This window comes from Solanum lycopersicum, chromosome 7 (genome assembly GCF_036512215.1).
Source record: "Solanum lycopersicum chromosome 7, SLM_r2.1".
Taxonomy (NCBI): domain Eukaryota; kingdom Viridiplantae; phylum Streptophyta; class Magnoliopsida; order Solanales; family Solanaceae; genus Solanum; species Solanum lycopersicum.
In genome coordinates, this window is record NC_090806.1 from 41,422,872 (window position 1) to 41,494,960 (window position 72,089).

Here is a 72,089-nt window from a genome sequence, read left to right on the forward strand (position 1 = left end):
ACAAAAATGTATCCTGATCTTCAAGAGTCTATTGGTGGGATAATTTGAAGATTGATATAGTCAAGTTTGTCGCTAAATGTCCTAATTGTCAACTAGTCAAGGCCGAACATCCAAGAACGGCATGTTTAACTCAAGTGATTGATCTTTCTACTTGGAAGTGAGAATATATCATTATGGATTTGGTAGTATGTTTGTCTCGGTCACGTAGGCAATATCATTTCCTATGGCTGATTGTTGATTGATTGAAGAAATCTGCCACTTTATCCGCGTCAAATCTACTTATTTGGTGAAGGAATATGCGAGGTTGAACCTTAATGAAATTGTGAGTTTGCATGGGATCCCTTTGTCCATCCTCTTAAATAGAGGTTCCCAATTAACTTCACTATTTAGAGGTCTTTCCAAAAGGGCTAGGTACTCAAGTAAAACTTAGTACTGCTCCTCAAATGGATGGACAAGTGGAACGTACCATCCAAAGCGTAGAAGATATCTTGAGATATTATGTTATTGAATTCAAGGGTAAAAGGGATGATAACCTATCGTTTATGGAGTTCTTGTACAATAATAGATACCATTCAAGTATTTCTTTTGCACCTTCTGAAACACTCTATGGTAGAAATATAGGTATCCGGTCTGGTGGTTTGAGGTAGGTGAGTTTTCATTCCTTGGTCCCGAGATAATCTATTAGTCATTGGAATATGATCACATGATAAGTGATATGTTTAAAGCAGCCTATAGACAGCAAAAGCTTATGCCGACAATAGAAGAAGAAACTATGAATTTGAAAGAGGTTAATGGGTCTACTTGAAGATTTCATCCATGCAAGGGGTTATGAGGTTTGGTAAAAAGGGGAAGCTTAGTCCCCGGAATATGGTCCCTTATCCGATATTGAAGCGGGTCATGAAAGTTTTTTATGAGTTGAAATTACCAAGTTAATTAGCCTAATTCACTAGGTATTTCATGTCTCTATGCTTTAAGAAATGTATAGTCTAGTGTATATTCACCCTACTAAAGGGTACGGGCGAATGACAACCTTTCTTATCAAGAGGTTCCGATTGAGATCCTAGATTGTCACGTAAAAAAATCTGACAAAGAAAGAGGTTCTAAGTTCTATGGATACACCATCTAGGTGAGGGTGCAACATGGGAGACCAAGGATGACATGAAGTCCCGCTACACTCATCTATTTCCTCTTACTCCTAGTAAAAGTTGAGGTTAGTAGTTCCTCTTAAAATTAAAAAAATTATGAATGATGTGAACTTGGTCCAATTTCTAAAGTATGTGCATGTCTTAGTAAAAGTTCATGCTAAAATGATATTAAAGAAAACTTCTCATGTTTAACCTACACTTATATATTTGTATATATTTGCTTGTATGAGATTGTAGTTAGAATAATTTATGTTACTTGAAAGAAGAATTGCATGGTAACTCTGGACAATCATGAAGATATTGTGAAGGTAGTTCCTCGTTATGTGATATGAAGTGTTCAGCTCTTATATATGGTAAATTGTGAATCTAGTTGCTATGCTGTCACATCCGGGGAGTACCTCGTAGACGGAACCAGCGTCGGCGTCCCCAGAGAGGACTAAGACTTGGCTCTTAGCATTCATCATTATGTTCATAGATTTAAAATGCAAAAAATATTAAATATTTCATCTTCACTACTACATCAGGTTTACTTAAACCACTCGCTTAGACAGAATATATACAATTCATGTATACCAAGACCCTTCATATAAGAACATTACATATATATATGAGATACATAACATAGTCTTAAAAGAGATGTATCAAATTAACCATCTAAACGGAGACGAATCAACATCGGCATAACCCCTTACACAATGTAGAAATGCCACTTTGGGTTTACAATAATGTCTTGCAACAACATGAGGAGACGAATCAACATCGGCATAACCCCTTACACAATGTAGAAATGCCACTTTGGGTTCACAATAATGTCTTCAAACAACATGAATGAATGATTGTCTTTACACTATAAAAAAGAACCATAACTAGAGTAATAACAAGGCATCATCCTCTAAACATGAGAACATACCCAACTTGGAGAATGATCCCAATCCTTACTTCAAAGTGGTTACAAACCCTTCAACGATCGGAAACTAAAATGTTGCGGAAAAAGGCTAAAATGGGATTAGCACATCATGCCATAGAGGGACATTAATTCAAAATCATTAAAAATTACTTTGGAAATACCTTATGCACATTAAAGAACCAATACAAGTCAATAAGAAAATATTACTTAAGTCAAGACTATACACATCACAACACTAACAATACCAAGTGTAATCAAGTCAGCATGCATATCAACATAATTGAGCACATAATCGAGACAACTCTATCATCAAGTTATAATACCAACATGCATGCATAAGATTTCTAACATCATAACCTTAGAAAGACCATCACTCATACGCCCTCATTAAGTCCACTACTTCAATGACTAAGCAAGGCCCCATAACCTCACTCAAACAAGTAAACCCAACAAGAACTATAAAAAATGTCCAACTTTACATACTATATCATTAAGAGTATACAACACCATACTTTAGCAATAGAGACAAACAACTTGTTAATAAGTGAAACCAATAACACATAGTTTCTTTGACATGTAAGATCAACATATACATATAATTTACATTTATAAGCATATAAGAACATAACAGCAACCTTCTAAGATACCCTCAAGGGTAATGAGTGCAATGTATAGTTTGAGTCCCATACTCTACGTAGATTTAGTCAAACCCCTTAGGTCATCCTAGTTAGAGTTCACTTTATTACTTCGTATTTACTTTTGGGAACATCTTGCCTTAACCAAGATAGACCACATTAGATAATGTGGAATCTGGTGTCATGGAACGCTACACTAAAAGAAGGTGGACTATTTGTCAAGGTGGTACCAAAACATGAACATAGCATCTATGTGGATCCACTACTAGTATTCCAATGGGGGCAACATAGTTCAAGAAGTAGGAGATTTGTTGGTACCCACTTTATGATATATTAATTATAGTCTCTAATCTCATGGTACAATAGTGAACCTACCTTCCCTATGTGGTAAGGGACACTACTCACTATTAATTCACTCGGTGTAAAGTTATAGTCCCTTTTGAAATGTCTCTCATTATTAATCATAAGTTAATTTAGGTCATAGGGGTCTACCCCTTATATAGTCAAAGTGATTGCTTAATAGGAATTTCATGAGTATGTCCATTAAATACAATTCACACATGTGAGGCTAGAACATTTACATCACCATATGATAATAAGGAACATATGTGAATTCATTACCAACCTTATATCATAACATCTTAGCTAACAACACACAAGACTTTAATCAATACATTTCAATTCATCACCAAACACTCCATAATAAATCTCATCATGAGTTATACTTAATTATAACTTCATCACTAAACACAAGTACTCATAATTGAAGTAAAGGATGGAATCACAAGATTTACTCCTATCTCCTTCACAATCCACCATCCAAGGTTTTACCATCAACCATCAAGTTAAATCCAATAATGGTTGTAATACCATTAAAAAATAGTAATGAACACAACAGTGAAGTTCATTTAATCACTACACATCATTCATCACTAGTTTATAACCTAAGGTTTGTGACTTGGGTCAATTTCATGATCTAATCTACAAAACTAGGTTAACTCATCAAGAACTAGCATAATTGAATTATAATACATACTTACACATAATAATCAAAATAAACCATAAACAATACAATTTAAAAGATAAAATACGTAATAGAAGAAAACCCACTGGAAACTCGTCTTTTTTAAATCAATTTTTGAAGAACTCTTTCGGAAAAGGAATCCTAAAGGTGAAGAGATGCCAAACCTTGTTAATTGATGAAGATAGATGGACGAAAATTGACTTCTTTCTTCCATAGAACCCACCTTGGACTTCTCTTCGATGGAGTTTAATTGGGAGAGAGAAACTAAATAGAAGGAAGAGCAATTGGGTTTTTAGAATTATGAGAGTTGGGTAAATTTAATTAAGATTGGGTCTTTATATAAGTCATTAACTAACTTAATTAGACATCCTTTAACCCCCAACTATTTAAATAATCAATTAATTAATTAATTGACCTGACTTAAAATTTGGCAGCGAAGAGTGACTCTGACCTACGTTACTCCGACCTACGGGTCATACGTCAGTTGACGCCCAATGTATTCTCCGTGTTGCACATTCTTCCTTCTGTTTAGAGCGTGAAAAAAGGGACCCTTTGCAAAGTGACCATTGACGGTTGCAATAGACGCTCCATCAATTATACCACGCCTCGTCGCCTATAGGTTGTCGATGGCTACTGTCTCAAGACAGCTGCTGGCAAAATTGCACGAGTACTCCTTAAGGACCCTTTGGTTTGTCCTTGGGAGTCGTATTCGGACATTGCGATCCTAAACCAACTTTAATACGTAGTAGATACCCTACGAAATTCCATTGAATTCGGACTCCTAATAGCTTGTAAAATAGGCTAAGGCCCACTAGCACCTCTTGAACTAGTTCATGGACGTCATAGACGATTCTTGACGCTCTGATTCTAAGACTTCCTAAATGACTTATATATATTATTTCGACCTTAAAATAGTGCTAAAACCCTTAGAATCTCATGTTAGGCTTTATATTAGGCTTTAGACATTCGTAGTTTTACATTATCCCCACCCTTAGGAACATTCGTCCCCGAATGACACTAAAATCCCTTGAAAGGAAGGAATAGACACAAGACTAGCAGCCCAACAAACAAGAACATATCAAAACATTATTTACAACTCAAATAAAGATAACCACATGACCATTTACAAAATGCAACTCAAAACATCATTGTTTAACTTATAAGAGCTCAACATTCATTACATGCGTATTAACTTAAGCCAAAGCTTTCTTGAACACATATCATCATGCTCAATACAACTCATAAAGGCACAACATACCAAAAATACCTCATAACTTCAATCAAGTAAAAGAGCATTTTTTTTTTGAAAATTTTGCTTCTATAGGCATAGTTCAATGTGAATCACTATAACAGAACATATATCCCAATAATTTAAAAAAATAAGAGCAAGTTCAAATAAACTCATTATTTTGACTACAAATAGGAACAAATAACCTTAGTTATAAAATAGACGAGAGTAACGGGACTTCATGTCGGCCTCGACCTCCCATGTGGCACCATCAAATAAGTGGTTCTTCCCACCTTTATGGAATCCACCAGCTTGTTCCTTAACTTTTTTACTTTATAATCAAGTATTTCAACTAGAAACTCATGATAGAGAGATTCTCTTGCACACCTAGACCCTTAATAGGAAGGATGCACTCGTGATCACCGATACATTTTTTAAGCATGGAGACATGGATCACTAGATGAACCTAGGCCAATTCACTAGGTAACTTAAACTCATACGCAACCTTACCAACCCTTTCCAAAATTTCATAGGGACCCATATAACAAGGACTAAACTTCCCTTTCTTGCAAAATATAATCACTCCTTTCATAGGTTAAATTTTTAGATACATCATATCCCCTTCTTCAAACCCTAAGTCCCTTCTCCTATGGTTGGCATAAGGCTTTTGCAGACTATACACTAGTTTCAAGAAATTCTTTATTATACGAACTTTCTCCAAAGTCCTATAAATCCATTACGGACCCAAAAGTGAAGACTTGCCCACTTAAAACCATCAAATTTAAGATCTACATGTCCTACAATACAATGCTTAATAAGGAGCCATAAATATAGATAAATGGTAACTATTAATATATGAAATCTTAACCAAAGGCAAGTGTCTATCTTAATTTCATTTGAAGTCAATTATACAAGTTCTAAGCTTATCCTCAAGGTTTTTAATTGTACGGTCCGCTTGACCGTCTATTTGGGGATGAAAACCGGTCATTATCTTCACCTTTTCACCCTAACCTTTTTGGAACGACCTCCAAAATATAGATGTTATTTTTGAACCACTATCATATATAATGGATATGGAATACCATGGCGACGCTTGATGTAATCTATGAAGAACCTTGCATAATGCTCCACCGAGTAAGTAGACTTGAAAGGAATAAAATGAACGAGTTTGGTCAACCTATCCACAACCACCCATATGGATTCATATTGCTTTTATGTCCGAGGAAAACCTACCACACTTTCCATATCAATATCTTCCCACTTCCAAGTGGGAACTTGAATTTCATGGAGTAGATCACGGGACTTTTGGTGTTCGACTTTCACTTGTTAGTAGTTTGGACATTTTTCAACAAATTGTGCTATGTCCACTTTTAAGCTTTCCCACCAAAACACTTATCTAAGGTCATGATACATCTTTGTAGAACTTAGATGAATGGAATAATTCTAACTATGAGCTTCTTGAAGAATCCGGTTTCTCAAGTCATCAATATTGGGAACACACATCTTTCTTGATACCTCAATACACCTTCCCCCCCAAGGTGAATAACTAATTAAGCTTACCAAGAACTTATTCCTTTAACTTCCTCAATGGTTGATCAAGGTGTTGCTTAGACTTTACCTCAACCACCAACAAAGTTGTTGTACCCTCCGGTAAAGTTAATGTAAAATCCCCAAAATGAGTTACTGTGTATAGAACCTCACATGTATGTATAAGATATTTAACATGTTAATAAGAATTTTAAAGTATGCATGATTGATTTGAAGTGATCGTGACTTTGTATTGATTGAATTATGATTCTACCAAGTTGAATTATTTATATTTATTGCCTAGTCTAAGTATTGATGATGATTTATGTGTTAATGGTCTAATAAGGATTGATGCATGGATACTTGATCCCTACTTCCTATTGAATGCTAATACATGTCCTTCACATCGACATCGACTTTATAATGTATGAATGTGGGATTCGTTTGTGTAAGTATATTTGTAGCTACTGCCTTACATGAATGTTATTGATGAGTTGTCGGTATGAATCATTCATGATAAATGTAAGGGAGTCTTATTAAGATTGATCTACATTCTTCTGATCTATAGATTAATAACGTGTCACTATCAGAAAATTCACTTAAAACTACAAGTTAGCTACATACTTTACATGGTATGTGGCTAAAAATAATTTTTTGTAGCAATATGGGCAAGACATAGGGTGGCTTAAAGATAGCTACAGATTTTACATGGTATGTGGATAAGGACTAATAATTATAGCTAAGAACAAATTTTTCTAGCTTTCACAGTAAAATATTCTTGCTACGGAAGATATACTTATAGCAAATATGTTTACTCCTTTTCCACAATTTATTATATATATATATAGATTTCTATATTGTAGACACATATATTCTATTGTGGAAAATGTCTTCAATTATTTTCCATACAATTTTAAAATTTCTGGCTTGTTCATATTTTTAATCTAGTGGCAATGATACTTATATTTAACTACAAATCACAAAATCTATAGCCATAAAATTAAAGTATTTGCCACCAATATTTATTCACAAAGCTATGAACTCAAACTATTTTCCATGAAAGGTAAAATTTCTAGCTGACTGATACGCTCAAATTTACTTCTCGAAACGAAGTAAAAGCGGTCGCATCAAGTAAAGAACCTAAGTAGTGAGGTTTTGATCATTCCCATGAGGAAAGTAGTTCAGACTTAACTTTATTCTAGTATTACTTCTATTTAGTCAATTATTTCCTAAAAATACATAACTAAAGGGGGGTTTTGATAAATGAAAGAAGTTATCTAAATTAAAGTAAACAAGTGACAGGTTCAAGTATCGGATTTTCATCAAGTAATGAGAGTAATTAGGTAGTAAGTGTTCCCCACAGGCTCGTAACCTGGTAATTCTAGCTATAACAATCATTTCCTAGTATATTGCATGCAAAGTGATAAGTTAGAAATCTCTAAATCCTTGGTCCGGCATCCAGAGAATTTCACTTCGCACCTTGGTCCGGCTACGTGTGTTGCTTCACTAAACCTTATATGAACCTCATATTAAGCATCATATTTGATATTTGACTATGTTTTTTATTTGTACCAACCGAAACTAGTCTATTAGATAGCATACACAAAATCTATGTTGATCATTCCTTTCTAATGTTCATCATCCGTTAAAAAAACTTCTAAGCAAAAGAATTATCAATAGATACAAGATACTATTCTAGAATCGTTATTTTAGCTAGGTTATACCTTGTTATTTACCAATGGTTCCCATAACCCTAGTTATGGAGTTTAGTTACCCATGCTAATAATCAAACAATTCATAATAATAATGTAAGAATTCATTCACTTACTTTAACGAGAATGAACAAAATCCAAAAATTTACTTGAATAAATCATAAAACATCAATAATTGATTCTGGAAAAGTAATATAAAATTCCAAAATCAAAAGTTCAATACTCACACAATAAACCTGAGAATTATCCAAGAGTCTAACCCAAAAATGAGGTTTTTAAAACTTTTTATAAGAAACAAAACCTAATAAAAGAGGGAAATTTATTTAAGGAAAAATCTACCCAAAATGCATCAGAGTCGACGACCCTCGTGATGAACCGTCGTAAACACGACGGGTCATCATAGACACGACGGGCCGTCGTGGTCTTCCGTTACTCCATACATATATCTTTTTATGCTTCTCTTCTTCATCAACTCTCTGTTATCCTCAACAGACAGGTGAGATGGACCATTTCAAGCACCACGGTCCATTGAAGGGCTTCGTTCAATGTCAATTAGAATCTTCTGATGTTTGATAATGTGACTACTCTCTGTTAGTATTGACGAATGGGCAGGACGGACCATTGTGAGATTCTGTAGACCCACACTTGGTCATAATTCCCCAACTTTCATCAGCAGCCATTATCTTCTCATGACGGTTGACCTCTACAGACTGTCACTGTCATGACCGACCCTCATGGGGTCCGTAAGTGGTCACTTTTGCAATTTAAGCTCAAAGTCTCTGTGTTATCCTTTTGACACATTTACTTGAAATAAATAGAAAACTATATCATAAATCAATAAAGTAAAAATTAAGACACACACTAAACATAAGGAAAAGAAATTGAAAGTACCGTGAAACCATGGTACATCAACACCCTCAACATAAATTCGTGTTTTTCCTCAAGCAACGCACTATGATTCACTACAAAATCGTTGCACAAGAGTATCCACATTTTAGCTTTCGCAATAATTTTGCTATCAATCCTGATTATTCTCATTATGTTCATGCATGCAATAACTATTAGGCTTGAATTATTTAGATCTGACCATGACAGCGACTCATCACAAACTGACACCTATCCTCTTCGACCTCTCACGAAGGTGCTAATTTTTCCGATATTGCAACTAGTGTCGTCACTTTAAAATAACACCCTTATTTTTCACATAATGATTACAGTTTTAGTATAAGGATTAGTTTTTAACATTCTCTCTCAGAGGAACTTCACAACTCATTTACACATATTACCATAGTCTTGCCATCATTTTTACTCCTTTAAGTTTGCCATAAAAACTCTTAGGATCACAATAGAACTTTCTTAGATTGTAAAATAGGCTCAGGCTCAGTTAGGGTATATTTAAGTATATTTTAGTTACTTATTTCCCTTCTTGACATATCGGCTAAGCGTCGTATCTTTTTATCATTTTATTTCACACTATATCTCGATTTTCTTTGACCTTGCTATTCTCCCTTTCTTCTTCTTATATGTAAGTGACTCTTGTCTTTTCTTCTATTTATTTTGTTTTTACTCTTGAGTTACTGTTGTTTTCTTCTTTCTATCTCGTTATGTTTCAACCCCACTTTCTAGATTATTTCTTATAACAACCATCCTCAACTCATGGCTTTGTCTTGAGTCAAGGTTAACAATACCAAGAGTGGGTCATGCAACGACAAGGTCGTTTTTTGCATTAGTCACCCTCAACTTATGATTTTGGCATAAGTTGAGGTGCACATGTCCAAGGAGGGACCAGTGCCAACACATTGTTCCCAGAAAATATCCGATAAGGTAAAAAAAAGATCTAATTTAATATCAAGCTATTTGGATCAATAGGGGATTACTTTAATTTTTTTCCTGTTATTTTAGGCTAAATATTGACTATTTCCAACAAGAGCCTATGATACTTTCATAGTTGTCTATTACGGCTTACTTTATGCAGGACTAATTAGCAAGTTCTAGCTCAATACGAATGGTAAAAAATTGAAATTTTACTCACTCTTACTTAGCATCTCATTACTCTACCATATTATCAGACACCTAGTTTGAAAATTAGAATTAGGGTCATGCCGTAGTGTATCTCTTTGTCATGCATAGAGTCACACATTTATAAGTTACTATGCCTAGTCATGCATCATTTTTATTACATCAGGATATTTTTCTATTTTAGCCATCATGCTTTACAGTTATACAATGTACACAAGATATATATATGACAATTCAACAATAAAAATAATTAGTTTCAAGGGGAAAAAACACATGCAAGAAAACCCTTAAAGAGGATCATGAGTTGGGCTACTCAAACTTCACCCTAGCACTCACTTTCCATATACCCCACCCCCAACAAAAAGATATGAAAGTGTCCCCAATACATGAGAGAATCTAAAATAATGGAGTGGTAGATGAAGCAAACATTAGACGCAAAGCGCAGGCGATCAGTAAGTTGGTGGGTGTGGTGTCCCGTTAACAAGTTTGGCGTGACGACTCTTCGTCGACGTTCCATCGCAGGCTCAAAGGTCTGTCGTGGGGATCCCTCATGCATGTCCTAACTTAGAAAAATTTTAAAAACATACCTGGGCACTACGGATGCTTGCGACGGTCCGTCGCAAGCGTGACGGTCTGTCGATGGGTCCGTCAAATGGTGCTGCAAACTAATTTTATAGCAGATCTTCTGGTGATGTGATACCTGAAAACTTAACACCCATTAAGTTATTCTTTTTGTATTTTTTGGATATTTTTTTTGTACAAAGACCCTAAACTATGCTCTAGCAAACACTTCGAACAAAAAAAAACAACTATTTAGCGAGGACGTTTAAGGAAATAAAAGACAAGGAAACATGCAACTATAACTAGAAAATCACGAAAATCCTATAGTTGGCTAATGATACATATTCGGTTGCCTCCCAATCAGCGCTTGATTTAACGTTGCGAAATCATGTAGTACACCTGAATAATCAAACTTCATCAAGATGGTATGTCTCAATTATTTCATTCGTCGTTTAAGCATGCCCTGATAGATATTTATTCGTTGTCCGTTCATCTTAAAATGCACACCCTCCTTGTTCTCAAACTCAACCACTCCTTGAGGGAATAGTTGGGTGATCAAGTAAGGACCAGCCCATTTCTAATTGAGTTTTCCCAGAAACAAATGCTTTATGCTCTAATTCAACCGGTAATTGACAAGATTTCCCATATACAAGTCGGTATGGGGACATACCTATGGGAGTCTTGTATGCTGTCCGGTAGGCCAAAAGAGCATTATCAAGCCTCCTTGACAAATCTGTTCTACTAGCATTCACCGTTTTTGGCAAACTCTGCTCAATCTCCCTATTTTAAACTTCAATTTTCCCACTAGTTTGAGTATGGTAAGGAGTGGCCACATTAGCGCAAACCCCATATTTCTCCAATAATCCCTTTAACAAATTGTTGCAAAAGTGGGATCCCCCATCACTAATAATAGCCCTTGGGGTGCCAAATCAGGAAAATATATTCTTTTTCAAGAACGCGGTGAAACTCTTCCCTTCATTATTTGCGAGTGCGATAGCTTCCACCCATTTAGACACATGATCGACCGCTACAAGGATGTACTTCATCCCATGAGAACTCAAAAAGGGCCACACACATCAAATAACTCAATAACAAAAATGCGGTTTAAAGGGAGCTCTTGCTTTCTCGATATGCCAACATCTCTTTGGCATCATTCACATGCCTTAGCGTACTCATGAGCATCTTGATGGATAGTTGTCCAATAGTAGTCACATTGTAAGATCTGGTTATCAGTTCAGATACCACTATGATGTCAGCTTACAAGTGAAGAATAGCATGCCTCCAAAACACTCAACATCTAAACTTCTGGCACACAACGCTGAATAAGCCCATCGGCACAACTCCTATGCAAGTATGGCTCAGCCCTAAAAGGCTTTTTCACATCATACATGAACTTTTTCGTTTTATAAAAGGGCATGTCCGGTGGGACGATATCGCTATCCAGATAATTCCAAAAATCTGAGAATCATGGAATCATATCTTAAGAGGCGGCCAATACATGCTCATCGGGGAAGTGTCATCAATTTCAGTCTTATCCGCCAACTCTCTCATTGCTTCATCTTCTAAATGGGACAAGTGTTCAACAAATTGATTTCCGTTACCTTCTCTATCAATCAGCTCAAAGTCAAATCAATGCAATAGAAATACCCAACGAATCAACCTCAGTTTTGCATCCTTCTTTGCCATCAAATATCTCAAAGAAGAATGATCAGTGTGCACTATAACCCTAGTGCCAAGAAAACAGGAATGAAATTTCTCAAAAGAAAAATCTACAGCAACGAGCTCTTGCTCAGTCACAGTGTAGTTCTTTTGGGCTTTATTTAGGGCTTTACTATCATAATAAATGGGGTGAAGGATTTTGTCCCTTTTTTGCCCAAATACCACTCCAAGAGAACCCCCTCTAGCATCACACATTACCTCAAATGGCTTACGCCAATACGCTGAAATAATTATAGGTGCAAACATAAAATATTCTTTCATCTCACCAAATGCCTTAAGACATGATTCATCAAAATAAAGTTTAAACTCTTTCTCAAGCAACTTTTACAAACTATGCACAATTTTTGAAAAATCCTCGATTAACCTCTATACCCTTCTCTGAAATGCGGTGACCTAATAGAATACCCTATATCACCATGAAGTGACACTTTTCCCGATTTAATATTAGATTGCAGTCTTCACACCTCTTAAGAACCTCAGACAAATGAATAAAACAACGCGCAAAGGAGTCACCAACCACAGAAAAATCATCCATAAACACCTCAATAGTGTCCTAAACCGTATCGGATATTATCGACATCATACATCTTTGAAATGTGGCGGTTGCATTGCACTATCCAAACGACATTCTCTTAAACGCAAAGGTCCCATAGGACAAGTAAAGGTGGTTTTCTCTTGATCTTTCGGTGCAATAGAAATTTTATTATACCCCGAATAACCATCAACAAAATAGTAACAACCCTTTCTGACAAGTCTATCCAAGATCTTTTCCATGAAGGGCATAGGAAAAATGGTCTTTTTAGGTCTATGGATTTAATTTACGGTAATCCATAAACACCTTCCAACCAGTCACCGGTCTCAATTGAACAAGCTCAATTTTCACATTGAGGACCCTAGTCATACCCTCTTTCTAGGTAGACCATGAACAAGGCATACTAACTATTATGAGCGATTGGATATATCACTCCGGCATCCAACCACTTAATAATTTCCTTCTTTACTACATCTTGCATAGGTGGATTTAGACGTCTTTGATGCTCAATATTTGGCTTATTATAAGGCATGAGTTTGATTTTATGAGAACAAATACCGGGAGGGATCCTAATAATATCTTTAATAGTCCACTGAATTAGCTCATTTGAACCTTTTGAACACTTTCACTAAACTCTCAACTTGATGCGCATTCAAATCTAATGCAATAATAATCGTCAAAGTGTCATCTTTTACCAAGAATAAATAACTCAGATTAGGTGGTAGATGCTTAAGTTCAAATTTTAGAGCCTCCTCAATAGACTTTTGCGGGTGGATATTCGCGATGTTTCATATCTAACTTATATTTCTTTAGCTTAAAACAAACATTACCTCGATCAAGTGTCGCGACCAATGACCATACTCTTCAATGTCATCACTATCAAAATTCATGATCATTGCCGCAAATGCTTCTAAACCCAGACGCTCTTCAATTTGACCTCAGATGACTCTTCAACTCTGTAGGATATAGCAGATATAGATTGGAGCACACTACTCTACCTCATGGGCCTAAAAATGTTGAAGTCACTTCTTCATTGTTCAACTGGAATTTCATCGGCCCCTTTTCCATATCAACTAAGCCTCTACCCGTAGTAAGGAATAGGCTCACAAGAATAATAGGCACTTCAAAATCGACTTCACAATAAAGAATAAAAAAATCTTCCAAAAATATGAACGACTCCACTTTTACTAGAACATCGTGGAATATCCCTATAGGACTTTTTACTGTTCGATCGGCCATCAGTAGCTGCATCGCAGTGGGCTTTAGGTTACCCAAACCCAACTTCTTGTAAATCAAGAGGGTAATGAGATTTATGCTTGCCCCAAGATCACATAATGCTTTCGCAAAATGTAATAACCCGATTGCACAAGGAATAGTGAGAGCACTAGGATCTTCTTTCTTTTGCACTAGAGATCTTGTATCAATAACACTACTACAGTGCTGCATTCTATCATCATTTTCAAAAGTGACTAATCTTTTCTTTGTAACCAAATCTTTCATGAACTTGGCATAACCGAGAATTTGTTCAAGAGATTGTACCAAAGGGACATTGATAGAAAGTTATTTCAACATCGTTATAAAATGTCGATATTTACCATCCTCGGTTTTTTTAATATCCTTTGTGGGAAAGGAGGTGGTGGTCTAGGCATGTGGGTCATATTTTGGGGCATCTCAATATCTATTACCGTTTTCTCTTCTAACTCACAACTAACCTTCACTATGATATCATCATCTCTTATCACCATTTCTAAACCAGACGGCATAGGTGGGTCAATGGTTTGCTTACCACCCCAAGTAGTGATTGCTAGACAATGCCCTTCATTTTTCATATTTTGGACAGTGTTGCTAAGAAGAGTGCCCGGATTCCGTGTGTTCACAGTTGCAGACCATTGGGCCATTTGCATCTCAAGATGCTTAATCGAGACTTAATGTGTATCAACTTTCTGCCCTATACCCTCTAAGTCATTCCTCAACTCTTTCGTGTGCTAATCACTAGCATCGAACCTCCTCATTAGTTTATGCATCTTATCCTTAACTCGAACCATACTAGCTCCACCATCCCTAGGAAAAACTTCACGATTTTGACGTTGAACATAGGGCCCACTCCAACAATTTCTATGACCATAGTTACACCAGTTGAAATTGTTGTCGCGGTTGTAATTCCCATCTCGTACATAATGACCCTCGTGGTCCATAGTTTTGACCTTGGTTTCCTTGACCTTGACGTCAATTCTCCTGATAAGAGCCTTGGGCGTTCGATCGGAAACCCCCCGTATGATCATTCACCGCACAGGAGTCCTCCTCATAGTAATATTCATCATTTGGCAGTGGTGGTTTAGACAAGTAGTTCACCGCATTTACCTCTTTCGCACACCCAGCAACAAGTTTCAACACCAACCATGCTCAGTTCCCATTTGATCCATTTCCTCTGAAGATCATCTGCGACTAAGTTGTGTGCGAATTGGACTGTGAAGGTGTTTCTCCTAGTATATGACTTCCTGGTACTTCAAGCTTTATTATTTTTTGGAAGATTTTCTCTAACTTTTCAGCAATCTCGGCATAAGGACACTCCTCTTAAGAACCACATGGTGTCGTGTCCAACACCGCTTTGTTATTATCATCTTGTCCCCGATAGAAATACTCTTTCAGAGACTCATCATCTATGCAATGATTTAAGACACTTCACAAGAGTGAAGTGAACCTATCCAAAGATCTGCTAATTGATTCTCCCGGTAGTGCCACAAAGTTGTTCACTCTCTCTTAGTGGTTTAGTTTCTTAGACACTGTGTAGTAGCGTGCTAAGAAAGCATCCCTCAGTTGATTCTATGTGAAGATTGAGTTATAAGGGATCTCAGTAAACCAGATAGCTACCTCTCTCGTCAGTTAGAGAGGAGAAAGTCTTAGCCCAATTACATCCATATTCAAATCGGGCCTCCCTACACAACTTGTGCACACTGCCCTTACCTTAGCGATGTGGGCATGTGGATCCTCAGAAGGTATCCCATAAAACAAACTTCTGGCAGTGAGAATTTGCATCAGACTACTAGTTACCACAAAAGTCTGGGCTTGTGGTAGATGGGGAAAGACTAGTGGCCTATCAGTGTCTATGATATTTTCATAGACCTTATAATACTCTTGAGGGCGTGGAGTGGGAACGTGTCTTCGTATTTCACCTTCCTTATGAATATCAAGTAATACGGGTTCATGAGTGTCGACCAATGGTGGAATTTGCAGGTCCACCTCATCGCCTTGGATTCCCTAATTCTGATTCATTCTTCTTAAAGTACGCTCTATTACGGGGACAGGTTCAATTACGGGCATTCCTCTACTCCGTGTATTTGTCATATAAGGAAGTTACGCGAGCAGGAGACAAAAACAAAAAGAAAAAGTAAAATTAGGAAAATGTTAACTAAACTTCGGTAATAATTTTAAAGTAAATCTAAAATCCACATTCCTCGGCAACGGCGCGAAATTTTGATAGTAAAAGTGATCGCATCAAGTAAGATACCCAAAAAGAAAGGTGGGGATCGTTCCCACGAGGAAAATTGTTCAGACTTAAATTTTTTCTATTATTACTTCTGTTTAGTCAATTATTTCCCAAAAACAAATAACTAAAGAGGGGTTTTGATTAATGAATCAATTAGCTAAATAAAAGTAAACAAGTGACAGGTTCATGTATTGGAGTTTAATCAATTAATAAGAGTAACTAGGGCGTAACTGTTCCCCAAGGGCTCCTATCTCGGTAACTCTAGCTATAACAATCATTTCGTAGTATCTTGCACACAAAGTTAAAAGCTAGGTATCTCTAAATCCTTGGTACGCTATCTAGAGAATTCCACTCTGCACCTTGGCCCGGCTACATGTGTTGCTTCACTAAACCTTATCTTTATCTCATATTAAGCATCATATTCATTATTGACAAAGTTGTTACTTCGTACCAACCGACACTAGCCTATTAGATATTATGCACTAAATCTATGTTGATAATTCTTTTTCTATTATCTGCCTCCTTGGTCCGGCAAGTAGCAATAAGACGATTTCTAACGTTCATCACTCGTTAAAAAAACATCTAAGCGAAAGAATAATCAATACATACAAGGCACTATTCTAGAATCGTTATTTTAGCTAGGTCATACATTGTTGTTAACCCATGGTTTCCACAACTCTAGTTATGGAGTTTTGTTACCCATTCTAATAATCACATAATTCGTAATAAAAATGAAAGAATTCATGCACTTACTTTGATGAGAATGAACAAAATCTAAAAGTTTACTTAAATAAATCACAAAAAACCAATAATCAATTCTGGAAAAGTAATATCAAATCCCAAAATCGAAAGTTCAATACTAAGACAGAAAAATTGAAAATTATCCAAGAGTCTAACCCCAAAAACAGGGTTTTTTGGACTATTTATAATTAACAAAATCTAATAAAATAGTGAAATCCATTTAAGGAAAAATCTGCCCAAAATGCGTCTGAGTCGACGACCCTCGTGACGGACCGTCATGGCTATGACGGTCCGTCATGAGCTTCTGTATTCCCATACTTGGATAGAATTCCCCAACTTACTTCAGCATCTATTATCTTCCCACGACGGTTGACCCATACAGACCGTCACATTCACGAATGACCGTCGTGGGGTCTGTAGGTGGTCACTTCTCCAATATCAGATCAAAATATTTGTGTTCTCCTTTGGACGGATTTCCTAAAAAAAATAGAAAACTACACTAAAAATCAATACAAAAAGGCTTTACACACACACTAAACTTAAAAAAATGCATTGAAAGTACCGTGAAACACCGTAGATCACTAACTTTTTTAATTTTGCTGTGAAAAACAAAAATGTATCGCCCTATTTTTGATAAATACATTCAGATTTAGTCATAACTATAAAAATCATTACTACAAATAAAAGAATATTTTCATAAACAGTATTAATAACATGAATTTTATACTATAGCTAAAAATTATATCTCAAAAAATTTATAGCCAAAAATGGATAGATTTTCCACAAAATTTGTTTGTAAGAAACTAAGTTACATAATGTAACCATAATATAATTTTTGAGATTCCAAAATAATTCTAATGTTAAATATAATAGCATTTTACAATTTTGAGATTAGCCATAATATACAATTCTTGTAGGACATCACGTTGTTTGAGTCCAAAGTAGCATACTCTTTTCCTATCTCTCCTTCCATAATCTTCAATTACACATTAGTTTGATCAATATTTGTATCAATTGTCATTTATATACTCGTATCCCATAAATATACCTATTAAATATGGTAAATATTTTAGCACTTAAAATATAATCAATTAGAATTTCAAGGAGAAAAAAGTATGTGTATGATAATTTTTTTGCAAATAAACAATGAAAAACAAAACATAAACGAAACAAAGAAGTAAGCAAACCTGTAAAATTTAAACTTCTTAAAACTTGTAGATATAGATCTGAAATTTTAATATCACTTAAAACTTATGCCTAGTGAAAATATATCTTTTACTTTGATAAAAATATACAATCCATTGTAACACCCATCGATAAAAGCCATAAATATAATCTCTTGAAAATTAAAAATATAATTGTTTATGATAAATTATTTATGGTTCAATAATTTCTTGAGCCTTTAAATAATAGAATATTTACAATATACAACTGAGTAAAACAAAAAAAATCATTATATAAAAACATATCTCATCCGCTTGGAGGATGCTAGATAAAACCTACAAAATAAAAAGTTAACAAATTATTAGAAATAAAAATTCAACAAAAAACTTTGATAAAGAAATGGTAAGAGGAAGGGTAGAAAAGAAGGTAATGGGAGGAGGAGAAATGCTATATAGGTTTTTGATAATTGACTTATAAAATTTTGGGGGGAATTTTTTAATACTTTATAATTTTTAACTTTTGGGGGGAGATTTTTGGAATCTAAAATGTGAAGGGAGAGAGTTATTTTGGATGAATGGTACTATTATAGTACAATAATTTTTGCTTCTTTTAAAATTAACAAAATACTACATTTGCTATATTAAAAAAATACATTATTATACATGATAACAAAGAAAACTATCTCCATTAAAATTACAATAATTGATAATATTAACAATAATAAAAACAAATATATACTTTGCTTTAGGTTAATGGGAAAGGTCAATTATTTATAAAACAAGGCAGGGATGGCCCGTGCTTGCACGGGCCCAATGTTAAAAAGATTGTGTGTCTAATATCACACATAAACGTATATACGCAGATGGATATGCAAATTAACAAACAAGAGGTGCACATCTACATAGAAGAGTGATCACATTAGCAGTAATGATAGTTGTTTTATGGATAATTTAGAAATAATTCATTTGGAAAAGAACATTCAAAAATATATGAATAAATGACACTCCATTAGATCAAAACTGAAACTTTTAAGCTATGATAGCTCATTGATTGTTCAAGATGATAGCAAATAGAGTCACTGATGTCTACAGTACACTAATATTCTTACAACTTGATTACCAAAGGATGAAATTTTTTTCATAATATTTAGTTGCAGGTCAGACCCTATATCTTTGCACACAAGATAGAAAAATAAAAAATTCAAAGAGTTCGTTGAAAACCTTCCCAGCTCTCGCTTTGGTTGCAAGAGAAAGGAAGGAGCTGATCAGATAGTGCGTGCTGGTGTCGATGCTATACTCCTTTCTTTCGGAGCTGAAAAGAGAGTGTTAAATAGATGAAAGCAGTTGAATGAAAGATTCGTATATTGTCCTAATCACCACTTGTTCTAGATGGTTCTTGAATTCTTGTAAGTGTGTGCACATGCACTATTCATCCGATGTTTTTTCAAAAGCCAAGAGATCAACATAAACTAATTCAATGTGCACATTCATGTGAACCAACGTTGTCGGCTTGTGCATATAATTTATCGACATGACAATATTAAAACACACAAAAGATCATCTTTAGGTATAATAACTAAAAACACAACAATCATTAGTGCAATATATAATACATTAACAATTTCATTAGTACTCTTCATTGAACAAGTGACTACAGAGGAAGGATAATAAATTAATAATAGATTGAAGCATGCAAGATCTAAGTACATTGTGAATGTTTAGGTTGTACCTGATGTCAATTTCTCAAAAATAGGCAGTAAAAGTGTACGCCATTAACAACATAAGTGTATGCCATCAACATCTTCAAAAACATATAATATATTTCACTGGTAACAAAAATAAAAAAATGATAGGTGGGGAAATAGAGTCTTGACAAATGCATGTAGTTTAGTTAATAAGTTCATGTGTGACTTATAGATCACGACTTAGAGTCGTGAAAGCAATCAATAATGCATTGATTAGGATAAACCATTTACATCACACCATAAAACCGTGCACTGATACTGTATGCATGGAACTACTAATTAATATTTAAATATATATACTGCATACTAATCAATAGGTACTAATTTAAGTTGCAAATATAGAAACAACTTCTAAAATGTGTTGCTACTCCAATCAATTACTATTGAATTTATTCAATGTTTGTGAGAGATGGAGGGTTTGAGAAATACACAAGATGAGCTGCATTTAATTATTTACATACAAATTAGAAGCATATATGATTAGAGCTGATATAAGTGTTAAAAATCATACATAATTATTAACTCATATCGGAGCATTAGAAAATACACTACTCGTGCACTACTGAATTAGGAAGAGAGTGAGTGTTACAACAAGCAGTGTCACATAATCTCAAGTTGCCACTTTTACTCTAACCTTGTTTCACATGATTATATAAGATATTATCATATTTAGAGATTTAATATTAGATATAATTTGTGGGTGCATATTATTGATATTGAAGTGGAAAAATCTTGTAGTCTTATTGACATAACTATAAACTGTAGAGAAATATTAGTAATAGGTAAGAAAAATAAACCCTTTCAACAATCATAGTCACCCCCTACACCATATCCTTAGAAGATGACTTAAAAATAATAGAATATCCCACCAAAACAACTGAAATTCAGCTCAAAACAAATATGCTATAAGAACAACAACTATGTAACAACACCTCCACTGAATTTCCTATACAAGTTGGTATTATCTTGGTGCATCAAAAAAAATATAAAGTATTGGAAGCTCTCCCATTTCATTGAGGTCTCAGTTATCATTAACATATCTATTTGCATATCACAATATCATATATCAAGTAAAATAAATAAGATACAGAGATTTAGGAGACAGAAATTTAGAGCTTATAATGTAGTGCCAACACCTTGATTATGTAACTTTGATTTATTTAGAAAATTTTACTGTCTACAAAACTTAGAAACATTAGAAATAATAACAAGTAGTTCACTAAACGCCAATTTGTTAATCTCAAAATGAATTATTGTTCTTGATCTTACCTTTCTAGTCAACATGAGATTCAAAATATTATCACATCATTATCTGAAAAATTCAATAAAGATAGAGAAGTTATACAAGTACTATCTAATTCATGATCCTTTCAACAATGATATATTCACAATGAGGTTATGAATCCACCATAATTTCTCCACAAATTAGTGAAATGATTAAATATGAAAGATAATAATTATTTTAGAGTCCTCCCTTATATTAGTTGTAGCAGAGATCAGACTCGATCCAACTTCTCAATCAATTAAGACTACTTCCTGTATGCGCCAATTTCTCTTAGCTATGCTCCTATCCCAAAACCATTCACATTCATAAGATCCTATTGTGTCTGTAAGATCACTTTTCTTTTTGTAATTATAATTTTATAGTTATACTAAGTACTTACATTTAAGGATGCAAAGACATATTCTCTTATATCTATCCGTGGATTGAACACTACATACAAATAGTATACAATCCAACCATATTTTCTTCAGTAGTCCCCATAGCTATAGACTATAGTCATATTTCCTCGCTTTAATTCAACTTTATTGTGACCTTGCACCAAATGATTGCTAACATAATAAATTTTATGTTGTTTAACTGTTAAAGAAGCTTATACAATTCAACAAGTACTTGGATAGCGATGGAATGAGAAAGAAGACGTTGGTGTGGCGATTGAAGAACTATATAGAGACGCAGGTGCACCTGTTAACATGCCCAGATTTTGTATGAATCGTTGTTTATGCCCTTCATATATCTTCTATTTGTTTTTCTTTTTCCTAATTTAGCTTTTCATTATTAAATAAAAAGCTCAAGAATCTATGAGAACTTGCAAGATAGGGGATAGGGCTAGGTCTGTGCCTTATGGTGAAAGATTTTTTTGGTTCCATGCCATGTGTGTTGTCAATCAAATACTCAATGTTGATATGAAAACTATGATTTGCTAATATTCTCTACTGAACTCAATGAAGATAGAGAAAACTAATACACAACAAAAAGGGAGATCAAAATAAAAGGCGGAAGAAAACATTGACGGACATACCCGTAGATGACATTCTCGTAGAGCAGTTGTATATCCTTAACTTCACACTGCAAGTGAAAATAATTTCAAAACTTTAATGAAATGATATAACGAAACTCCAAACTAAACTCATAACAATGAAAGATTAAAATATATAAACCTAGGAAGTTGATTCTCTTGAAACATAAAACTTAGTAAAAATTTCTTCAGTTAATTACACCATAAACCATATGAACAAAAAAAGTTCAAAATAATAACGAAGAAAGAGGAACCAATTAATTACTGCAAGTGATAAAAAAGCTTTGAAATGCAACATGGACGAATAAAAATATCAATTAAAAAAACAAGAACTGAAATAGGGATACTGACGAAATAGTATCCTGAAAATGAATGTTTAACCAGAAAGAACAGAACTTTAATGCTTTACCTACTTGTTCCTCCCTCAAAAAAAAAAAGACTACTAGAAATTAAAAACTTGTATAAATGACTTTTCAATGGAAATGCAACTACGAATTTTTTTCGCCTTTCAGTTGTTTATATGATCTCTTATTTTAAAGATGGCAATGGTGATGAAAAAAATTGTTGACCACACCTTTCACTACTTCTCAAATTGCTCTACTGCTGGTGCGAAAAGGCACAATGAATTCATCTGCATCTTTCAAATCAACTATCAAGAAGAAGGCACAGTACCAAAAATCAAAACCTAACAATAAAAACAGAAATTCTAGCACTGAATAATTAAAGATGTTCAGTTTACATAATTCATAGCGAAATCGACCAACCAAATGAAGTTGACATTAAATTAAGTTGAAATCTAATGCAAGTACCGAACAACAACAAAAAAGTACTATACTATATAAGCTTAAGTTTTATTAGCATCTAACATAGAAGCTAAGACTATGTTGTAGTCTATTTGATTGACATCTCCACTTCACTCTCCACAACTCCAAGACTCCATTAACGGCAATTCAGAAATCCACAATAATACCCTGCTCCGTTCGAGCTCAAACAAGTTGTTGTCTTTCTCATCAAAATCAATAAACCTCTCACAACTCTTACTTTATTGGTTATCTTATATCTTGTTCAATGTTCACCTAATGAATATAATTCATGTGAAAAAACACAAAAAAAAATTTGAATCTAAAAAGTTTTCCAACAATCTAAAATAGAATAGGGAAAGCATAATGACCCAACCGAAACTACAGAACTACCTTCAGCAAGATTTCTTAAACATTTATTCCATATAACAACTTCTTGTTGATCAAAAGATGAATCTCCCAAAAGTTTAAAATGACCAATTAATTACTGCATGTGAAAAAACACACAAAAATTTGAATCTGAATAGTTTTTCGACAATCTAAAATAGAACATGAAAAGCATAAGGACCCAACCGAAATTGAAGACACAATTATTAAAATTATTGGAACTTCCAAAAGACGAGAATAATCAAACATCTATAACAAACCTAAATGGAAAATAACAAAGCATTCACGGACCCTAATTAAATTGGGGACTTGGACGAAAAGAAAGATGGCATCAAAACAAAGATACAAAATTGAAACATGAAAGAACCTTACCTGGAGAATGCTGATGCACAGATGGTGGAGCATAAATGAAGAAGATACAGATACAGAGAGCGTAGAGTAATGTGTACATTGCTAACATAGGAGGAAGACACGTAGGGAACTGAGAAGAGAACTGATGACACGGAAAAAAGACACGTACTCTTAATAGAGAACTGAAAAGACACAAATACCTCTAAAAGTAATGAAACAGGCATGTTGAAACATGTCTTTTTTAATATAAGAGAAAATAAATATTTTTCTAAAATATATATATATTTGGTCCTATTAGTTTTGTTATCTATTATGGTTTTCAAAATAAAATTTTAATTAATACTCCTTCTATCTCGTATTAGTTGTCTAATACCAAAATATCTAGTGAAATCTTCCCAGAGAGGTTTAAGAATAATAGAGTGTACCACGAAGTTATCACTATCTCGTGGAGACCATCATCTTATGCTATTTGTTTATGTTAGAAGAATATTTTTCCCGAATTACTTGTCAATATATGAAATCAAGGTAGAACTATTTTTTTTTTTAATTTCCCTTATAATTAATTCTTTCTCATTAAATCTCTTTTTCAATTAGTACTAGATTGAGTATTCAATATTAATTTTATTTTACATTAACTTAAAATGATATATGTAATAAAAAATCAGGTTAAAAATAGAATATTTTAAAATAAAATAAAAGTGTCCAAATCGGAAAACATATTTAATCTATGAATTGGAGAAGAAAAACAATATTGAGTTGGAATGTCAATTGCCATATAACTCAAGTTTAAAAATTAATTTAAGATCGAAAGTTTCAAAATAAAATAACAAACGAAATTCAATTTTTTATATCAACAATGTAAATTCAAATTCAAGTTAAATTGTTCAACTATAGTGAAATTATACATCCATGTTGTTTGGTTATTTGGATTGAATTTAGATGAATATGTGAATTTTGGATAGTAGCTTTATGTATTTATTAAAAATTCCAAAAATATATGGATCAGGAAGTAAATATTAAAATAAGCAATTAATTTTTTTAAAAAAAATTGTCTGTAAAATAAAATTTAATAAAAGAATTGAATGTCAATATCACTTCTCTGTATATTAATTACACTAGCATTTGTGTCTCGCGATTCACTGTTAATTGATATATGTAATCATAAATATTAGTTTACTAAAAAATTTAAAGTTCTAACTTATTTAAGATAAAATTGGAAAGTTTATTTAAGAATATTAACGTTTAACACCCTGATGTGTTATCATAGAATATTTATGTCAATAATTCAATAAATAAGCTTATTTGATTATCCAAATTTTTAAATAATAATCTTTTATCATTATTTAATCTATTTAAAATGATAAATAATATCACTCTATACATATTATCTTCTTGTTAAAATAATAAATCTATAACAAAATTTTATTAGTTAAATTTAAATAAAATGTAACTGCAGGAATATTGATTGTATTGAAGTGTTAACCTTATAAGGGAATACATCGGAGATATATATAGGAGATATAGGAAGGAGTACTAATCATAATAGGACTAGGATTAAGGAGTACTGATCCTAATAGAACTAGGATTAGTACACAGTAAATACTAATATTATTTTATACTATTTATTTAATACTATATGTTATTATCCCCCCTCAAGCTGAGCTGAGCGGAAGAGAGCGAAAGCTTGGAACTGAGGTAATCGTGTTGTCGGCTCGGGTGAGGCTTGGTGAGAATATCAGCCGGTTGTTCTTCAGTGGGTACATACTGGACAGTCATGGTGCCGGTCTGAACTTCATCGCGAACAAAAAGACAATCGGTATCAACATGCTTCATTCTGGTGTGTAGGACGGAATTCTTGGCCACACCGATGGTTGATTTGTTTTCACAATAGAGAGCAGGAATAGTGTGAGTGGCGCGGAGTTCGCAAAGAATATAGGTGACCCACATGGTCTCAGCAGCAAGAAGAGCAAGGGCGCGGTATTCAGCTTCAGTCGAGGACCGAGAGACCTTGGGTTGTCTTTTTCTACACCAGGAGATCAGGTTCGGCCCCAAAAAAATGAGAAACCCCGATGTAAATTTTCTGTCATTTTTATCATTCGCCCAATCTGAATCTGAGAAACCCCGAAGCTCCAAGTCCCTGGGTCGAATGAGTAAACCACGACCAAGAGTGTCAAAAATGTACCTGAGAATGCGTTTTAGACAATGGTAATCATGTTCACTTGGTTGATTGATGCGCTGAGCAACTCGGTTGACAGCAAACTGGATGTCAGGACGGGTAATGACAAGATACTGTAGAGCCCCAATGAGGCTGCGGAAGTGGGTGATATCGGCAAAGGGGTGTGGGCTCCATTTGTAGACGAAGAGATTGCCATCGGTGTTGGTAGACTGGTGCATTTTTCCAGTCCAGCTTTCTACAACAGATCTTGAGCATAATTTGAAAGATGAAGAAACAAGCTGCTGCCTGTCCGAGAAACCTCCATTCCCAAAAAATAATGTAACGGGCCAAGGTCCTTCATTTTGAAGGCAGTATGCATAGCTCGAGTGACATCCTGGATGAGAGCTTCAGTAGAGCCTGTAATAATGATATCATCTACATAGACAAGAAGAATGACTGTACCGTGTGCTGAATGTCGAGTAAACAGACTCGTGTTGTGTACGCAACACGTGAGGCCGAGTCCCTGGAGGAACGTTTTCAGACGTGTGAACCAAGCACAGGGGGCTTGCTTGAGCCCATACAGAGACTTCAGGAGTTTGCAAACATGTTGAGGGAAGTGGGGATCAACATAGCCAGGTGGTTGCATCATGTAGATAGTTTCATCAAGCATGCCATGAAGAAAAGCATTGGAAACATCCAATAGATTGATGAGCAAATTGTTGCGCACGGCGAGTGACAGTAACAGGCGAATGGTTTCCTGCCGAATAACAGGACTGAATGTCTTGGAGTAATCAAGCCCATACTCCTGATTGTAGCCTTTAGCAACCAAACGAGCCCTGTACCTGGAAATACTGCCATCTGCATTGTGTTTAATTTGTACACCCATTTACAGCCCACTAGGTGCCGCCCATGGGGCTTAGGTACAAGAACCCAAGTTTTCTGATCAGTCAAAGTCTTAAACTCGTCATCCATAGCATGACGCCAATAAGCATTTTTTAGGCAACAGAGTAGGTTGTTGGTTCACTATCAGGAATGGGTGTATTTGTTAGTATGGTAGCCTGAAAGGTTTTGGGTTTAAAGATACCGGCTTTGCCACGGGTTAACATGGGATGAGTATTGGGGGGTGGCACGGGCGATGGTGATTCGGGGGTGGGTGGGAAGGACCCAAATCGGATTGGGCTGGAGATGTTGTGGGTATAGGGTGGTTCGGCTTGGTTGTGAGTGTGGGTAGAGGTTACGGGTGTATTGTGGGTGACGGTCGACGGGGTGATGAGGGGTAGTTGGGTAGTGGGTGGAGGTGTGGGGGAAGGTGGTGAGGGACTCTGTGAGTATGTTGGAAAAAGGGGAAGGATGCCAATGAATGATGTATTTGTGGAGGAGGAAATAGACTCGTAGGGAAACACATTTTCGATAAATTTTACATGACGAGATATGTAGACTTTATGAGTTTGTGGGTCAAGACAGCGATAACCCTTGAAGGTAGGATGATAGCCCCAAAAAATACAAGGACGGGATCGGGGTTGTAATTTATGAGTAATATGAGGGCGTAGCTAAGGGTAGGCAAGACACCCAAAGACGCAGAGGTTAATATAATTGGGAAGTTCTTGGTAAAGGAGTTGATAGGGTGATTTTTTTGAGAGGGTGTGACTGGGCATTCAGTTAATGAGGTAGTTTGCTGTGGCTAGAGCATCTACCCAAAAGGAGACAGGGATATGAGATTGACGTGGAAGAGTAACCACTGTTTCAATGAGATGGCGATGCTTACTCTTAGCCACCCCATTCTGTTCGGGAGTGTATGGACAGGAGGTTTGATGTATAATTCCCAGGGATTGCAGAAACTAGCCAAAGATGTTATTTAGATATTCCTTTCCATTGTCACTTCGATAAAGCTTAACATGAGAATTGAATTGTGTTTTGACCATTTTTTCAAAAGTGACAAAGGTGGTGTATGCCTGTGATTTGTGTTTTAGTGGGTACAACCAAGTGTATTTTGTAAAATCATCCACAAAACAAATATAATAGCGAAAACGAGCAAATGAAGGAACAGCTGTAGGACCCCATAGTCGGAATGAATAAGTTCAAAAGGTGCAGTTGTACGCTTCTCAGATAAAGTAAAAGGTAATTTATGAGATTTAGCAATTGAACATGAGTCACAATTGTTTACATGAATGGAAGAAAAACCTAATTGAGATATTAAAAAATTTATTATTTGAGTAGACGGGTGACCCAGACTACTGTGCCACAACAGACAGGTGGCCATCAACCGAAAGAGCCACCGGAGCCGCAGGAACGCTTTCTAAATCAGGGTGGGCAGACGAACTTGTGCCAGGAAGAACGTACAGACCATGCTCACAGGGGTCCTTAAAAATCACCCTCTTGGTAGTATTGTCTAGAATCTAAAAATTATTAGAGGTGAACAAGAGTGAGCAATTATTGTCTTTTGTGAATTGGTAAACTGAAAGGAGATTGGTTTTAATAGAAGGGACGTGGGTAAGGTTACCTAGGTGAAAGATAACGGTGGGGGTTTTAATTGTACCCGTGCCAATGTGAGAAATATTAAGGGACTCATCGTTGCCAACAGTAATACCATTGGAGCCATGATATGGATTTGGAGCATTAAGCTTGGATAGATCAGAAGTAACGTGCATGTTGGCCCCAGTATCCAACAACCATTCAGAGGAAGGGCCGGCTTGAGATACATAATTGGCACGGTTATCACTATTTCGGCACTCCTCATACCGAAGCCAGCAACAAACAACGGTGTGTCCTATTTTCTGATAGATTTGACAAGTTGGACGATCCCACACGTGAGTGCCGTGCCCACCGGTGGAAGATGATTGTCCGCCGCTGCCGAAAGAGTGCAGGCTGTTGTTGCTGCTGTGCTGCAGACCGTCGTACGGCGGAGAGACTGCCTTGCCGACTGCCGCGCCCGCGGCCTCCGCTGTTTCTGCCGTAGCCGCCGCGGTTCCCCTGTCCGCAGCCATCACGCCCCCTGCGATAGTTCTGGCTTGCGGTGAGGGCGGTGGCCGGCTCCATAACAGCGGCTTCTCGGAAAAGAAGTTTTCTCTCCAGATCCACGTGGATTTCTTCACTTTTTAGTCAAGAGGAGAGAATAGCCAGGTCAACAGGCGTTGGACTGATGCGAACCGCCTGTTTAATGGAGGAGTAAGCTGATGGGAGCCCCCGAACGACGCGCATGACGAGACCTTTTTCAGGAATGATTTCGTTCACGGTGTCGAGGGCTATGATGATAGTGGAGACCTCGTCTAAATACTCCGCCATAGTTTTCGTGCCTATGGTAATTGTGTGGAGACGATTACGCAATTGAAAAATATGAGAGTGGGAAATTGATGTATAGCGTGTTGCGAGGGCCGTCCACAGGGCTGAAGCAGTTGTGTAGGATCGGACGTGTTTCTGAACCGTGGGAGAGATGACCGCAATCAAACATGATCGGATCTTGACATCCACGACTTTCCAGGCGGCATGGGCCGAATTGGTGTTTTCTGATTTGTCCGTGGCGGTGATGACTTCCGGCGGCGGTTCTGTGCTTCCATCGACGTATTTGAGAAGGTAATTGGCCTCAAGGGCTGTAAGAACGGTGATTTTCCATGTAGGGTAATTTATGTCTGATAATTTTTCGGGAATCAGGGCATGAAGATGCCTGAGAAGGAGTTTAACGCCAGAAGGAAGTGAATCGAGAGGACCCACCTCGGTTGTCATGGCTGCCGCCGCCCAAGAGAAGAGAGGGAACGATCGGTGCCCTAAAGAGAGAAAAAAAAACCTAGAGAAAAGAAGATCTAGGTTTTCTGGCTCTTAATACCATGAAGGAATATTCATTTTATTGAAGTGTTAACCTAATACGGGAATACATGGGAGATATATATAGGAGATATAGGAAGGAGTACTAATCCTAATAGGACTAGGATTAAGGAGTACTAATCCTAATAGGACTAGGATTAATACACAGTAAATACTAATATTATTTTATACTATCTATTTAATACTATCTGTTATTAGTAACAACAAAAAAGTCTTATCATACTACTAAGTATATAATAAAAAACTTTTATTTATTCAGAATTTTGTATTTTGTCTTTTAATTTTTTATAAATTCATATATCAATTATGTGATATTCTAAAAATAAAATTGTGTAATTATATTTTACAATTTAGTGCAATATAAGTATTTCACACGAATGATAATTTTCTAAACTAATATTTCAAAATTAATTTAGTTTTAGTTGACTTTAGATTTTGATTTAATTTGTCACTTTATTTACATTATTGGAAATATTTTTAGTTTTCAAACCAAATATAAAAGTTATATTTTCATTTAAATAATCTTACACCAAGAAGTCTCTTAATTTAACATAAATATTCAATCACCATGAATTATTTATTTTTGATATCACAATTCAATTCTATTTTTAGAATACATTAAATCTAAGTAATATTCAAAAATATTTTATTTTTTCAAAATAAAATAAGAAAATCATATATTAATCAAATAATTTTTGTATGCTTCTCTTTTTCTCGATTATATTTTTTACTGCTTATAATTATATAGTGAAATTTTGCAAGCATTCTTTTTATGGTATATTGCAATAAATAATTATGCTTTGAGCACATATTTAGAAAGAGTGTGACATAATTTACTATTATAAAAATTTGTATTTTACAAAAAGGTGAGAAGTTGAAGCAATAATAAAAAATATTAATTTCTATTTTTAAAAAATTTCATCATGGCTAAATTTTTGCAAGGACGTGAGTTTTTTTTATTTTGATTGTATTAGAATTTTTTTAACTTTCTATTTCTAAGTAATGCATGTTATCTAGAGATTTTTAATTAATCACTATATATTATTACATTTAGATTATAATTAAATTTATTTTATTTTATTTCATTTGAACTTATTTACTCTAAATGTTTTGATTTTGAATGAGAAAGTATTACGTAATGGAGTAATATCATAGTGTAGTTTTCATTGATTTTGTGTTTGTATTTTCATATGTTTCTTTATTATTTTTAAAATAATTAAATAAATAAAAATAAGTATTCTAATTGTTATAAAATAAGAGTTCCAAATAATATAAATTCTAGCCTCATGTACTTCAATTATCTTTTCTAAAAAGGAGTTACATTAAATTGTTCTAACTATTTTAAAAAAGATTATCTTAAATAAAATACATACATTTTTTTTACTTTTAAATTTTACCGGATTTGTAATATAGTTTGTAATTTTTATTTTATTTTTTGAAAATATTATTTTTTCTAATAAATTAATTAAAAATTTTTGTGGTGCTGACATACTCTTTACTCTCCTATTATATATAGATAGATTCAATAAACTACTGATTTATCTATCCATATTCCATAATAGTACATCTTGCATATTCCAATAAATATCATATTATTTAATAATTTTTAAATTTATTATGCATATTCTTTTTTATATAAAAAAGTTCAATTACATTAAATTAATTAGACATAACTTCTATTTATTTTTTTGTATAACTTTATTTATTTAAGTTATACTGAAAATGAAAAAATTAAGATCGTATAAAATTAAATCGATAGAAAGATTAACATCTCTAATTACACTATCTTGATAAATATATTATTCGATAGAAGAGACCTGACTCGTATATAATGAATTCTTAATACAAGATAAAGCACCTCAAAATGTTACGTTTCACCTTATATAAGATAATATGTATCACCTCAATTTTACTCATATGGTTATATCATTTTGCTGAAAATATTTGTAACCATTAATTTAATTATTGCGTCAATTTTATGCCACTCATAACATAATATTTATTAAGTTATAATATTTTATTTTAAATTATTTCTTATACATGATCATGAAAAAATATAAAAATTAACTATAAAATTGTATTATAACAAAAAAACTATTTTTCTATTTTTATTATGTCATAACTTTATAACTTGTAAGTACATTTAACCTCTTTTTGTTCAAATAAGTTAACGTTGGTGAAAGGTTATTACTATGATAAATTTAAATTCGTGAAAGAAAATTAATTATCAGCTATAAAATTTTATTATAAAATAAAATCTATTGCTATTTTGTTTAATTATTGCCACAATATTTTACAACTTAAAACTAAGGTGATTATTTAGCTACAAATATTTATTAAAATAAGTTATTGCGGCTAAAAACTTATTATCACTTGGGTAAATTTAAATTTGTGACAAAAAGTCGTAATTTGTTACGAAATTATGTGGTAGCAAATTATCTTTATCACATTTTTCATAGCTTGAAGAATTTATTTTTATTTTGCTATAATATTTTATTATGGTTAAAGAGTTATAATTTTTACAATTATTTTATGGTGTAGCAAAAAAATTTTAATAACCTAAAAAATTTATATTAGCATTAAAATTGTAGCTATTTATATCATTATTGCCACTATTGTTAGCAATTATACCAAATACAAGGATGTTACTTTGTCAAATTATTATTTGTGGCTAAGAAATTTGACAATTTTTTAGATAGCCAATTTTTTTAAAAATTTTTTATGGCTATAACTTGGTAACAACTACCATTTTCAAATTCATAGCTTAGATTTTGTAGCAATAAGTATACTTTCTTGTAGTGTATGTGCATGATGTGATCTCAATTATAGGGTAGATGAAGCATGAGTTAGAGTAGGTTAATATGTCTTAAGCTACTTCTTTAGATTGATACTATTGATATAATATGATTGGTGATCAATCCAAGTTAAACTGGTTACTGATCTATGTCCTTCTACTTTCTAGTATATTGGTGATGTATTGTAGTAGTTTTGTAGCATGGTCTTGTAGTGGCTTATGCATGATTTCTTTAATGATTTAAGCACATTTAGCTACTTCCATTTACATTAATTGTTGATGAAAATGGATTATTGATGAATAATGATCAAAGGGTGAGAAATTGGTAAGAATGCATATCTCTTTTACTTTCTTATAGTATTCAAACTTGATGAAGCATTGTAAGGCATTGTCTGGTAGGATCCACTTATAGTGGCGGTGTTGTCTTTATTGTCAATATATATGTGATGTAAACAGTGCCTTGAAGGCAGTTGCATTATGAATGTGTGATGGAGATGATCACCCAATATGGAGTCCTTTCCTAGTTTCCTAATCAAGCTATGATCTAGGTTGTGTTGCTGATGTTATGATCATGTAAATGTTGTTAAGTTTATGTATATATGTTTCCTATGATGAGGTTTTATAATGTTATAGATTAATTAAAAATTGTATATGTGCATAATGACTACAGCTTACTGTAACGATATAGACAATCTTGAATAAACATGTCTTATTCTTTGTTATTCATTCTATGATGCTATGTGATGTATCATTCACTAGGATGACTTGAAAGGTGTACTAGTATGGGAAAGTGTATATATCTTGTCTATGCATTGCACATGTGTACCTTTATAGGATAGTTCCTAGGTCAGTCTTCTAAGTACATGCATAGAAATGTATGAACATGTTATGAATATGACTGTAATTCACCCGAACTATATAAAAAATGTACATTTTTTCAAAGCATCACCAGAAATGAAGAAACTTCAATTTTTAGTCATTATTTTCATTACTAATAAGAACTACTAACCTTAGTTATCAAATAGAGGAGGATAATAGGACTTCATATCAGCCTTGGCCTCCCAAGTTGTCCCCTCAACCAGGTGATTCTTCTATAACACCTATATGAAAGTCACCTCTTTATTCCTCATTTTATTTACTTGGCTATCAAGCATTTGAACAGGAACTTACTCATAAGAGAGGTTATCCTTCACACCAAGACCCTCAATAGGAAGAGTAGTCTCGGGATCCCCGATATACTTCTTAAGCATAGAAACATGGAAAACCGGATGAATCAAAGCCAATTCACAAGGCAACCTTAGCTCATATGCAACCTTACCAACCTTTGAACCCACATAAAGGGACTCAAATTCCATTTCTTTCCAAATCTAACCACCCCTTTCATAGGCAAAACTTTCAGATGCATCTATCTTCTTCTTCAAACTTCAAGTCCATTATTCTATAATTGGCATAATACTTTTCCTGACTATAGGCCGTTTTCAAGATATTGCATATAATATGGACTTTCTCCAAAGTCTTATAAATCAAATGGGGACCATGAAGCGAAGGCTCACCCACTTCAAACCATCCAATAGGATACCTACATATTATACCATACGAGGTTTCATAAGGAGCCATGGATATGTATGATAGAAAACCATTATGATAAGCAAATTCCACCAAAGGAAAATGTTTGTCCAAATTTCCCTTGAAATCAATAATACAAGCTCTAAGCATATGTTAAAGGGTTTGAATAGTACGCTCCACTTGACCATCTGTTTGGGGGATTAAAAGTGGTACTTAGCTTCACCTTAAATATCAAACCCTATTTTGAATGACCTCAAAAATCTAGATGTTAATTTTGAACACCGATCCGATATGATAGATAACAGCATACCATGTCGACACACGATCTCATCTACAAAGATCCTTGCATAATCTTCTACCAAATAAGTAGACTTGACGGGAATAAAATGTGCGGACTTGGTCAACCTATCAAAAACCACCCATATCGAGTCATTTGTTTTTGAGTCTGAGGCAAACCTACTACAAAATCCATATTGATGTCTTCCCACATCCAACTAGGAATTTAAATTTCATATAGTAAGCCACCCGACTTTTGATGCTCGGCTTTCACTTGTTGTCAGTATGGAAACTTATCAACAAACTCCTCTATGTCCTATTTCAAACCTTCTTACAAAAAAATTCCCTAAGGGCATGGGATATTTTTGTCGAATTCGTATGAATGTAGTAATGGGACCCACGGGCTTTCTCAAGGATCTGATTCCTTAACCCATCTATTTTGGGAACACATAACCTCCCTTAGTACCTCAATACACCATCCCCCCTAAGGAGAACGACTCATTGAGTTTACCAAGGTCCAAGTATTTTAACACCATCAATGCTTGATCAAGGTGTTGGTTGGACTTCAACATGACTACCAAGGATTACTCAGAGTTATGATGGACCATGAATCCACCATTTGGAGAATCTTCCAACCTCACATCAAATCTAGCAACCCTATGAAAATCTCTCACTAGTCATTCTTGGCTTCATCTATGTAAGACACACTACCCATGTTCACACGATTTACAGCATCCGCAACCACATATGCTTTGTCGTGGTGATAGAGGACAGTCATGTCATAATCCTTCAACAATTCCAGCAACCTTTTTTGTTAGATATTAAACTCCTTTTGAGTAGACACATATTGGAGGCTCTTGTGGTAGGTATACACATCAACATGGACACCATACAAGTAATGCCTCTATATTTTCAATGTAAATACCTTGACCGCTAATTCAAGGTCATGAATTTGATAGTTTCTCTCATGCACCTTAAAATGTCTAATATCATAGGCTACCACCATCCTATGTTGCATAAACACTCTCCCTAAACCCACTCTGGATGCCTCATAATACACAACGAAACCCATTGTACGCTCAGGTAACGTCAACAACTAAACGAAAGTAAGACTATCTTTCAAGATTTGGAAGATCTTTTCACATGCCTGTGACCACTCAAATTTCTTACTCTTTTGGGTAAAAGTAGTCAAGGGAGATTAAATGGACCCACAAACATCCACAATCCTCCGATAATAACCGGCTAGACCCAAGAAACTATTAATGTCGGTTGGAGTCAATGGTTTAGGCAAAATTTTCACCGCCTTAGTTTTCCTTGGATCAACCTCAACTCCCTCACTAAAGATGATATTACCATGAAACACCACCGACCTCAACCACAACTCGCATTTAATAAACTTGGAAAATAATTGATTCTACTTAAGCCCTTGTAACGCCAACCTTAAATGGTTCATGCGATCACCCTCATTATTTGAATATACCAAGATGCCGTTAATGAAGACAATGACAAATGAATATACGTAACTTTGTAACACTCTATTCATAAGACCCATAAACGTCGCTAGGGCATTTGTGAGACCAAAGGACCTTACTATGAACTCATAGTGTTCATATCTAGTTCGAAATGTCATCTTTGGTATATCCTTACCTCTCACCCTATGTTGATGATACCTTCACCTCAAGTCAATCTTAGAAAAGTATCTTGCCTCTTTAAGTTCATCAAAGAAGTCGTCAATCTGATGGAAAGGATACTTGTACTTAATAGTAACTTGATTGAGTTGGCGATAATCAATTAATATTCTAAAGGACCCATTCTTCTTTTTACCAAAAAAAAAAAACAAGACCACCCCATGGAGAAATACTAGGTCTAATGAAACCTTTGTCTACTAAATGTTTGAGTTGAGCCTTCTACTATTTCATTTCGGTCGGAGCCATCCGATAAAGAGGAATTGAAATGGGATTTGTATCTGCTAACAACTTGATACCAAAATAAATTTCCTGCTCGGGAGGAATACAAAGAAGATCATTAGGAAGGACCAGTGGAAACTCCCTCACCAAGGGGACCGACTCAATGGGAGGAATTTGGAGTCTGAATCTTGGACTCTTACTATATGGTATAAACACCCTTTAGAGACAATTTTACAAGACTTCAAACAAGAGATGGTACAACCTGAAGGAATAGAATTTTCCCCCTTCCACTCTAAAACAGGCTCACTTGGAAAGTTAAACTTAACCACCCTTATTCTACAATATATAGAGGAAAAACAAGAATGCAACCAATCCATACCAAATGTGACATCAAAATCAAACATATCAAGTTATACTAGTTCAACATAAGCAGTTCTATTAGGCAACATTATAGGACATTACTATATACTCTTTTTCCAACAACAGACTCACCCACCAGGGTAGACACCACAAAATGTTCATTTAGAATATCGAGTAAGATTTCAAATTTCTTAGTTAGCAAGGGATAAATAAAAGATAAAGTAGAATCCAGTTCAAGTAAAGCATACACATTAATAGAAAAGACTTTCAGCATACAGGTCACCACGTCGGGAGAAGTCTCTTGCTCAAACCTGGAATGGAGAGAATAAAAATGATTATTCTTTGGAGACTCATTAGAACGAGTAGCTTGAATTTGAACACTACCTTTGTCTTGACCCTTCATATTAGGGAAATACGTAACCTTGTGGCCACTCTTTCCACAATCAAAGCGAATTCCCGTTCCATCTATACATTAACCAAGATTACCCATTCCAAACTTGGCACAAGTAGGATTCTTAGTTGGAGAACTAGTACCCTTTACCTTTTTAGGATTAGGGTTAGACACCCTATAATAACGAGCCTTAGGAAACTTTGAAGGAACTTGATTAGACAGCCTCTTCTTGAACCTTCTTTTGTCTTGAATCTCTAGCCTACTTTTAGAAGACTTACCATCAAAAGATATTGCCTTCTTAGCATCTTTACTCTTCCTTTTAGCTCTTGCCTCTTCCACTTTTTGATCATGGACCATGAGATGATCAAGGGTCATATTTTCATGTAGCATAGCCGAATGACATTCTTCTCGTAAGTCATCTCACACTCCCATCTCAAAGTGGTTCATTTAATCCCTATGCTCGGAAACAAAAGAAGGAGCATATTTTTACAATCCAGTGAATTTCAAAGAGTGTTAAAGAATATTTATACCTCCTTGGAGAAGGTTGATGAACTCCACTACCTTGGATTCCCTATTCTCACTAGGAAAGAACCTACCAATAAATGCCTTCTTGAACACTTCTAAAGTTACTGGTATACCCCTTAACATACTATTGTCCCTCCATTGGACATACAAAGTTTGGGTCACATCTATGTGTTGATAAGTCGCTAACTCAGACTTCTCAGTAGTAGACAACCCCGTAGAATAGAGAATATTGTAGATATAATTAATAAAATCATAGGGGTTTTCTTCAACCTTTGACCCATAGAAATTAGGAGGATTAATCCTAGTGAAGTCCCATAGAAGAGAGGCCATAGTAGCAACTTGTTGTTTTTCCCTTGGTACTGTAATGACCTGTTTAGTCGTTTTGAGCAGCAGATTTTATTCTGGAAAAACAGGCTGAGGCGACGTACCCAACAACGGACCGTCAAGGGCACGACGGACCGTCGCAGGGTCTCATTTCAAAACACTTAGAAAATATGAAATTGGGTACTGAAAATCGACTCTCTGAACTTCGTAACGGAGTGGCAGGACGGACCGTCACAGGTGTGACGGACCGTCACAGGCCATTCACCCAAAATTAAGTTTCTGAACTATGCGACGACCTGCAGGACGGACCGTCGCAGGCACGACGGCCCGTCACAGGTTGCGCAATCCCAGTCTGGGTCGGATTTCTTGATACGTTTTAAGGGACGTTTTTGACTATTCTTGCCTTAATTATAAAGTTAGAGGGTTAAGGATTATAAGTCTAATTACTTGGCGGTTAAAAGAGGTAACCCTAAGTTAATTAGTGGGGTATTATTGCCATCTTTTATTCTTAATTATATACTAATTAGGGTAAAAGAAAGAGGGTTTGAATAAGAAAATAGAAAGAACAAGAAAGGAGAGAGAGAAACGATCGAGAAGAAGAGGAAAACACCAAGCTTTGAAGATTAACTTGCTTGATTTCAATTTTTCGGTGGAGGTAGGTTATGGTTTCATGCTTTCATAAGTAAACTCTTAATAGTGAATAATATGTATTGGTTGTATTGTAAACCCTACTATATGCTTAATGGTATGTATGCATGAATATGATTATGTGATTGTGATAAGATAAGCATGATGAAAATATTGAATCCCAAATCTTGAAAAGAAACTTTAATATACATTATTAATGATGATGCCTTGATATAGAAGAAGGCTTGATGAATTAAAGTAATGGGATTGATGATGCCTTGGAATAGAGAAGGCTTGATGATTTACAGAACGATATTAGTGGATCGGAGTGTCACGTTCCGACACATAGTATTAGTGGATCGGAGTGTCACGTTCCGACACATAGTATTAGTGGATCGGAGTGTCACGTTCCGACACATAGAATTAGAGGATCGGAGTGTCACGTACCGACACATGTAGGGGATCGGAGTGTCACGTTCCGACACATGTAGGGGATCGGAGTGTCACGTACCGACACATGTAGGGGATCGGAGTGTCACATTCCGACACATGTAGGGGATCGGAGTGTCACGTACCGACACATGTAGGGGATCGGAGTGTCACGTTCCGACACATGTAGGGGATCGGAGTGTCACGTTCCGACACATAGAATTAGGGGATAAGAGTGTCACGTTCCGACACATAGAATTAGGGGATCGGAGTGTCACGTACCGACACATAGAAGTAGGGGATCGGAGTGTCACGTACCGACACAAGAGGAAGAAAGATAATTAATCTTGAAAAATGATAATATACTCAACTTAATAAACTTAATTCCCAAATGAGTATGGTGTTGAGGCTTGAGCCCTCATGGATGAACTTGATGGTACTTATTGATGATTATAGTACTTGTTGTTGCTACATGTTGAGTTTTATAGTTGATTTATGATAATATTTGATATATACTGTTCCCTATTTTGATTTGGCCGATGATATCTACTCAATACCCGTGTTTCGTACTGACCCCTACTTTTATGTTTTTCTTCTTGTTATTTGTGGAGTGCAGCAAACGTGCCGTCATCTTCGACTCAACAGTAACTCAAGCCAGTCTTCGTCACACCGGATCTTCAGGGTGAGCTAACGCTTCTAGATTGGACTGGATCTTCTCCTTCATGTCTTGATGCCTTGAAGTTCCGGCATGGACTAGCTTCTTATGTATTTTTAGCTTTTTAGATACTCTTAGTTTAGTAATTTAAAGGTAGATGTTCTTGTGATGATGACTTCCAGATTTTGGGAATAATAATAGTTATTGATTTTATTAATGAGTTTAAGTCTTCCGCATTACTTTATGTTGATATTACCTTGAAATGTTAAGGTTTAGATTGGTTGGTTTGCTCACATATGAGGGTAAGTGTGGGTGCCAGTCGCGTCCCGGATTTGGGTCGTGACAAACTTGGTATCAGAGCATTAGGTTCGTTGGTCTCATCACATAAGAACAGGTCTAGTAGAGTCTTAAGGAACAGTAGGGGGACGCCATTACTTTTCTTTGAGAGGCTATAAGACTTTAGGAAAATTTCACTCTTTCATTCTTTCTTTCGTTCTACTACTTGAGTCCAATTGGTATCTAGGCGATACGAATTGGTATCTGACCATCTTCACTCTCTTTCGCGGATGGTTAGAACTAGAGCAACGACTGCGCCAACACTAACATCGGCAAGACAAGAAACGTCTGAGCCAGCCACTGGGGCTGTGGCTCGAGGAAGAGCAACGGCAAGGGGCCGTGGTAGAGGTCATGGGAGGACGTCCTCTAGAGGAAGAGGACGAGCACCGAGCCCATCTGGTACTAGGGCGGTGACTCCTCCACCGACTGACGAAGTAGTAAGAGAGGGGGAGGATGGGGTGAATGAGCAATTACAGAATGAGGAAATGCCACCCCAACCTACCCCAGAGATGATCAATCAGGTTCTGGCTTATCTTAGCGGGTTATCTGATCAGGACCAAACACCCCTAGTGTTTTCTGCACCAGCACCTCAGGCTCCGGAGGTACAACATGCGGCTACTATGGCTCCCCGCATGGATGTTCCATTGGAAATAGGCACGTTTCCACGTCTGACTACTGGGCCTATAATGACAAATGATCAGCATGAACTTTTCAGTAAGTTCTTGAAATTGAAACCTCCAGTCTTCAAGGGTGCGGAATCTGAGGATGCTTACGATTTTCTGGTTGACTGTCATGAGCTACTACACAAGATGGGTATAGTAGAACGGTTTGGTGTTGAGTTCGTGAGTTATCAGTTTCAAGGGAACGCCAAAATGTGGTGGCGGTCACATATTGAGTGTCAACTAACAGAGGCACCGCCTATGACTTGGGCCTCATTCTCTAGCTTGTTTAGGGAGAAGTATATCCCCCGGACTTTGAGGGATAGGAAAAGGGATGAGTTCTTGAGCCTAGAGCAAGGTAGGATGTCGGTTAATGCTTATGAGGCTAAGTTTCGTGCATTATCCTGGTATGCCACCGGATAGGGATATTGACTTCTGTATAGATCTCGAACCGAGCACTCGCCCCATTTCTATACCCCCTTATAGATTGGCTCCCGCAGAGTTAAGATAGTTAAAGGCACAACTTCAAGAGTTATTGAACAAAGGCTTTATTAGACCAAGTGCATCTCCTTGGGGTGCTCCGGTTTTGTTTGTAAAGAAGAAGGATGGGAGTTTTTGAATGTGTATAGACTACAGACAACTAAACAAGGTAACCATAAAGAACAAGTATCCTCTTCCCCGCATTGATGACTTGTTCGATCAGTTACAAGGTGCTTGTGTCTTCTCTAAGATTGACTTGAGATCTGGTTATCATTAATTGAAAATACGGGCAACGGATGTGCCAAAGACTGCTTTTCGAACGAGGTATGGGCATTACAAATTTGTAGTGATGTCTTTTGGTCTTATGAATGCCCCTGCTGCATTCATGAGCTTGATGAATGGGATTTTTAAGCCATATTTGGACCTCTTCGTGATCGTATTTATTGATGATATATTGGTATACTCAAAGAGCAAGAAGGAACATGAAGAGCATTTGAGAATGGTATTGGAAATGTTGAGGGAGAAAAAGCTTTATGCCAAGTTCTCTAAGTGTGAATTTTGGCTAGATGCAGTGTCCTTCTTGGGACACGTGGTTTCTAAGGATGGAGTGATGGTGGATCCTTCTAAGATTGAGACAGTGAAGAATTGGGTAAGACCTACTAATGTATCGGAAATAAGGAGCTTTGTTGGCTTAGCAAGCTACTACCGCCGATATGTCAAGGGATTCTCTTCTATTGCTTCCCAATTGACGAACTTGACTAAGCAGAATGTTCCATTTGTATGGTCGGACGAATGTGAGGAAAGCTTTCAGAAGCTCAAGACTTTGTTGACTACCGCACCTATCCTTACCTTGCCAGTAGAGGGTAAGAACTTCATTGTTTATTGTGATGCATCCTATTCGGGTTTGGGTGCAGTGCTAATGCAAGAGAATAATGTGATTGCTTATTCTTCAAGACAATTAAAAGTGCATGAACGTAACTATCCAACTCATGATTTGGAATTGGCTGCGGGAGTGTTTGCATTAAAGCAATGGAGACACTATTTATATGGGTTTAAGTGTGAGGTCTACACGGATCATCATAGCCTTCAGTATGTATTTACTCAGAAGGATTTGAACTTGAGGCAACGGAGATGGATGGAGCTACTAAAGGACTACGATATCACTATCTTGTATCATCCGGGAAAGGCGAATGTTGTAGCGGATGCTCTGAGTAGAAAGGCGGGAAGCATGGGAAGTCTAGCTCACTTGCAAGCTTCTAGACGCCCACTGGCTAGAGAGGTTAAGACTCTAGCTAATGACTTGATGAGATTAGAAGTAAACAAGAAGGGAGGATTGTTGGCTTCTGTGGAGGCAAGATCTTCCTTTCTTGACAAGATTAAGGGAAGACAGTCTGATGATGAGAAACTGCGCAGAATTCAAGATAAGGTATTGCGAGGAGAGGCTAAGAAAGCACAAATCGATGAGGAAGGTGTTTTGAGGATCAAGGGAAGGGTATGTGTACCCCGCGTCGATGATTTGATCAACACTATTCTGACAGAGGCTCATAGTTGGAGGTATTCGATACATCCGGGTGCAACCAAGATGTACCGTGACCTAAAGCAACACTTTTGGTGGAGTAGAATGAAGCATGACATTGTGGATTTTATTGCCAAATGTCCAAACTGTCAACAAGTAAAGTATGAACACCAAAGGCCCGGAGGAACACTTCAGAGAATGCCCATTCCGGAATGGAAGTGGGAAAGAATTGCAATGGATTTTGTGGTTGGTCTTCTGAAGAAAATGGGTAAGTATGACTCCATTTGGGTGATTGTTGATAGGTTAACTAAATCTGCTCATTTCATTCCGGTCAAGGTGACTTACAATGCAGAAAAGTTAGCCAAACTTTACATCTCAGAAGTGGTGCGATTGCATGGGGTTCCACTATCCATCATATCAGATAGAGGTACGCAGTTTACTTGTAAGTTTTGGAAAACATTGCATGCGGAATTGGGTACTAGGTTGGACCTTAGTACTGCGTTCCATCCTCAGACCGATGGTCAGTCTGAGCGAACGATTCAAGTGTTGGAAGATATGCTTCGTGCGTGCGTGATAGAATTTGGTGGCCATTGGGATAGCTTCTTACCCTTAGCGGAATTTTCATACAATAATAGCTATCACTCGAGCATTGATATGGCCCCATTTGAAGCATTGTATGGGAGGAGATGTAGGTCTCCCATTGGTTGGTTTGATGCGTTCGAGGTTAGACCTTGGGGTACTGATCTCTTGAGGGATTCGATGGAAAAAGTGAAGTCTATTCAAGAAAAGCTTCTAGCGGCGCAAAGTAGACAAAAAGAATATGCAGATCGAAAGGTTAGAGACTTAGAGTTCATGGAGGGTGAACAAGTCTTGTTGAAAGTTTCACCAATGAAAGGGGTGATGGGGTTTGGTAAAAGGGGTAAACTAAGTCCAAGGTACATTGGACCATTTGAAGTACTTAAGCGAGTAGGAGAGGTGGCTTATGAGTTAGCCTTGCCTCCAGGGCTATCCGAAGTACATCCGGTATTTCATGTGTCGATGTTGAAAAGATACCATGGGGATGGAAACTACATTATCCGTTGGGATTCAGTTTTGCTTGATGAGAACTTTTCTTATGAGGAGGAGCCTGTTGCTATTTTAGATAGAGAAGTTCGCAACTTGAGGTCAAGAGAGATTGCATCCATCAAGGTGCAATGGAAGAATCGACCGGTTGAAGAAGCCACTTGGGAGAAGGAGGCGGATATGCGGATATCGGGGACGAACGATGGGTAAATTGGTATCTATTGTAACGACCTGTTTAGTCATTTTGAGCAGCAGATTTTATTCTTGAAAAATAGGCTGAGGCGACGGACCCAACGACGGACCGTCAAGGGCACGACGGACAGTCGCAGGGTCTCATTTCAAAACACTTAGAAAATATGAAATTGGGTACTGAAAATCGACTCTCTGAACTTCGTAACGGAGTGGCAGGACGGACCGTCACAGGTGTGACGGACCGTCACAGGCCATTCACCCAAAATTAAGTTTCTGAACTATGCGACGACCTGCAGGACGGACCGTCGCAGGCACGACGGCCCGTCACAGGTTGCGCAATCCCAGTCTGGGTCGTATTTCTTGATACGTTTTAAGGGACGTTTTTGACTATTCTTGCCTTAATTATAAAGTTAGAGGGTTAAGGATTATAAGTCTAATTACTTGGCGGTTAAAAGAGGTAACCCTAAGTTAATTAGTGGGGTATTATTGCCATCTTTTATTCTTAATTATATACTAATTAGGGTAAAAAAAAGAGGGTTTGAATAAGAAAATAGAAAGAACAAGAAGGGAGAGAGAGAAACGATCGAGAAGAAGAGGAAAACACCAAGCTTTGAGGATTAACTTGCTTGATTTCAATTCTTCGGTGGAGGTAGGTTATGGTTTAATGCTTTCATAAGTAAACTCTTAATAGTGAATGATATGTATTGGTAGTATTGTAAACCCTACTATATGCTTAATGGTATGTTTGCATGAATATGATTATGTGATTGTCATAAGATAAGCATGATGAAAATATTGAATCCCAAATCTTGAAAACAAACTTTAATATACATTATTAACGATGATGCCTTGGTATAGAAGAAGGCTTGATGAATTAAAGTAATGGGATTGATGATGCCTTGAAATAGAGAAGGCTTGATGATTTACTGAATGATATTAGTGGATCGGAGTGTCACGTTCCGACACATAGTATTAGTGGATCGGAGTGACACGTTCCGACACTTAGTATTAGTGGATCAGAGTGTCACGTTCCAACACATAGAATTAGGGGATCGGAGTGTCACGTACCGACACATGTAGGGGATCGGAGTGTCACGTTCCGACACTTGTAGGGGATCGGAGTGTCACGTACCGACACATGTAGGGGATCGGAGTGTCACATTCCGACACATGTAGGGGATCAGAGTGTCACGTACCGACACATGTAAGGGATCGGAGTGTCACGTTCACACACATGTAGGGGATCGGAGTGTCACGTTCCGACACATAGAATTAGGGGATCGGAGTGTCACGTTCCGACACATAGAATTAGGGGATCGGAGTGTCACGTACCGACACATAGCAGTAAGGGATCGGAGTGTCACGTACCGACACAAGAGGAAGAAAGATAATGAATCTTGAAAGATGATAGATAATATGCTCAACTTAATAAACTTAATTCCCAAATGAGTATGGTGTTGAGGCTTGAGCCCTCATGGATGAACTTGATGGTAATTATTGATGATTATAGTACTTGTTGTTGCTACATGTTGAGTTTTATAGTTGATTTACGATAATATTTGATATATACTGTTCCCTATTTTGAGTTGGCCGATGAAATCTACTCAGTACCCGTGTTTCGTACTGACCCCTACTTTTTTGTTTTTCTTCTTGTTATTTGTGGAGTGCAACAAACGTGTCGTCATCTTCGACTCAACAGTAACTCAAGCCAGTCTTCGTCACACCGGATCTTCAGGGTGAGCTAACGCTTCTAGCTTGGACTGGATCTTCTCCTTCATGTCTTGATGCCTTGAACTTCCGGCATGGACTAGCTTCTTATGTATTTTTAGCTTTTTAGATACTCTTAGTTTAGTAATTTAAAGGTAGATGTTCTTGTGATTATGACTTCCAGATTTTGGGAATAATAATAGTTATTGATTTTATTAATGAGTTTAAGTCTTCCGCATTACTTTATGTTGATATTACCTTGAAATGTTAAGGTTTAGATTGGTTGGTTCGCTCACATAGGAGGGTAAGTGTGGGTGCCAGTCGCGGCCCGGATTTGGGTCGTGACAGGTACACCCTCCTGATTAACTTGGGCCGTCAAGGCTTCAGCTTGAGTAGTGGCGGCTTGTGATTAGGTAGAAATGTCTTAGGACATTTAGAAGAGAGAGGCCCTTATATTCTCATCCGTTAAAGGAGGAGGATTCTCCAGAGCTTGGTCATCATTCGTATCTTCCTGAAGAGGGGGACTTGATCACCACGGGGAGGAACTCCCGCATTGGCAATATATTCTTCAAGTCTATATGACGCAATCCTTCGAGTATATATTTTATATAATCACAATAATATGATTAGATGTAAAATCACATAGAGCTAACAAATTCAAAGTCACGATATTGACTTGCAAGAAAATGATAGTTTCATATGTTACATGTAGGTTCCTATCCATAAACGTGGCATGCTTCACAATTACGAATACGAACTTGCATAGACGTGGTTGAGAGTTACATTGACTCAAAGATTATACAACAATATGCCCTTATAACAAGTTTGTCACATCCGGGAATAACCCCTAGACGTAACTGGCGTCGGCGTCCTCTTTGAAGACTAAGACTAGCTTCTTAGCTTACATCATTACATTCTTAGGTCGAATTTAATAGAAAACTAAAAATTTTTCATTGAATCTAATTTGAGGTTTACATACACCTCTACATACGCATAGTATACATATATATTGACTATACATAGACCCCTTGTATAGAAAGATTGCTTAGTCTTCTGCTTTTATTGCACACACACACACACACACACACACATATATATATACACAATATAACATAGTCATAAGAGTCGTCTCATCTCATAACCATCTAATAAGAGTGTAACAACTTGGGCATAACCCATACATCAAGTAAAAATGCCTCACATGGGCTATACAATGTTTCATACTAAATGAAAAAGAGGAAAAAAAATACTTAAACTAAAAATACCTCCATTAGCTAGATAGTTGTATCACCCTTGGAAAGTGAGGACCTACCCTACTTGGATGAATATGAGATCCAGGCCTTCTTCAAGTAATATTCAAAGCACTTTAATGACCGGAACCTAAAATGTTGGGGAAAAGGAAGAAATGGGGTTAGTACACCACTTGTACTAAGTATGAGACAATATGCAAACATACTTTGAAGTCATGCTAAGAAAAGGGACATTTCATAAAGGTATGCAATTTACTTGGAAAACACTTATGTATCTTCAGTAACACCATACCAACCAATAGAACATATTCATTAATTTATAAGAATGTACATCACAAGCAAAACAAATCAAAACTAGTCAAGTCAACATACACATTATATAATTTAACACATAGTCAAGTAACTCTATCATCAAGTCATAATGATAACAAGCATGAATAAGAGTACATTTAAACATAACCAAGAAATACAATTACCCATGAACCTCTATCAAGTCAACAAGTCCAGTGAATAAGCAAAGCCCCATAACTTTACTCAAATGAGTTACCCAACAAGTATCATGACTAACATCCTAATTTATATGGAATAGCATTTAAGTGTACATATCATCTTACTTAACCATATATACCAACACATATTCATAAGTTAAATTAATCATCATATAGTATGAACAATGTGCAAGTTCACCATATACATATCATTTATCATCATATTCATATTAATATATAGTACTAACCTCCTAAGTTTTCCTTCAAGACAAACTACTGCAAGACATAGGTAGAGTCCCATACCACTACCTAGGTATTTTAACCTCTTAAGTCACCTTAGTTGGTTTGTACTTCATTACTTCATTTTAATTTAGGGAACACTTGCCTTAACCAACATAGAACACAAGATATAGGTGTGATTCTGGTGTTGTAAAACCTTACACCGAAGGAAGACGGTCTACCGTCCAAATTAAAACAAAACATAAATTTAGCTTTCTAGGTGGATCAACTAGCTAGTCTTCCTATGGGGGGAAACATAGTTCAAGAACAAAGAGATAGGTATAATCCCTCTACATACCACTTGGATATTAGGGCCTCCTCTCATGGGAATCCTTGGATGAGTATCCGTCATTGGGGATTCAACACCATATGTGGAACAATAGGTGAATCTTCCTCTATGGAAAGTCAATATCTCCCAATGTTAGGTTCACTCAGTTCTAAGCTAAGTCCCTTTATGAAATGTCTTTATAAATCATTATAGTTTATTGTAGGTCATACGGTCTAACCCTTGAATAAATATCATCATCATCATCATAGATCAATAAGAATTGCAAGAGATTTGTCCATTCATGACAATTCATATAGGTCAGGTTAGCACATTAACATTCTCACATCATGATAAGGCACATTGGTAAATCATTCACCGTCCTTATAACGTTTACATCTTAACATAACACCTTAGAAATCATATTAAAAACATTTTAATTCGACATCATTCCATCGTATAGATCTTAATTCAAGGCCTAATCCCACAGAACACGTGGCTTAATCACAATTAAACACAATTTGAAGTAACGGATTAGGATAATAAGACTTAGCACATCTCCTTCATAGTTGATCATCAAGGCCTTACCACAAACTCTCAATTCAACCAAATTTGGATATACATAATCATAACTCAATAACCAACATGATAAAAAGGCTAGAAGAATCAATACATCACAATTACTAGATGATAGTTTAAGAGAAGATACTTAGGTCAATTCAATACATAATTTATAGCCTAGATCATCTTCTAAAAACTAGTATAAAAGACTACAAATTACCGTATTTTATTCATGAATAGTGTAACAAAATCATCTAGTAGTAATTTAACAAATAAACAAGAGAATTGAACCAATATAACATAATTCATATTAAGATGAAAACCTAAGGGTTAAGGGATAAGGGTCATCTTCTACAAACTAGATCAAACCATAAAGATATATCATAAGTGAGTTATATTAAATGTTAATATCAATATTATCCAAAAAAATCATAAACAAATCAATTCATAATATTATTTTCGAGATTGGATGAAAGCCACTTTAAAACCCAATTTTGGAAATCAATTTGATGGAACCCGTAGAGTAAAGAGGTCTAAAAGGTGAATTACTTCCCATACATTGTTAATTTATGAATATCTATGGATAAACCTTGGTAATATCATCCTTACAACCCAAACCTAGATTGGTGTTCAATGGATTCTTCAATAGAGAGAGAAAGAAAAGAGAAAGAAAAGTGTTTTGTTTTCTAAGTTGTGATTAGTTTAATCGGGTTGGGGTTTTATATGGGGGGTTAATCAACATAATTAGACTTCCCTTAAACTCCAAATAATGAATCAACTCCTTAATTAATTAATTTTAACCAACCAAACATGTGCAGCATGTTAGACCCTCACAGGCGAGACCTCGACCAACGGTCCGACTATCAGTCGACGAGCCCTGCCTCCTTCCGTACTGCACTTCGTCGATGATTTCAGCGACTGGTCAAAATGGAACTTTAGCCAAAATGTCTAAGTGTTTGTCGACGGATGGCATCGACTCCCTGTTGATCCACACATGCCTCGTCTACTGCCTTCCTCGATGCACACTGCCCATGCAGTCTTTGACCCAAAAAATGAAAGGGTCTTCCTCAACGACCCTTAGTTGGTCCTTGGGGAGTCGTACCCAGACATTTCAACCATAAATTAACTTTAAAACATATTATACACTACTCGTTAGTACATCCTTGTACTAGTTTCCAAACGTCATTGACGTTCTTCGATATTTTGGCTTCTAGACTTCCTTAATAACATATATTCATTAAAATGTAACTTAATACAGTGTATAAACCTTAGGAAACTCATGCTAGTCTCTAGAACACATCTTGGATTTTCGAAGTGTTACAGAAAAGTTTACACACATATATGTTTACACACACCATGTATGAAACTCTAGTCGATGTAGGGGCGTTGAAAGGTGTGCCTAAGTGTACCCTAAATATATAGATGCTTACATCTGTTTTGTCCATGTGAAAGGGTATTTAACATGATTTAGGTTAATGAACTCTCATCTATGACCTATGAGCTAAGCATATGAGGGGTTGAATCTTCTAAGTGTAACTTTATAAAATAAAGTTAATAAAGGATTATAATAAAAAGGGAAAAGTAGCTTAGCACTTAGTGAACTTGAAGTTGAGGGGTGTCCCATGCCATTAGAGAAAGGTAGGTCATTATAATCCTCACGAGGTGGTTAACCTCATAGAAAAAAGGGTATAGAGTGATGTTTCCATTATGGATAACTACAATTACCCATTTTGCATAAAGAGGTTTCCAAATATACCTCACTGTTCCATAACAATGCTTTCCACATAAGATCTAGCAAGTGATTTTATAAAGTATGCTAGCATGTGTTAAGGTTCTACTTTGTCTAAGTAGAGCACCTCCCCTTGGGGTAAGGCTCTACAAAACCAAATTACATGTAGCACCCATGGTCTTAGTGTTGGTTAATGCTATAGTTCCCTAAAGTAAAATGGACAATAGAAGTAAAGTAAGGACTCTAACTATGGTAACCTAAGGTTAGTTTCTTACTTTAGGTGGGGGTATGGGACTTCACCTACACTTTTCGAATATACAAAAGATGTCGTCAATAAACACAATGACAAATTAATCTAGGTAACTTTGAAACTCGCTATTCATGAAGTACATAAATGCCATCAGGGCATGAGACATGCAAGTTTGTAGAGGAGAAGAACATTCCTCCATGGACACTACTAAACATGGTATGGTTGAGTACGACCATCATGTCATTAACTCTAATTAAGGAAGACCCTTTTTGATTTATTAAACTCAAGTGTATTTGAATTGAAGTATGACTGCCAAATTATACTCTTGAGTGTTGTTGAATCTACCTAAGAGTAACTTAATGATGGTTGCATGATGATCTCTCAAAGAAATGAAATGTAAAGACCATGTTATGATTAGGAGAATGACGTTCCTCCTATGAACATGACAAGAGTTTATGTGTTTGATGCATTAAAGAGTGAGTGAATAAAGGTTTTAATTGCTTGGGTTTCATTGAGTTATAAATGGTTTGAATCTTGTGTTCCTTTTAAGTTTGGTACATTGACTTCGAAGTGACGATTTTATGAAAGTTGTGAGCTGCTCTATGATTCATTGGAGTCCTTGTTGTGATTAAAGTGTTTTAACATTCCCCAAAGGGGGATATTGTAAGACCGCCAAAATGAGTTAGGGTGTCTATATCCTCACATTTGCCTCTAATTTTTTTAACATATTAATTAAGAGTTTTAAAGTATGAATGATTGATTTGAAGTGATTTGGAATTAAAGTGTCAAGGACGACGAAGACGGTTGACGACAAGTCTCCAAGAGGCTTTAAATTTTTTTCTGTGGTTATATGTGTTTCATTGGCTTATAATTTCCTTATATGATTAATAATTTTGTTTATAGGCATCATGTTTAGTTTCATGAACTTTAGAGGTTAAACGTACAAGAACCTTCAAGACGTTCGAAAGTTAGCCCATGAGATTTGCATTTGTGTGTCTTGAGTGTACCTAGCATATTTGTGCATGTTGTGACTATTTTTCAAGAAACATACTTGGAAGGTCCTTCACGTGTTAAGCTTTAAGTTTGAAACATCCGGGTACGACCCCCCAAGGGCTCTGGATCCAAAGGCTATCGAGACACTGCCTTGGCAGTGTCAATCGATAAGCTCAAATGATGTCCCGTTAATGGGAGGCGTCACTTAATACATAGAATTATGATATTAGACTCCTATTAAGCTATTTCATTCACAAATGATGGAGCAACAGGATTGCTCGTCGACCAGACGATGCCCCATCAACTGTACCTGTCGATGCAGCCTGCAACTTCACGGCTTGCACGCTGCTTCATTAAGGGGTGAATTGGAAATTCAACCCAAGTGATAATCTGACCTTATTTGGTTAATTTGGTTATTTAGGTGTATTTAAGTTATCCAAAACGTTACAACCCTATCCCAATTCAATTTACAAAAATTAGACTTCCCTTCCAAACCAAACTCTCTCTAGAGCCTCCATTGAAGGTGAAGCTCAAGAACAAGTTGGATCTTGGATTCCATGGGTTTTTCACCAAGTGTTAGAGGTCTTCATCTACATTAAGGTATGGTGATGCTTCATATCCAGTTAATCTTCCATCTAGTTAGTTCCTTTCAATGTCTTCAATGGAAGTTAATGATCAAACTTCTTCTTCTTCAATCTACCAATGGATTCTTTATCAATACATTTTCAAAGTATAAATAATGATAAATTGATGATAATGTTCTTAATCTAAAGTGGATTTCAATCCAATTACATGATAATCCCATGTCCCCTTCAATTCTCGTTTCAGCCTATGTATTGGCATTGTGATCGTGACTCTATATTAATTAAATTATGATTCTAGCACGTTCAATTCCGCCTAATACATGTATTGATTATGATTATGTCTTATTAGTCTAATGAGGATCGATGAATGAAGACTTGATCCCTACTTCCTATTGAATGTTAATGCATGGCTTTCACTGTAACTTAGAATCCATAAAGCATGAATGTGGGATTCGTTTGTGTAAGGATAATAGTAGATACTGCTTTACATAAAGGTTATTGAGGAATTGTGGGTATGAATCATTCATGACCAACTAAGGGAGTCATAGTAAAATTGATCTACATTGTTCTAACCTATAGATTGATAACATATTTACATTATGTGATCTCACTTCTAGGATAGATGAAGCATGAGTCAGACTAGGTTATTATGTCTTTATCTACTGCCCTAGACTGATACTATTGATTAAATATTATTTATAATCAATACAAGTGAAATTGTTTAATGATATTTGACCTTTTACTTTCTAGTATATTACTGATGTATTATACTAGTTTCTAGCATGCTATTTTAGTGACTTCTGCATGGTTTATTTTATTATTAAAGTACATTTTGCTAATTCCATTTACATTAATTATTGATGAAAATGGAGTATTTTTCAAGGATGATCAAAGGGTGAGAAATTTGTAAGAATGCCGATATCTTTTACTTTCTTATAGTATTGATAGTTGATGAAGTCTTGTACGACATTGTGTGATATGGTCCACTTATGGTGGTGGTGTTTACATTATTGCCAATATATTTGGGATATGAACATGTCCTTGAACGAAGTTGCATTATGAATGTGTGAGGGTGATGATCACCCTATGTGGAGTCTATGCCTAGTTTCCAATTCTAGCTATGATCTAAGGTTGTGTTCTTATTGTTATGACCGTGTAAATGGTTTTCTTAATTTTATGTGTATATGCCTCCTATGATGAGATCTTCTAAAGTTCTAGATGAATTAAATATTGTATATGTTCTAATGAATAGAGCTTACTATAATGATATAGTAAGTCTTGAATAAATGTATCTTATGCTATGTTATTCATTCTATGATGTTATGTGATGTATCATACACTAGGATGACTTGATAGGTGTTCTAGTATGGGAAGGGGTATAGGACCTTGTCCATGCAATGTAAATGTGTACTTTGATAGGATAGTTCTCAGGTTGGTCTTCTAGATACATGTATACGAATGTATGAATATGTTATGAATATGACTTATATGCTATGATGATAAGTATATTATATGATAAAGTATGAATGTGAATAGTGTCTTGGTGCTTTTATATGAAAGGATTGTTCATATAGTTATACCTATATACTTATGAATTGATTTATGAACATGTATAGACTTAATGTATTATGTGAAAGGTTTGCTCACATACAAATTTACACACACACATTTATGATGATGTCATTAATGTAGGGACCTTGAAAGGTGTGCTCAAGTGTACATTAAACTAGATAGGTGATTACATATGCTATGTCCATGAGCTAAGCATATGATTGGTTAACTCTCCTAAGCCTAATTTTATAAAATAAATATAATAAAGAATTATTAATAAAAAGGGAACTTAGATTAGAACTGAGTGAACTTGAAGTTGAGGGGTGTCCTTTCCCATTGGAGGAAGGTAGGTCACCACAGTCCTCACAAGGTGGTTATACTCATAGCTCTAAGGGCATTGAGTGATGTTTCCATAGTGGATAACTATATTTCCCCATTTGGCATAAAGAGGGTCTCCACATATACCTCCAAGTTCCATTAATATGCTTGCCACATAGGATCTAACAGGTGATTTCACTTAGTACTCTAGCATGTTTTAATGATCTACTTTGGCTAAGTAGAGCACCTTCCCTTGGCGTAAGGATCTACAACACCAAATTCATGTAGCACCCATGGTCTCAGTGTCGGTTAAGGCTATAGTTTGCGTTAAGTATAATGGATAATGAATGTAAAGTAAGGACCCTAACTAGGGTAACAAAGGGTAGATGCTTAGTGTATGTTGGGCTATGGGACTTCACCTACATTTTTTTAATATACCAAAGATTTCGTTAATGAAGACAATGACAAATGAATCTAGGTAACTTTGGAACACGCTATTCATGAAGTCCATAAATGCCGTTAGGAAATGAGTGAGACAAAAGGACAACACTGTAAACTCATAGTTACCATATCTATTCCGAAATCCCTTTTTTTGTATATCCTCATCCCACACCCTAAGTCAGTGATACAACGATCTCAAGTCAATCTTACAAAAGTAGCTTGTCCTTTGGAGTTGATGAAACAAATCGTCAATCTGAGCGAGCTTGTCATATCCCAAGACAATACGCTAGAAGATATGGCACTCTCGGAGTACATTCGGCGTACTTGACCTCTCGGAGGTCTTTTACAAGCCCTTCTATATCTTTCATCATATATAAACATATGAAAAATAGTGCGGAGTTAAAACTTTCCACAACATTCTATAAGTCTTTCAAAAATATATTTTATGCAAAACTCATTCGAAATACTAAGTTTCACTTCATCAAATAATAGACACAAGATTACTTTGGGACATGACCCATACACAAACGAAATATAGTACACCAAACTCTATTTCAATACTTCAATAAGAGAAGTAAAAGATATCTATCCCTCGAGTAAAATGAGTACATACTTAAACTTTCTTATAATATCTTCTAATACAAGCTTAGATCTTCAAAAGCACCTTCACAGATGAATCACTTTAGAGATAGATAAAAGTATGAAATTATTACAAACACATGTACTATGTATGGCATAATGCATAAAAAAGAAAATTTATTGGAAATATGCATCTTTTGATTTAAATATCATAATATAATCATAAGAACAACATTTAACACCTTAGAAACACATAAGAAATCACTTAAAAATTTTATAACATTTTTAGAAACAACTTACAGTGAACTAATTTACTTTTACAGTGAATTTCTTCACTGTTACAGTGAACCCTATCAAATTCACCTTGAACAGTTTCTAGCATACAATTTCCTCACTAAAACCTATCCTAAGACTCACTTAAGTAATACAAAGATATATGCACATACACCCTCTCTAGGCACAAACTAATAATTATTAAGACCACATTTAATGAGATCCACACACTTACAATACACCAACATATGAACATGAGATTCTCCTACCTAAGGTAATTCTAAGTTTCACTTGAATGAGTTGTGAAGAAACAACCCGTACAATACCTTTCACACACACTTAAGAGGTCCTTTTGGACTACCTAGGTTAAGATCATACCAACTTAAGACAATAGCATTCATAAAATACGACATTCACCTCCCAAGGGTTATCAAAAGACCTACTCAAGTAACTCCAAAAAAGAATGTCCATGATTGACCTCTTCAAGATTACCTAAGTAATCCTTAAGACTACCTAATTTTTTATCACGTCTAAACTATCAACCATTTTTCCTTACTAGATTCATTCTTAAGACTTATCGAGGTAAGATACAAAGTGACCATTCCTATACTCCCTTTATACCTTAACTAGAGAACACTTAACTACTCTCGATGAGTACTTATTCATCTAACATGCTTTCTTAAATTAGTCATACAATCCTTAGTTCATTTAAGAGACATCCATCACATAAAGTACATTCAAGCAATGGTCATAGACAGGACCTAGGGACTCCCACTAACATGTTCAAAGTCTATTGTGCAATGTCTAGAGAGCATCCCATACCACAACCTAAACTTCATAGAACTTCTCTAATGCTAATAGGTATCCCACATGATGAGAATATAAAATAACCGACATCAACAATGGTAGCTAAACATGGAGTCCGGAGTTCTAACCTACTCCGATGAGTGTGTTCTACTTTCCAATGGTAGAAGTTGGACACATCCCCATGTAAGCACATGGTTTGGGAATATGAAGGGGTTACTTTGTAGTCTATCCTCGATATTAATTAGAGCAACTTCCCTTACCATACTCACTAGGTGCTAGCCTTGTTCTCATTGAGTAATTGACAATAAAGGTTCATAATAATTTTTCATATAATATTCATAATCCAATCACATTCACCATACTAAAGAGGTTCCCTAGGGAAACCTTATAATGGCGACCAAAATAGCTTATCATGACTTTCATAAGCATGATATGATACCGTTCGTGCCAATAAAACTTAAATCCATAATTAGTTACAAGAAGGATACCCTTACGACTTTCGACTTCAATGTTCGTAACCTTACCACTAGATTAAATGTTTCACTTAAAGACACTCTTAACATAATTCAAGGTCACATGTCATTCATACATTGAATAATTATAGTCTTTAGCATACTAATTCAATACTTATCATATTCACATTTATACATGTATCAAGTAAGGAACACAAGTCAACCACACAACACACAACAAACTTTGCATATAACCTTTAACATGTCATTGTAGAAGCATATAGGGACAACCAACATCATATTTAGGTCATCCTATCCACTGTTATAACATAATCAATATAAACTTTATAGACTCAAAGACAATTAGGAACAATCATGCATCAACTCTAAGAGTACACACATAAACACATAGTCATAGTCTAACATGATCGCCTAACAACATCAATTTAACAAAACATACTTTATCTTAATCACAAGTATATGGACATGAACACATTTCACATAAATCACTACAAACATCATCATAGTACTTGAAGTAGTTTTCCGACAAGGCCATGATTATCATAATACATAAAGTAACGCCGACAAGGCCACATCATACACACAGTGCCGCCACCATATGTGGACCTTACCAATAATAGCATAATTCAAGAGAAACCTTACTTAAAATAAAGTGAATTATGCCAATTTACCACCAATTAATTCTCACCACTCCACTCCATAGCTAAATCATCAAATTCAATACAATTAAACCCTTACACATGGACATGAACATTAATTCAATACCTAAACTATAATACTAAATGAATCTTAGTCAATTCAATATAGACTTGTCATTCTAAGTCAAATTAGACATCAACTAAAAACAATTCTTACATCATTCAATAGCCCATAGAAAACTACACTAGAATTCATAAGCATTCATACAATATCACATAACCCATAAAGTAGTTATAAATTAGGGTTCATCAACTACATAGGTTCATAGGTTAAATGATTTGAAATAATCTAATTAAAAATGATTCCATCAATATACAATGAGGTAAGACCTTTAATGCAAGAACCCATGGATAGATCATAAAATTGGACAAGTTCATCTTTAAAAAAAGTAGAAAACTCTTAGAGTTTTTTGGCTCCTTGATGAATAGAGTTTCAAGGATAAAGAACCATACCTTTATGATGTTAATCCACGATATTTATGAAGAATCACCACCCAAATCTTCAATCCAAGATCTTCCTTGAGTTTTGGATTCAATAGAGTTCTAGAGAATTTCTATGATATTTTGGGTTTTGATTTTGTAGAATGAATTCTCCTAAGTTATTAAGGCTTATAAACATGTTTAAAATACACAAAGTGCCCCTAAGTAACTTACCAAACCCTTATTTGTACATGGGCTAAATTTCCAACTTTACCCATAGAATTAAAAGTAAGTTGTGCAGGAACTAGCCCTCACAGATAGTTGCAAAACGACGACCTGTTTCCAAACCAACAGACCATCCTGTTGGTCCATTAATTAAGAGTGAAGTTGGTCGTTGGAATCTTTCCATGATAAGCCTTAGTGCTGTTAAACGACTCCCATCGAAGGGTATTGAGGGGTCGACGAGCCGTCTACTGCTTCGGTCATTTGGGACTGCTTTGGGCAGTCTTGGATCTTGAGAAGTGTCCTTACACAAGTACCCTTGGTTGGTCCTTGGGGACTTTAACTCGGACATTCCTAACAGGAATATATTTGTATATGATTTTAGGACCTTCCACATAAATTTTAACAAAATGAACAACTAAAGGTTGATAAAACATACCAAGACACACAAGGTTGTTTCAAGGAAAATGTTTCAAACGCCATGCACGTTCTTGGACATTTGACCTCGAAGATACATGAAACTCAACATTATGCCAATAAACACTATAATAATTAATATAAGATACTCATTAACTTATAAAAGACAAATATAGGCACATAACCACACATCAAGAACACAGGTGACTTAGTCGTCGCACGTCTTATTCGTCCCGTGACATTTGACTTCCAAAGCACCTAAATCTTTCGAGACTGCCTAAATACCACATTATACATCATTTTAGGACGTTAGAACTTGAAAACCATGTTATTCTTGAGCTTCACCTAAGTCATTTTTGAGGCATTATAGAGAGGATACTTGTTCTTAATAGTGACTTAATTGAGTTTGTTATTATCAATGGACATTCTAAGGGATCCTTCCTTCTTCTTCACAAAAAATACCGGAGCACCCCATTGATAAAACTAGGTCTAATGAATCCTTTTTCTACTAACCTTGAGTTAAGGCTTTAACTATTACGATTCAGGCGGAGCCATCCGATAAGGAGGGATTGAAATGGGGTTGGTATCCGATAGTAAGTCCATACCAAAATTAATTTCCCATTCGGGAAGGATTCCCGGAAGATCATTAGGGAAGACCTCCAAGAATTCCCTAAGTACGGTGACTAACTCTATCTGAGGATTTTCGAATTCTAAATCTTTGACTTTTAAAAAATAGTATGAGATCCCTTTGAGATCATTTTACAAGCCTTAAGAAAAGATATGATAAGACCTCTAGGAATATAATTTCCCCCTTTCCACTCTAAGACGGGTTCATTTGAAAATTTGAACTTTACATTTTTGTTCTATAATCAATGGAAGCAAAACAATCATAAAACTAATCACTCCCCAAAATTGCATCAAAATCGACCATATCAAGTTCTACTTATTCAAAATGAGTAACTCTATAAGGCAACATTATAGGACAATTTCTATATAACCTCTTTTGAACCCCCGACCCTACCGGTGTAGTTACCATGAAAGGTTTATTTAGAATATCAGGCAAAACATCAAACTTCCTAGATATCAAGGGAGTAACAAAAGATAATCTACAACCCTGATCAAGTAAAGCATAGACATCAACAGAGAAGACTTGTAACATACCGGTCAACACATCGAGAGAAGTCTCTTGTTCACCCCTAGAGCGAATTGCATAAAAGCGATTCTTCTTGGGAATATCCACACAAGATTAACTAGATTGAGCTTTCCCGCTACCTTTGTCTTGACCCTTTATATTAGGGTTATCCCTAACCTTGTGGCTACTCTTGCCACACCCAAAGCAATTGTATATCAAACAAGGCAATCACCATAATGCTTCTTTCAAGATTTTCTACAAGTTGGTTTCTTGCTAGGTGAGCTAGTAACTTTTACCTTTTCAAACTTTGGGTTAGACACCATATTATCAAGAGACTTGGGAATGAACTTGGTTAGAAAACATTTTCTTTAATCTACGTTGTTGACAACAAATTCTGACCTCCCCGATATATATTAATTCATGAAATTCATAATTCCCGAACGATTCAGAATAATTAGTTTTATGAAAATCAAATACTTTTCAAAATCATTTTATTGATCTTATTCATAAATATTTGAAAATCGTGTCAAAAAGATTTTCTATTAATTCAAATTTCCAAATAAATTAGTTCAACTTAAATTATTTATATCTTTGCATTATCCGATTTAGTAAGTTCACTATTTCATTCCATCGAAATCATGAAACTTATTAACTAATATGAATCAATTCGTCTCATTTAAATTTCATCAAATTGACCAATTTACAATTCCATTCGGCTAATTTGATAGTCCATTTTACCCTTTTAATATACCAAAACCTTGACTTATCCGCAGAACCGCACTCTTTGTATTGTTCAACCTGATCAATTTTTTTCTGTTTCGCCCCATTCCTTCAATTCCCTTCCTAAAATCAACCAACTCGTACAATTAATTTTTCATCCCAACTCCTTTCTAATCTCTCAGGCCCAATCCCCTATCCCATCTCAATTCTGCAGGCCTAACTTACTAATACCCAACCCACTTTTCCCTATACAGATTCTCTTTTTGCCCCGACCCGTTTCTCTGTCGTTCAAAAAAGATGAGAGCAGTAGTTGTACAACAGAGAAGCTTCATCACAGAGCGTGTAGCATCACGTGATTCCAAGCAGTTGCGACGTCCATTGAACCAGACAACGCAAAAATGCGTGAGCAACGACACTCTTTCCTCCAATGTCTCCTTGAGAAGAAAATCCTGTAGTTTCGTCCTTGTGCAACCGAAGGTCAAGGCACGTTGCATTCAAGGACAGTTGAGACGATCCAAGTGAACCACATCGCTGTCCTTATTCGAATTTTAATAGATTGGGAGTCCTTTTTGTCCTGGTAGTAGCTGTTTTTCGCCCTTTGAAGAATTTTGAATTTGAGTAATGATTTTGAATTCCCGTTATGCCCTTCCCCCCCCCCCCCCCCCCAATAAAAACACGAAACCCTAATACCCCTCCTATAAATATTCCTGTTCTTGACAGATTTGGGGGTTGGAAATTTTTAAGAGAAGATAGAAAGACAGAGTTATGGATAATTAGGAGAGGAAAATTTTTGAAAAGAAGAAACATTTAAACATGGGAAATGATGGGTTTTTTATCATCTTTTTCCCTTGATTCTTTTGGGGTGGTAATCGTAGGGGATTTAGCGACAACTTCTAAGTCAAAATTCATTATGGGTTCGGTATAACGGGAAGTTTCTTGATACGAATACAGAGCCTCAACAAGTTAATGGCAGTAAGTTTAAGACTGAATCGAGAATATTTTGAAGTCTTTCTGGACCTCCTCTTTCCGTTTGTTTGGGTTCGTGTCTGTGCTCGCCTGATTGAAAGATCGTCACCCTCAAACTCGTAGTCTTATTTTACTACACTGGAAAAGGTAAACTTATTCTCAACTTCTCACTCTTAAACAATTTTTTTAGTGTTTGATCATGTGTTTGGTATGAACTAAAAATGTATGTGTGTATTGCTTCTTGTCTTTAAAAAATGCTTTCGTTCTTGTTTAGTTTGAGATTTCTCTATGTGGAAAGGTTGTTTGGTTTATTGAATCAGCACCTGGGTTGTTTAAATTATATATAAACTTTTTCTAGATAGTTAAAGGCTGAATACTCTACTAATATTTGAACTTAATTTGTTTTTATTTCCGTGCTTTGGCTTTGTTTCTGTTGTTTCTTTGCTCATTGGGTTTAATGTTGATTAGGGAGATGGAACTTTGATTATGTTTTTTTGGTTTTTCAACGGGTGGTAGAGTCTTAAAATACTCTAATATGAAGCTCGTATGATGTTATCCATGGCTTATTGAGGTGGTAGCTCAATTTGCCTATAAGCCTCAGAAAGTAATGTGCTGTGGAGCATGTTAATGGTCATTATATATGCCTAAACTTAATGTCATTTGTTTTCTTGAACTATTCCACGTGTTATTATCTTGTAATCTTTTCTGAGTTATTTTCTTGAGAATATTGCTTGGGCTTGTATTATGAAGTTTCTATTTGATCCTTTTATTCGTCTTAAATTATTGGTATTTTAATACCTTTCCCCCTCTCTACATGCTAAAATTTTCTGAAAATCTGACTTATTAAGTTGATTGAAACAATTTGATTAATTTGTCCCGTTAGTCTCGATTCCAGTCATGTTTTTTATAGATGAAATGATTGTTTAAAGCATTAGTATCACTGATTCCCAATTTTGTTGTGTATGTCATAAACAATGTATAAACGAAATGATACAATATATAAGTTTGCTTTCTCTTTTCCTTTGAAGCTACCATTTTGTTTGCCATATTGTGGAGTTGATAAATAAAAAGAGCAATATAGATGATAGTGCATTCTGTGATTTTAAAGTCGTCGCACTGATTGATTAAATACTATTATTTTATTTCTTTTCGTAGCATGTGATACTATCCGAGTTCAGTATGAACCTTCATTTTCCCTTTGCATCTAGCTTGAGAGACTTTGAGGCTCGAATCCCTTATTATTTAAAGTCCAAAACAAAAGGAAGGATCCAAAGTTGAAAGAGTTGAAGATATTTGAAGACGTTGGATTAGACAACCTTTCTTTTTTATTCTCTTTTCTTTTTTATTATTTTTAATGGGCCTAAAACCTTGTCGTCCTTCATTTTCCCTTTCATTTATTATTATTATTTTTAGTCTAGGACAAGTCCGAAAGAATATGGGTTGAAACCCAAAAAGTCAAATGAGTTAAAACTCAAAGACAGGTGGGTCTAGCTACCGTTCAAGGCGAACAGAAAACTCGGATTTGGACCCAAATCTCTCTCCTCTCTATCTTTACTTGCTTGTTATTGCTTATCTATTTTTCTTTTCTTTAGTTTTAAAGGTTAGGAAAATTCAATTCCCCACTAAAAGCCACTATGGTTTAACAACTCAATCAAATCATATAAATGATTTAAGAGTTTTACATATTAAAATTAACATTAGATAAATAATTTTTCACTTTAAAAACAATCTTAAAAGATTCGGCACTTCATTTTTAAACAACTTTAAGTAATGTTTTATCAGACTTTTAAGTTTAGCCAAATAAATTAGTTGTCGAATAACCATGTTAAGCGGACGTCTTGGGTGCTTCAAAAACCTTCAAAAGAAATTAATAGGAATCACCGAGTCCCTCGGATTTTTTTAAACAATTTTTCTACTAAGTCTTTGGAAACCTTAGTTTTTATGATTTTTTCTAAAAAAAATTAAGTGACGATTCTAAAAAAGTCAAAAAACAAACTCACAAAAATATTTTTTTGATGTAAACTTAGGTTTGTCATTAATTTCCAACCTCCTTTTGAAGTACCACTAACATAAGACTTAACCCTCTTGGCTTCTCTATTCTTTTTTCTTAACCTAGTTTCTTCAACTTGCTGAGCATGAACCATGAGAGGAGAGATATTCTTATTATCATGAAGCATAGACGAACGACATTCTTCCACCAAGTCATCAGACATTCCTATAAGAAAATGACTCATCTCATCCATGGGACTTGAAACCAAAGAGAAAGCATACTTGAACAACTTAGTAAACTTCAAAGAGTAGTCAAGTACACTCATACCTCCTAGACGAAGGTTTATGAATTCTTCCGCCTTAGCTTCCCTCTTCTCTCTAGGAAAGAGTCTATCAAGGAAAACCCTCTTAAAGATAACCATGTAACTGGACCACCTCTTAGTGCCTTATTGTCTCTCCATTAAACATACCAAGTTTGAGGCACATCTTTGAGTTAATAAGACACCAACTTTGCCTTCTCAATTGTGGTAACACCCACAACATAGAGAATCTTATGGACCTCATCGAGTAAATTTTGAGGGTCCTCATCTTACCTCGACCAAAAGAACATAGGTGGACTCATTATAGTAAAGTCTCTCAACCGAGAAGCCATAGTGTTAGCATTATGAGTCACTCGAGGTCTAACCCTCCTATTCACTTGTGCCATCATGGCTTGGACTTGAGAAATGACGGAATTAGCTTGAGAGGTCATGGCTTGGGCGAAATTGAGAAATATTACCCTTATCTCTCCACCGGTCATTAGTGGAGGAAAATCCGGAACATGATCACCCATTGCAACTTCTTCAAGTTAAGGCACTTGGTTGTCTTTTAAAGGCACTTAATTTTATTGATCTCCCATAGTAGACATTTCTTCCTCGACCCTTCTATCCACTGCTCTTCGAGTATTCATACCTATAACCACAATAAAAGGTATAGGTTAAAGCACATAACAAGACTCTAGAGGCACAACATAGGAAAATAGGAATATGAAAGTTTCTAAGCATCACATAATCTCTCATTCATATGTGTGGCGCGCTTCACAATTATGAATTAGAATTCTACATACACGTGGTTTAATGAGACATCATTTCTAGGTATATTTAACCGCTTGATCTTATACTATGTTTGTTACATCCGAGAAGTACCCCCTAGATGTAATCGGTGTCGTCTTCCTCGCAGAGGAATAAGACTAGCCTATTAGCATTAGTCATTACATTCATCAGTTAAAAACAAAGAAAATTTAAAAAAATTCATCTACACTATTTCATGAGGTTTACTTAGACATCTCAATTACACATAATATATACATAGACCCTTGTTATATAAGATTACATGGTCTTCTACTTTTATGGCTATATATATACTGTAAGTAACATAGTGTTGAAAGGGATTTCTAATATTAATCATCTAAACATAGCCGAATCAACATGGGCATAAGACCTTAAACAATGTAGAAATGCCACTTTGAACTTACAATGATATCTTACAACAACATGAATGAAATGATTATCTTTATACTATAATAAAGAACCATAGCTAAAGTAATATCAAGGCATCATCCTCGAACATGAGGATATACCTACAATTGGAGAATTATTCCAAGCCTTCCTTCAAAATGGTCACGAACCTTTTGACGTCCCAAACCTAAAATGTTGAGGAAAAAGAGAAAAATGGGTTTAGCACATCATTTGTACTAAGTATAGGATCATATGCACATGCAACATATAAATCTTGCAAAAAAAGGGCATCAATTCAAAATAATGCAAGAATACTTTGGAAGTACCTTATGCACATTCAAAACTCAATACAAGTCAATAAACACATACCACTTAACTCGGGACCATGCATATAACAAGACCAACAATACAAGGTCTAGTCAAGTCAACATGCATATCAACAAAATTGCGAACATAATAAAGAAAACTCTATCATAAAGTTATAATACTACCAAGCACGCATAAGAGTTCATAACATCATAACCTAAGAAATACCATCACTCATACACCATCATAAGTCCACCAGTGCAATGATTAAGTATGGCCTCATAACCTCACTCAAGCAAGTAAACCCAACAAGAACTATACGAAATGTACAAAATTACATACTATATAATTAAGAGTAGACATCATCTTACTTTAGCAATAGATACAAAACACATGTTTATAAGTGAAACCAATATCACCTAGTGTCATCAACATGTAAGATGAACGTATAGATATCATTTACATTTATAATCATATAAGAACATAATAACATCCTTCTAGAACTTCCCTCAAGGCTTTCTAGTGCAAAGTATAGATAGAGTCTCATACCCCAACCTAGACTAACTCGAACCCCATAGGTCATCCTAGTTAGAGTTCACTTTGTTACTTCGTTTTAACTTTTGGGAACATCTTCCATTAACCAACATAGACCACATGAGCTAATGTGGAATCCAGTCATGAAACTATTCACCGAAAAAGGTGGACTACTTGCCAAGGTAGTACCAAAACATGAGCATAGCATCTATATGGATCAACTAGCTAGTATTCCTGTGGTGGCGAAATTGTTCAAGAACTAGGAGATGTAGTTGGGACCGTCTTTATGCTACATGCATTATCGTCTTCAATCTCATGAGTGCAATAGTGAACCTACCTTCCCCATATCAGAAGGGACACTCCTCACTACTAGTTCACTCGGTTCTAAGATAGAATCTCTTTTGAAATGTCTTTCATTAATAATAATAACTTAATTTAGGTCATAGAGGTAAACGCCATATATATTCATAGACATAGCTTAATAGGAATTTCACAAATATGTAGTTATAAATAAAATTCACAAATCTGAGGTTTGCACATTTACATGATCATATCATAATAAGGCACATAGTCAAATTCATAACCAACCCTATATCATCAAATCTTAGCAAACAACTCAGAATCCATAAATCAAGACATTTTAATTCAATATGATACCAAAATTGATCAATATAATCATGAGTTTTACATCAATATAACTTCATCACTAAACACAACAAATCATAATTGAAGTAAAGGTTTCATATCACAAGACTTACCCCTATCTCCTTCACAAGCCATCATCCAATGTTTTATAATCAACCATCCAATCAACCAAATAATGGGTGTAATACTATACCACAATAGTAATTAACAGAATAATGAAGTCAACAGAATTACTAAACATCAATTAATCACTAATTCATAAACTAGGGTTAGGGACTTGGGGTCATATTCAAGATTTAATCTACAAAACTAGGTTAACTCACTAAGAACTAGAATAATTAAATCATAAAAAATCATAATCTAAACATAATAATAAAAATAAACCATATAAAATACAATTTAGAAGATCCAATTTGTAATAGAAAAAAACTCACTCGAAACTCATCTTTTTGAAAACAATTTTTGAAGAACCCTTTGGAAAAAGGAATCCCAAATCTTAAAGGATCTCATACCTTTTTAATTTATGAATATTTATGGATGGAACTTTACTTCTTGATTCCCTAGAACCCACCTTGACCTTGGTCTTGTTTGGAGTTTATTTGGGAGACAGAAAGTAGAGAGAAGGAAGAGCTATTGTGTTTTTGGGAATTATGAGAGTTGGGTTAATTTAATTAGGATTGTATCTTTATGTATGTCATTAAATAAATTATTTAACCTAACATAACCCATAATTAATTAACTAACCACATAATTAATTATTTGAACTAATTGAGAATTTGGCAGCCAACAGTGACCCAGACTTACAAGACCCCGACCACATAATCAAGGGACGACTATGACGTTCAACGACTAGTCACCTATGTGCATCGTTTTTGTTTGATATGCTTATAAGCGTATCATGATATGATGATGTGCTTATATGAGTTATAATAATATTTATAGGCATTGTGTCAAGTTTAATGAAATGTTGAGGTCAAACGTCTATGAACGTCCATGATGTTTGAAATATTTTCGATGAAATTACCATGTGTATTTTAGTATGTTTCATCCGAGTTTTATGTGTTTTTTTTGGATAAAAATTAATATTAGAGGTCCTAAACTCGTATATGAGCATATTATAGTTGAAAACTAGCAAACAAAAGTCCCAAAGTTCCAACAAAGGTTCCTTGAGGAAGGACCCATCTTGGTGGCGAAAATGGCCAAAAGCAGACCTACCTACGGATGGTAATCGACGACCAGTAGCTTTGTCGAAGCCCCATGGGTTGAGGGATTTGTTCAATACATTGGAGTTTGAGGTTTGACTTACAATGACCAGCACTTGTCCCAAATCAGGGACCAGTAGGACGGTCCATTTGTTGGGAGACGACCCATCGATAGCCAAGCGCAGGTGATGCCTGCAACCTCTGCAGTTCACTATTAAATTCAACTATGAATTCGTAAGATTTTGGGCCTTTTTTAAGAGTATTATTGATATTTTAATAGGGTTTATAAGTACTAATTACTTAGATGAATTATTATTATTTCAAAATGAAAATCCAAATTCACTAAGAAATTTTTTAGAACTCCATCGAAGCCAAAACTCAAGAAAGAGGTTGGATTGAAGATTTTATTGGTGATTATCCATAAATTTAGTGGTTTATATTCATTGAGGTTTGGTTCTTCGTCCTTGAAACCCTTTTCATCAAGGATCCATACTTCAAATTTATTTCTAAAGTATTCTAAAGACAAACTAGTCAAATTTTGATATCTATCCATTTGTTCTTGCATTAAACATTTTGAATCATTGTATATTGATTGAATTGATGTTAATTATATTATATTAACCTAATTAATCTATGAACCCATACAATTCATGAACCCTATTTTTTGACTACTTTGTGGGTAATATGATTATGTCTTAATGCTTATGAATTCTAGTGTAGTTTTTATTGGGCTATTGAATGATGTATGAATTGTATTGAATTTTGGTATAGGCTGTTTTATATTGATAAATATATATTGAATTGACCTATATTTATTGAATATTATGATTTTTGTGTTGAATTGATGATCATGGCATGGGTAAGGGCCTTTTGGTATTGTAATGGATGATTACCTATGGATTGAAGTTGTTAGAATGGATTGGTGGTATGCTGCCCTAGTTCTCTTTATTTTACGTAATGTAGACCTTAAATGATGTTATTATTCCTATGTTCCACTTAAATTTGTGGTGCTATGTGCTTCAATTGTGTGAATGATGTGGCGTTTTTGGCGTTACTTTATGCATTATGATGACCATGGCCTTGTCAACAACTACTTGATATATTATGATGGTTCTGTAGTTGATTTATATAATGAATGATCATGTAATTCTATTAGTGATTAAGGTGAAAGTACGTGTGTGGTGTTAGAGTTGATACATGATTCTTCCTACATGATTATATGAGCCTATAATGGTTATGTTGATGATCCTATAGTAGTGCATAGTGTCACGGACTTAGAGTATTTAATAAGACTTCGTGCCGCAATTGAAAACTTACTCACGAATCTTTCACGATCTTTTAAGGTCAAGTATGCCTTTAAGACATAGATCGATAATAGAATGTAAAGAGAGAATTAGAAAGAACTTTGGAAGAGGGCTTGTATTAAGCTTGGAAGACTTGCGTACAACTTTGCTTGGTTGGATTTGTTGGATGATTTACAAATGAGAGGCATGTTTCCATTATAAATTGTGTAAATGTTTCATTTTTTGATTTTTGAAGCATGTTCACTGTTAGAAAATTTAGCTCACTTTAATGGTGTTAGACTTTTGACTGTCATTCTTTGTTGAAAATTATTGTAATGTGCATAGAACTAATGTATATGAGCATTATAATAAATATAAAATGAGTTTTTGCTATTTGGAAGGAAGGATGTGAGTCTTATGGCATGATGATTCATTGATTTTTTTAGATTCATGTTTTCATATCCCGAGAACACACCCCAGAATGTCACCAGCGTACTTGACCACTCGAAGGTCTTGTACAAGCCCTTTCGTATCGTTCATCACATATAAACACATGAAAAATAGTGCAAAATTAAAACATCTGATAAACATTCTATAAGTCATTAAAATATCTTTCAGATAAAACTAAAAGTAAATGGTAAGTCTCATTTCATCAAATCTTAGACACAAGAATAGTTTGGGATACATCCCATATAAAATAGAAATATAGTACTACTAAGTCTATTACAATATTTCGATTAAGGTAATAAAAGACATCTATGCCCTTGAGTCAAATGAGGACATACTTGAACTTGCTTAAACGATCTTATAATCAAAGCTTAACTCCCCAATAGCACCTTCCCATATGAATCACTTTAGAGATAGATAAAAACATGGAATTAGTAAAAACACATGTACTAAGTATGTCATAATGCATAAAAATCATGACAATGAACATTCATTGGAAATATGAATCTTTTGGCTTAAACATCATAATATAATGATAAAAACAAAATTTAACAACTTAGACACACATAAGAAATCAATTAATCAATTTAGAACATTTTTAGAAATCTTTATAGTGAAGTTGTGTCACTTTACAATGACTAAATTCAATGTTTCAGTGAAGTTTCTCAACTTTACAAGGATCTCTTTCTAGCATCCAATCCTCTCACTATAAGCTAATCTAAGACTCACTTAAATAAGACAAAGAGATACTGTCCATACACCCTCTCTAGGCACACCTAAATATTTCTTAAGACCACCTATAATGAGATATACAAACATACAATACACCAGTCACATAATCATGAGATCCCTCCTACAAAAGGTGATTCTATGTTTCACTTGAGTGAGATGTGAAGCAACCGCCCATACAATATCCTACACACACACTTAAGAGATCCTATAGACTACCTAAAATAAAATCATTCTCACTTAATACAATAGCATACATATAATATGACATTCTCCCTTCAAAAGATTATCAAAAGACTTACATGAGTAAATCAAGAAGATAATGTCAAGGATTGACCTCTTCAAGATTACCTAAATAATCTTTAAGACTACCTAAGGCTTAGATCAAGTCTACATAATCAACCGACTTCTCTAAGTAGCGTCATTAGTAAAACTAATCTAGGTAAGATACGAAGTGACCATTCCTATTTAATATTCACACTTTAACTAGACAACCTTAGCTACTCTAGATAATTACTTCTTCGGTAACATGCTTTCTTAACTTAAGTCATTACATTCATTAGTTCATTTAAGACTCATTCACCACATAAGGAATATCATGTAATGGTCTTGGACCTATTATGCAATGTTTATATATCGTCACATACCACCACCTAAACTTCATACAACATCTCCAATACTAGTAGGTATCCACATGATAAGAATAGGCAATAACTGACATAGACCATGATAGATAAATATTGACTCTAGAGTTCTATCCTACTCCGATGATAGTGTTCTATTTTCCAATGGTAGAATTTTGAAACATCCCATGTAGGCACATGGTTAAGGAATATGAAGGTATTACTTTGTACTCTAGCCTCATAATTTAACCTGAGATTCCTACCTTAACATACTCACTCGGTGCTAACCATTATTCTCATAGAGTCATTTAAATTAAAGGTTCATACAAAGGGGATCCATATAAGGTTCATAACCAATAACATTCACCATACCAATGTCGTCCTCTTCGCCTACCTTCCAATGGAGACAAGATAGCGCATCATAAATTTCATAAGGATGATATAGCATTGTTCATGCAAATAACACTTAAGTCCATCATTTATTACAAGAAGGATACCATTACGACTTTCGACTTCCATATTCATAACCTTACCACGAGGTTCAAGGTTTCACATAAAGACCCTCTGAAAATCATTCCAGGTCACACGTAATTCATACATTCAAGACTAAGAGTCTTTAACATGCTATGTCAAGACATCTCAGATTCACATTCATATATGTATCAAGTAATTGACACAAGTCTACCACCCAAGACACACCATACTTTACATATAACCTTTAGCATGTAATTCTAGAAACACATAGGAATAACCATTATCATCTTTTAAGTCATTCTATACACTACTCTAACATCCTCAATATAACCATCATATATTCAAATAATCAAGTAGGAATAATCATGCATCACTCTAAGGCAACACGTACAACGACATAGTCAAACTCTAACGTGATCACCTAAGAATATCAATAGAAGACCACATACCTTCACATAATCACAAGTATGGAGGTGTGATAATACTTCACATAATCAACTACAAAAATCATTATAATACTTAAACTAAGTGACGACATGGCCATGATATTCATAATACATAATGTAACGCGGACAAGGCCACATCAATTGCAAGTGAAGAACATATCACCGCCACTATATGTGGAACATACTAACCACCACATAAATAATATACAATAATCATAGAATACTGATTATTAGGACATCATACCACCAATCTATTCTCACCACTTCAATCCACAACGAAATTATCCAATTCCATATCATTAGACCGTTACCCATGACCAAAAAATAATTTCAATACAAGTATCACAATACTCAATGAATGTAAGTCCATTGAATATATATTTATCAATATAAGAACAATTAAATATCAAATAGACACAATTCGTAAATCATTAAATAGACCATAGAAACTACACCAGAATTCATAAGCGTTAAGACAATATCACTTAACCCATCAAGTAGTAAAAAACTAGGGTTTATCAATCACATGGGTTTATAATTTAATTGAGTTAGAATAATATATGTAACAAAAAATCAATCAATATACATTGCTTTAAAACCTACAATGCAAGAACCCATGGATCGATCATGAAATTTGACAAGTTTATCTTTGAAAAATTTAGGAAACTCTTTGAATGTTAAGCTCCTTAATTAATAGAGTTTCAACGATGATAAAACATACCAAAATTATGTTAAT

At 35.3% G+C, this 72,089-nt stretch overlaps 1 protein-coding gene and 2 long non-coding RNA genes across 3 annotated transcripts; 1 reads left to right on the forward strand and 2 right to left on the reverse strand.

Moving 5' to 3' along the window:
- Positions 1-12,055: 12,055 nt before the first annotated feature.
- On the reverse strand, positions 12,056-14,907 carry LOC138337435 (uncharacterized). The gene is made up of 4 exons (XM_069287345.1): positions 14,722-14,907; positions 12,419-12,750; positions 12,257-12,364; positions 12,056-12,194 (listed from the first exon to the last, which is right to left on the reverse strand). Exons 1-4 carry the CDS (start codon positions 14,905-14,907, stop codon positions 12,056-12,058), a joined length of 765 nt encoding a protein of 254 aa, XP_069143446.1.
- Positions 14,908-19,391: 4,484 nt separating this feature from the next.
- On the reverse strand, positions 19,392-23,865 carry LOC104648346 (uncharacterized). The gene is made up of 3 exons (XR_002028152.3): positions 23,020-23,865; positions 22,449-22,495; positions 19,392-21,457 (listed from the first exon to the last, which is right to left on the reverse strand). It is a non-coding gene; the product is annotated as an uncharacterized lncRNA (long non-coding RNA).
- Positions 23,866-60,214: 36,349 nt separating this feature from the next.
- On the forward strand, positions 60,215-62,712 carry LOC101267823 (uncharacterized). Its single transcript, XR_182932.5, has 2 exons — positions 60,215-61,326; positions 62,335-62,712. It is a non-coding gene; the product is annotated as an uncharacterized lncRNA (long non-coding RNA).
- The last annotated feature ends 9,377 nt before the right edge of the window (positions 62,713-72,089 follow it).

Bases quoted from the DNA above. Each gene is read 5' to 3' on its own strand.
- LOC138337435 (XM_069287345.1), bottom strand. From the start codon at position 14,907: ATGGCCCAATGGTCTGCAACTGTGAACACACGGAATCCGGGCACTCTT. The intron at 12,365-12,418 runs GTTGATTCGTTG...GCTGATTGATAG, and splicing joins AAGAAGGATGCAAAACTGAG to AGAAGGTAACGGAAATCAAT. The intron at 12,195-12,256 runs GTATTGGCCGCC...TTATCTGGATAG, and splicing joins GACACTTCCCCGATGAGCAT to CGATATCGTCCCACCGGACA.